Here is a 72,089-nt window from a genome sequence, read left to right on the forward strand (position 1 = left end):
CTCATTTCAAACCTCCTAAGGTTTGTTATAGGTGTTCCTACAAAATGAGGTATATTGTTTGTTTATATAAAAAATTCCTTAAAACAATACCACATGCATGTAATATATTCTGAATTGACAAAAAAATGCAAAGATATTTGTAGGAGAAAAACATACAGCTGAGAAAAATAATACAACTTTCATGTGTTAAAATAATATGACTTGCACAAAGTTCAAAAATAAGAATACTAATATCAAATGTTAGTGTGTTTAGTTTGGAGTGGTGCAGTCTCATTCATTGCAATTTAAAACGATTATTTCATTGTGATTGAAATATAAGTGAGGATAATTTAATAGAAAATCAGTCTTAGAATACTAGTGAAAAAGGTATTGCTCTTTAATTGTAATTATTTATAGTCATAGTTCATCTTTTTAAATAATATATGCATTAAGTGCATTAATCCATAAATTCGGCATGGGAAAGCCTGGCAAGCTCCCCATGGCTTATTCATATGCCAAAACTGGTAACAATGATGGTTCTCATTCCCTGACCCTGAAAGAGCCTCCAATGTGGCACCATTGGGAAGGACAAGTAAAGAGAGGCTTCTAAAATCTCAGGGATAGGACAAATGGAGACAGTACTGAGACCGCTCGAGAAAATCAGTGATCAATGGGATGATGATGATGATGATGATGAAACACATTAAAAAGCCTGAATTCAAGATACTCTTATCATGAAAAGATAGGTATTTTATAATTGAAACAGAAAAGTTTCAACCTAAAAGCACTAATTTGTGCTGAAGAAAAGGTCTCTGAGGAAAAAAAAATAACACAACATAGGAGGAAGATGAAGATTCTTGAAGAAAAAATAATGATTTATAGTAATATCCCAACAGCAATTGTTAATCTATCAACTAAGCAAGCTTACAGCTTAGATTCAGTCACCAAAAAGTCTTGCCAGCAGAGAGCCTTCAGAAATCCAAGTGCTTGCCAATGACCATGGAATTTGTCCAATCTATCTGCATCTAATTATTTGTCCAAACTAGGTTTTACATTTTCAAAATAATACTGCACTTAGGATGTCTCTAGGGATATTACTCCAGTTTATCACATTGTCAGAAAGCTGCTAAATTTTTTGTATATGTTTTCTATTTGCTGATGTTTTTTTTTTTAATTAATTTATTTATTTTTAATTCGTGAATCACCATGAGGGCACATTTACAGATGTATACACTTTTGTGCTTATGCTTCCCTCATACAAAGTTCGGGAACCCATCCCTTCACCAGTGCCCATTCTCCACCACCAGTAAACCCAGCATCCCTCCCACCCTCCCCGATCCCATCTCCCCCCACCCCACCCTGCCACTGTGGCAGGGCATTCCCTTCTGTTCTCTCTCTCTAATTAGCTATTGTGGTTTGCAATAAAGGTGTTGAGTGGCCACTGTGCTCAGTCTCTAGCCCTCATTCAGCCCACAACTCCCTTCCCCCACATGGCCTTCGACTACATTATAGTTGGTGATCCCTTCTCTGAGTTGCCCTTTCCCCAGAATGTGAGGCCAGCCTCCAAGCCATGGAGTCGGTAACCTCCTAGTACTTATTTCTACAATTCTTGGGTGTTAGTCTCCCACTCTGTTATTCTATATACCCTAGATGAGTGCAATCTTTGTATGTCTGTCTCTCTCTTTCTGACTCATTTCACTCAGCATGAAACTTTTCATGCCCATCCACTTAAATACAAAATTCATGACCTCCTTTTTTCTGACAGCTGCATAGTATTCCATTGTATAGATGTACCAAAGTTTCCTCAACCAGTCATCCGTTCTAGGGCATTCGGGTTTTTTCCAGATTCTGGCTATTGTAAATAGTGCTGCGATGAACATACATGTGCAGATGTTGTTTCGATTATACTTTTTTGCCTCTCTGGGATATATTCCCAGCAGTGGTATTGCTGGGTCAAATGGGAGCTCAACCTCTAATTTTTTGAGAGTCGTCCATATTGTTTTCCAGGAGGGCTGAACCAGTCGGCATTCCCACCAGCAGTGTAGAAGGGTCCCTTTCTCCCCACATCCTCTCCAACAGCGGTTGCTTTTGTTCTTTTGGATGTGTGCTAGTCTCTGTGGTGTGAGGTGGTATCTCGTGGTTGTTTTGATCTGCATCTCTCTGATGATTAGTGATGTAGAGCACTTTTTCATGTGCCTTTTGGCCATTCGTATTTCTTCCTTGGTAAAGTTTCTGTTCATTTCTTTGCCCCATTTTTTGATGGGGTTGGATGTTTTCTTGTTTTTATATATCATTTTACTTGGTTAAATAGTTATTTTCTCCTTGATTTTTCAGTCTTTTACAGTGTTAATATGTCACATCTTCTTTGCAATTGAACTTATCTCTAAAATCAATTTAATTTCCATTTCTTTTGATATCTAATACTCATCAATAGCTATTAATTTATTTTATGATTAAATTGTTATTATATTTATCCTATAATTGCTCATTTCTTTCACTGATATATGTGGAAACAAACATTTATCTGAATTTTATGTGATCTTATAGCAAAAATCAATTCACCTGTTAGAAAAAAAGGATAGGACATAGCAAAAGTAATACTACTTATATATATAAAATACTTAAAAATATATTCATAAATATATTTATAAATATATAAATACTGATATACTTATAAGTATATCAGTATTTATAAGTAATAATGATAAGGTAGCAGTATGTTCAACTTGCACAGTGCTTAAAAAATCTGCTGAAGGGATCTGTAAGATTATATCATTTGAATTAGTAACACTTTACTGGGTTGTGTAATGATCTCTAAAATTATATGTGAAAATTGAACACAGACAGTGACTCTGATGAAGAATACATCAAGATACTGGTAACAATCTAACTTTGATACCAGGGTAATATTGACTTCTGTTTTTGGAGCAAGATGGAAGGAAAGATATGGTTATTATACTCTTTGCTATTATAATAATAGCAAAGAATTTGCCTGTGTATTTGGGACTGTGTATGCTTTGTGCTAACTTATTGAACAATAAATTTAATTACTTTTATATCTAATCCTTGCAGATTTTCCCCTCTTTTTGTTGTTTTTTGCTTTTTATGTCACACTCAGTGGTTATGTAGTTCAAGGATCAAACTCAGCCTGTTGTGCTGTCTATTCAGTCCCACATATTTCATTTTTTACATAATATCTTTGCAAGATTACAAATATTTTTAGAATATTGCATAATGCTTATGTAGTATTTCCTATTTTCTGTGACTACACTTAAGATGTTCTCTTTATCACTGTTTTTCAGTCATTCAAATTTTGTTTGTTTCTTTGTTTTGGGGTCACACCTGGTGCCGTTCAGGACTTACTCCTAGCTTGGTGCTCAGGGTCACTCTTGGTGTGCTTGGGTTACCATATGGGATGCCAGGTATCAAACCCCTATTGGCCTCGTAAAAGCAAGTGACTTTTCCACTGTACTGTCTCTCTGGTCCCTGGTGATTTGTATTTTATGTACTTCATTTTTATAATTCATCCTGGTAGATATTGAGCTAGTGAAATAGGTAGGTAATCAAGGGAGCCCTGGTAATAAGTTTTAAAAAGAAATAAAATCAAGATATGGTCAGAGAAGGAGATTTAAGCCACAAACTCAGAACTCAAATCATCCAACCCAGACTTCAGGCCAGCTGAGTTTACTACTTAAGATGATTGAAAAAATCCAGCACAAAATTAGTGGCTGGAGACTCTCATGAGATAACTCAGCAGGATCTAAGAATTATTAAATTTCTAAGTGAAGAAAAGCACAAGGGGTCAACATCTTTTCTTCTTGACACAGTCCAAGCAAAAGATTCTCATCTACAGAGGAATTCACTGAGACAAGAGTCTTTAAAAAAAAAAAATGGTGTAAAACTGACTTTTCAAAGCAAGCAGCAATTTCCACACTTTGGAATTCTCATTTTTTGGGTATTCCATTCTTTTCTTTTACTTCTTTTATTTCATGTAACTCTCTTTCCTCTGGAGAAGTCTGCTTTATCTCTTGATCCCTGTGACTATGTCTGTCTCCCATTTTAATAAAATTTCTTTTTTAAAAAACTTAAAAAAAATTCTTTACTTTTTTTTTTAACTTGGGGCCATACTTGATTCCTAAATCCAGAACTTGTGCTTCAGAATCACTCCTAGTGGGGTTTTAGGTGCTGGGGATAAAACCCTAGTCAGCAGCATGCATGAAAAGCACTCATCTAGAGGTACTATCTTTCTAGCCCCAGATTTTTTTTTTCCTGTGAAAGTAAACATCAAAACTGGGCAACATGGATGACAAATGGGAAATCTGGGAGGAAGTCAGAGCTGACTTTTCTTACTAAAAGAAATTCCTTGCTATGAGCTAAGTTCAGGCATCTTCCCTGAAAACTCAAATGATAAGGATCAGTCCCTACACCCCAAATATCAACTGACTTCAGATGCTGTTTGAAGACTGCCTTAGCTTCCTCCCAGAGCTGGTGGGTCCCTAGCATCAATACTGTCCTGCAAGTGCTAAGCACATCCCCACTGAGATGGTATGATTCTAGCAGGCACTTTGTAGCCCTGTCTTGCTCTTATTGTTGTGCTACCGTCCTTGCTCCCTAAGCCTCCTCCCCACTATAGTAGTGAAAGGGCCCTTTTGACGGAGGAGTATGCACAAACGTTTCCACAGAGGTGGCTTGCTGCAACACTCCTAACTGACTTTGTCAAATTATAACATGAAGATTTCTTCCCACTGCTTCTCAAGGGCAAATCAAAGGAGAGAAAGTGACAGATTAAGAAAGACTTTTATTGACAACCAGCGGCAGCTGGGGAGATAGTGGGCTCAAAACAATCATATTGTCTGCAAGGTCACAAGAGTGGTTTCTATAGGAAAAGATCAAGGTAGACAGGGTCAGGTGTAGGCCAGTGGGCCCAAGAATAAGCAATAAATTCTCTCCTTGATTTGTCTCCTAAATCAAGCTTTGTTTGTTTCAGAAGAAAAACACGGAGGACCACGTGGGACTCAAGCTTTCGGTGGCTGAAAGCCACCTCCCCAAGCCGGTCAAAGGTGTTGTATGATGAACTGGGGAATGGAGAAATAAAGCCCCAGGCTGGTTGGTAGACGGTTTGTTTCTCTCTCCTTCCCAGTGTGGTCTGATCTCTCCCCTTACACTACAATTGTAGTAGTAGTTTTGGTCGTAGTCCCAGTCATCATAGTTCCATAATCCTAGTCTCCTCGTAGTTTCAAAGTCCTCAACCCTTCAGCATACCACTGTAGCACTGTTGTACCATTGTTCATTGATTTGCTCAAGCGGGAACCAGTAACGTCTCCGTTGTGAGACTTCTTGTTACTGGTTTTTGCATATCAAATACGCCACGGGTAGCTTGCCAGGCTCTGCCATGTGGGTAGGATATTCTCAGTAGCTTGCCGGGCTCTCTGAGAGGGAGGGAGGAATCAAACCTGGGTCAGCCACATGGAAGGCAAACACCCTACTCGCTGTTCTATTGTTATATAGAAATAATAAAGGGTGGGGGTACACATAGGTGGGGATGAACATTGCCATGACAACACACAGAGGTAAAGCCACTCCTTTAGGGGAAGTTCTAGGGAATTAACTTAAGGACAAAATCTCATTTGAGGGTTCAGCACTCCAGATTATAAGGAGATCTGCACAAGGGCGGGATTCCATCCAGGGTGTATTGCTTTATCCTTTCCTCAGCTAGTAATCCATTTAAACAATCATAGTAAATTTACTTCTTATAATATTTCTAGTCACTTTGTATAAACATAGGAGATATATTAAGCTTGACTCTTCCTGGGGACATCTCACTATGTATTCCAGAATACAGTCCTCAGGTCAGGTTCGTCTTTCCTAACCCCAGCAGGGTCCTTATTCAGTTACTTTTTTTTTTTTTGGCTCATGAGACAATTTATCCATGGCCATGCTCTTAACTTATTATATATTTACAGCACTTAGCTTGTCCATTTCTGATGCCACGGTAGCTTACAGTTTTCCCTGGGTCCATCCAGTCCCATTGTCAGGACCCTCCTTTGGGGGTGTTAGGAAGTAAGGGAAACTGAGACTTAAGTCAAGTAAATATGATGGATACCCAGGAGTAAATATCAATTAACTACTATGCTACAAAAGCATAGCATTGACTGTCTTCCTGTGTCTATACAAAAAGACTATTGTTAAATATATCATGCAAATAACATAAAGGAAAGAGAAAAACAATGTAGGATTATTAGTGCTTGATGGAATTGAGTGTGACTCAGGGGCACTGTTGTAGGAGTAACACAATAAGCCTAAGCTTTCTGTGGGAGGAACAGGGACAACTCAATGTTATCCAACATTTCATCTATAAATATGAACAGAATAGAACAAAGTGATGAACTTGTCCTGATTGTTAAGTTTTTGGACAGAGGGGAGCTAAGATGAGAAAGGATCCTTGTCTAGGAGTTGTTTTTTCTCATTTCTCTGGGAGAATTTCACATCTGTGCAAATGAAAACATTTAGCCTTGAGTCTGTTGCGAGCAGATAGACGTGGGGTGGTGGTGGTGGTAATGATTTGGGGGGAAGGTATTAGAAGGACAAAGAAACTGCCTAGTTGTCATCCGGAAAGTAGTCCAGAGATAACAATCTTTTGAGAAGAAAATAGTCTTTTGGACATGAAGAAAATGAAGCATCCCTAAATACAGAAATGAGGTACTGTCTAGAGAAAAGTGGATCAACCCTTCTGTTTAGAAAAAAGGAAATTTTAAGAGATGTTAAAGGTCATAATAATAATATGAAAAAGACCTGGGAAAAATCTAAAATCTGACTCCTTGAAAATGCCTTAACAACAAACTTTTACTTGAAGTGAGGCATTCAGTTTAGAAACAAAAACAAGTGTAAACCCACCTTTGTAAAGCCATGTGTCATCCATTCAGCTCGGTATCTTAACCTGCAATGCACACTCTCAATTTTTTCCCCGCCAGAGAAGCCTGTGGTCTCTCTTGAATGCATCCATCTCTTTCTTTCGCTATCACCCCTTTCCTTTTCCCTCTCTCATTTTTCTCTCTCTTCTTTTTCTCCCTCTCTCTCCTCTCTCTTTCTCTGACTCTCTATCCTCCTCCTCCTCCTCCTCCTCCTCCTCCTCCTCCTCCTCCTCCTCCTCCTCATCATCATCATCATCATCATCATCATCATCCTGTTGACTGTTGAATTTCTTGAATGGTCTCATTAATGTCTCCATTCATCTTAGCCCTGAGATTTTAGAAGCCTCTCTTTACTCTCCTTCTCAACAATGCCACATTGGACGCACTTTCAGGGTCAGTGGAATGAGACCCAGCATTGTTACTGCTTTTGGCATATGAATACGCCATGGGGAGTTTTTGAGGCTCTCCCACATGGGCAGGAAATGCTCAGTAGCTTGCCAGGTTCTCCCAGAGGGACAACTAGGTTATAAGATGTCACGTGGCTACAAAGTGGCCACATGCTTCCAAGAGCTTGGTTTTAAGTCTCTGGATGTTGGCCATTGGTGGGATTACATAGCGCTGGGGCCAGTCCCTGGGTGTGACTGCCTAGCTACTGGAAAATGGGTGGAAAAATCTGGGTGGAAGAGGCCCAGCCCTGATCCAAGCAGGCTTGGAGGTCTCAGCCCCGGGTCCCACACACCTGGGTTCCTCTGCTGGTACCTTCATGCGTGAGGCTCGTCCGAACATATGGAGAGAGGCCTTGAGCATGGCTGTGGCTAGGCTCTGGAGGTCTTCAGCCACAGGAGTGCTGCTCGGGGCGGGGAGGGAAGCTGGAGCCCATCCCCTCTGAGGGGCCCCAAGGAAGACAGCCAAGCACGCGGACAAGAGACTCTGCTCTATCCTCATACATTGTTATAAATATAACTATTTTACTTCACAATTTTGTCTCCTCCTGAAATTGTTTTCTGTAAGAAAAGGCTATGTTCCTGGAAAATGTGGGCCGAAAGTCAGTAAGAACTGAGTTTTGTTTTTATGCAATGACTAACTGCTCACTTTACCCTGAGTCTACAGTTGACCAAGAACATAGGTGGTAGTAATGGTACCTGTGCTGTATAGACAAAGTGGCTTCAGGCACAGCTTGAGAGCTGCCTTGTGGTACTCAGAGCCAACTTTACCAGTGCTAATCCACCCAGGGACTTACCTACCTGACTGAGGTAAGTTGAGAAAGGAGAAAACACTTTCCTCTTGAAGCCACTTCTCCTGGTCCTCACTTTACCCAAACTACTTACCATCTATATGGCAACATTGTCAGGAATAAGATGTCCTGCGTTATTCATAAGCTATCTGGGAAATCTATTTATTTTTTGTGGGTGATTTGTCTCTCACCTACAATTATTCTATTATATATATGTGTGTGTGTATATATATATATATATATTTTAATTCCCCACCCCTTCAACCATCACCACCTTTAAACTTTCTGTTCCATGCATATGAGTTACATTAATGTGTTTTGGGGTTTTGTTGTTATTGTTTGGTTTTTGGTTTTGAGGAGCCACACCTGGCACTTCTCAAGTTTTATTTCTGGCCCTGTGCTCAGGGATCACCCATGATCATACTCAGGGAACCAAATGGGTACAAACAAGTCAGTAGCATGTACCTGACCACTGTTCTATATCTTTGGCCCCAGACCTAGGTTAATTTTTTTCCATAGGTTACAGAAGTTCTATTATGATCATTTTATGTTTCTTTTAAAAATTTTAATTTAAAAATCTGTCTAAAAAGTGTATCATCAGTAAGTTTACTGATTTTCATTTGTAGAGTTAAACTTTGTATTTATATATTTTACTTTTTTTGTTGGGCTGGAGTGATAGCACAGTGGGTAGGATATTTGCCTTGCATGCGGCAGACCGGGTTCAATTCCTCCGTCCCTCTCAGAGAGCCTGGCAAGCTACCGAGAGTATCCCACCCGCATGGCAGAGCCTAGCAAGCTACCTGTGGCGTATTGAATATGCCAAAACCAGTAACAAGTTTCACAATGGAGACATTATTGGTGCCCGCTCGAGCAAATCGATGAACAATGGGACAACAGTGCTACATTTTTGTTAAAATATCTTGCCTAGTTCTTTATTTTATAGTTTTCATTTTTTTGTTTTATTCTTTACAAATTTTATATGCACTTATACATCTCAGTGTATTTTTAGTTTGTCTATCTGAGTCATTTATAGTTCTATTTTTATTGGTTATTTTTGCTGTTTTGTGATATATTTGTCTGCTTGTCAACACAAACAGAAAGTTTTAATTTCATATAAGCATTATATACATTTGATGATGCTAAGAATCTGGATTTGGTTCTTTCCTTTAAAAAGAATTAGGCTTTGTATTGACTATATAATTTCAAAGTCTCCACCCCTCTCAGAGAGCCTGGCAAGCTACCAAGGATATCCTGCCCGTACAGCAGATCCTGACAAGCTACCCATGACATAATCGATATGCCGAAAACAGTAACAACAACATGCTCTTCATATTCCTGGAGCGAGCAGACACCACTGGGGTACTCTAACAAGTGATAGAGACGAGTCAAGATGTTACTGGTGCTTGTTCGAGCAATCGATGAGCAACAAGATGACAGTGATAAAGTGATACAGTTGTTGGCATTTTAGATATTGTTGATCAATTTCACTCTTGAGACATTTTTAACGCATTGCCAGACAGATTTGGAGTATCCTTCATTTAATCAATAGCTTTCTCAAATTATGTGCACACTGTCCCCTTTGATAACAATTCATTCTCTTGAATATGTTAAAGAATCTTTGAAAACTCTCCACTGACTTGGTTGGAATTCAATATGCTTTCTTGGAACTTCTCTTGAATGGGAACTGGGAACTCTGATCTTATAGTTACCTGGTTCTTCTTGTCCATTTGTTGTTGTTGCTGTTTGTTTTTGAGCTAAACCCATTGGGTACTAAGAGTTTATTCTTGGCTTTGTGTTCATTCATGACAGTGCTCTTGGGGACCATACAGTTCTAGGGATCAAACTAGCATTGGTACACTCAAGATAATGTGTTATCCCATGTACTATCCCTCTAGACTCCTGGTTCTGCTTTACCAGGCTTATTCTGTGCTTATTTTATGCTTATTCTATGTGTGCATATGTCAGTTCTATGAGTGTATATATCAGTACGTAGCAAAGATGCTAAAGAACCCTTAATTAAGATCTCTGGAGCTCAATTTCTACATGGTTTTCTCTTTTCTGGAAGTCTACCTCCACAACTTCTATTTGCTTCAGCCTTTTCTATTGTCCACTTACATTCTGCACCTTTGTTAAACTGCTGCCTTTTGTGGGGAAGGGAGAAAGGTTTATATCTCTGCATGTGTTCCTGAAATTGTGTTTAGGCAAGGAACCACAACATTTATGAGGCTAACATCCCCTGTTTGCCTTCTCCCAGGAAGCACATTTGGAAGATGCTTTTTGTAAGTACATATTTCCCTTTGTAGCAGGAAGGCAATCTATCTCTTTTTACAACATCATGGCCAGAAGTTGAAATAGCAAGTTTCTTGTAAACTTCAGTTTACATCCAATGAGTGATATAACTATGGTTTTCTTTTTCAACCTCTGAAAATGAAACACAAGTTTTCTGAAGAAATAAAGGTTGAGTGTTCTGGACAATCGGAACTATCTTACTGTATTCACTTAATTTTTGGTACTTCTGATGGAGAAAAAATAGCTTCAGTAGCAAGATGGTAAAGATCAATGAGTGACTTAAATAACCTAGATAAACTTAATTCAAAGATGTGATATAAGAAAATATTTGAAAATTCTAAATACAATGCAACTTGCAGAAATTTTTTAATGTGCAAAAAGAAAAGGAACTCGCTTTAGAATATTTTCAAACAGCATCTTGCAGTAGAGAAGAACAGTATAAGGGAAGTCTTGTCATTTATTTGTAAATGCTCACAGACGTTAAACAAGAAAAGCAGAAAAACCTGCTCTTAAAGCTTCCAAATGTAGGTGGCTATACGAAAGAGACTTAGAACATAAACAAACCAGAAATAAAAATTTTAAAAAACTAACTCAAGATGAAATAAAATTGTTTTATTATGCCAAAATTAAAGAAAATACAAAAGATTCAACATTTGGAGTAAAAAATCATAAATTCTTAAAAAGCGTACTTTATTTAAAAGCAAAACGCATAAATATTAGGGATACTTAAAAATTCTTAATGATTCTCTATCTCTCATCATGAAAATTTGTGAATATTATCAAAGAAGAATCCTTTGTCTTCTGCATCTGAACTCTGTGCTCTTTCATCTTCTAACTTAATTTGGACATGAAATTTTCAGATAAGAGGAACATTAGATGGACTCTTTGAAGTACCTTAAATTTGTTACTGATTCTATTATAGCCAATCTAGATATTACAATAGTTATTCTATATAATGCTCAAAAATGAACTATTACCAAAGAATTTCAAAGAGTAAAAGCCCCACACTAAATACCAGACAGCAAAGTAATTGCAGTAGAACTATAAGAATATAAATGATTTCATTACTTTTATGACAAAATGTCATACACAATTTGTTATTATATATGTGTGAAGATTAGGACATGCTTTAATGAAATTAGTAACATGGGGTACCTAGAACCTAGGCTATTTTTTCCCCAGAATTTCATGAATTTTTCTTTTATATAAAAATCTGTTAAGGTACTATAAAAACATAGACTTGGGAATGTGATATATCACTAATAGACCTATAGTCGAATGTTGCAGTTTTTAGATAGATACTGTGCAAGATTTTTTCATGTCGTGTATTTTTACATCTTATTTTATATTATTATTATGCAACAACATATCACAGATTAGAATCCACAAATTATTTCATGATTCTACCAAGTATGCATGAAATATTATTTTCCAGTGATTTTAAAATTGATCAGTACTTTTAAATTACAAGCCCCATGAGGATCTGATCTAACAAAGCTCTGGTGACTGTTTTAGAGCATCAGATTATTTCAAATAGGTAGCACTGTCGCACTGTTGTGCCATTGTTCCTTGATTTGCTTGAGCAGGCACCAGTAATGTCTCCATTGTGAGACTTGCTGTTATTGTTTTTGGCATATCAAATACACTACAGGTAGCTTGTCAGTCTCTGCTGTATGGGTGGGATACTCTTGGTAACTTGCCAGGCTCTCCAAGAGGGATGGAGGACTCGAAACTGGGTCAGCCGAGTGCAAGGCAAACAAACGCCCTACCCACTGTGCTATCGCACCAGCCCATTTCAAATAGATATATGGAAAATTCTTTCAGTAGGCAATCTAGCACAACAGGGAAAAATACAATATTTTTTTGAATTTTTTCTATTGGTATATAAAATATGCTAAAGGAAAGATAATAATGGGTTGGACTCTTCCCGGAAAATTTTATCATATTCTAGAAACAAAGCTAAAAGGTACTTGCTGAAAAAATATAAGCCACTATCAAGGTAAAGATTACAATGTTCACCACTTAATATAATTTCTATGTGATGTAGACAGTGCATCAAGGACTAGAGTACATATTTTGCCTGTAGGAGGTCTATGTTTCATCACCAGGTATGTCTGGTCCCTCAGACACTTGTGGGTGTACTCCCCCCTCTTAAAAAAAAACCTTCATATATGTAAAGCAGAAAAATGCAAACTATGGTGAAGAACAAAAGCAGCCCTTTATTTAAAAATCTATTTCTACTTTGCTTTATTTTTCCTCTTCCCAATAATGAATCCCTTAAATGTTTCTTGCTGCTTATCACTTTTAATAATTTCTAAACAAGACCAAGACAGAAATCTAGGCATTTAGTTTGTGGCTAGAGCTACCTTGAAATTGAAGCAGAAGCTTTCTGAGTACTTTATTTGGTGATGAGGATGATTAATAACTAAGATTTTTCACCTAGTTAGTGATAATAGACATTGGCTTTTTCAGTTCTGCGATGTTTCCTCTTGTGCATACATTGATTAGCATTCTGCTCAATATTTAAAATGAACCCTTTTTGTTTTCCAGTGTTCTCTGTGCAACTTTATAATCTCATATTTTGCACTGCAACCTCTTATCAGTGTTGCTCTCCCCCCACCCCCAATTCCTACTCTGTCTCCTAAAGCTATAAATTATATATGGTGACAGCATTAAGGCAGTTAGAGTTTTGCCTTGTTTGTTTCCTATCTCTCTGCTATTGTTTTTACTCATGTCCATCTTGAAAACCTTTATTTTGTTTATCTATTTATTTATTACTTATTCTTGATATATGAAGGAGGAATATATGTGTGGTCCATTTTCAATCATCTAGGTGAGGAAAAACAGTCTAGAAGGTTGACTCTTTTGTCTAAATTTAACATATTTATTTTTTGTCAATGAATGAACAGACATTCTTAGTGAAATATAAATTTCACATTAGTATTCTTTCTGTCTATCATATTCATTTACTTACATAAATCCCACTGGCTATGAGGCAATTAGACAGCAGATGGTTCTGTTCAAATCAATTTAATTGAATGGTATGTGCTAGGAATAACCACTATAACAGTGTTTTACTCTTTTTTTTTTAATGCTATTCTTTAGGAAGCAATCTTTATGATTGTGATAGTCCTTGAGAAAGCTCAACTTTGATTTACCTTCAACATTTATCAGAATTATTCATGCTAGCATTACCTGTATAAGTAAGGTAGGTAGAAAATCTAATAATGTTATCTTAAAACCCTTTCTGTTTGTTTTTGAGCCACACCCAGTACTGCTCAGGGGTTATGCCTGGCTGCGCGCTCAGGAATTATTCCTAGCTGTGCACAGGGGACCATATGAGATGCCAGGGATTGCACTGGGTAGCCAAATGCAAGGCAAAGACCCTACCCACTGTATTATCACTCTGGCCCCAACAGTGTTGCTATTTTAGCAAGTATTTTTTGATAGTATTTTAAAGATATTAAAAATATGTTTTATTTTAATAAATATTAAAGCAAATATTGCTGTGAGTATGAGCAGGCTTTCTTCATTTCTCATCTTTATTCTTAGAAATATACTAAAAGAAAAAAAAATGTATGAAAAGAGACTACTAAAAAACCACAATGATTAATTCACACCAATAAGTAAGCCAGGTACAAATAAAAATTAAGCCCTGGATTTTTATTTTTGACTTGCATTTAACTTCATCTTTAAATATATTTTAAAATCAGGACAATGTTAATATCTACTTGTAGACTTGTGGAGGGCTGGAGTGATAACACAGCGGTAGGGCATTTGCCTTAAATATGGTCGACCCGGGTTCCATTCCTCCACTCCTCTCAGAGAGCCCGGCAATCTACCAAGAGTATCTCACCGGCAAGGCAGAGCCTGGCAAGCTGCCTGTGGCATATTCGATATGCCAAAAACAGTAACAAGTCTCAAAATGGAGACGTTACTGGTGCCCAAGCAAATCGATGAGCAACAGGATCACAGTGACAGTGACAAACTTGTGGAAAGTCATTGAGATATATTTAATTACAGCTCTTAAAACTGTATTTGTGAAATAACCTATTTCAAAATTGTATTAGTTATTTATATTGTCATATATTTATATTTATATTGTCAATATAAATAATGACAAAGTAAATATCAGAAAAAAAATTATTTATGAAAAATGGCACATATTTTGCAACAACATCCCATGCTACCATATAGAAAATTCATCAGTATATTTTTTTGCCCGATTTTTTTTTTTGTAACACTGGCTGTACACAGGACTTATTCTTGGCTTTGCACTCAGATCACTTCTGGCAGACTCAGAGGACCATATGGAGTGCCAGGAGCTAACCCAGGTTGGCAATGTGCAAGGCAAGTACCTTAGCCACTGTACCGTCCCTTTGGCCCCAGTGAAATTTTTTTCTACCGTAGTAGGTTTTGGAAGTTTTGAACACTTTTATTCTACCATATATGTACTAATTACAGAACTGCATATATGCAATTTTTTCTGAAAATGATATTGATATATCAAATAAAATAGTGTTGGAGATAGTACAGATGTTAAGGTAATTGCTTTGCATGCAACTGATCATAGTTTAATCTCTTGCATCACATTTGGTCCCCTAAGCACTGCCAGAGGTCATTCCTGAGCAGTGAGCTAGGAATAGTTCCTGAGCATAATTGACTGTAGTCTAATCATGCCCCCAATCAAATTAAAATAGTGCTTAAAAATAGCAAAAGTGTTGAAGTCCTCGTAACAGAAGAAATCTGATAAGTCAATATTAAAATATTCATAATATATGGGTAAGAGCAGGGCTTTTATTGATGTTGAACAAATTAATAGTCAAAAAGTAAAATGCCAACTATAAAAAAATCAGTTTTACAGGCTGACAATGTTTATTTAGAAGATATCAAGGTAAGGGATTGGAGAGATAGTACTTAGCAGACAGAGTGCTTCCATTGCAAGCAGAGTATGTGAATTCATATCTGGCAACTATATGTGATCCCTAAGTCCCACCAGGAGTTATACCTAAGTGCAGAACCAGGAGTAATCTCTGAGCATCTCCAGGTGTGGCTCCCAAACTAAAAAAACAAAACAAAACAAAAAAGAAGATATCCAGGTAATTGTCAGTTGTCCCTGTATTTAGTAAGTTTACAGATTTGTAATGAGGAGGGTTACAAGGGTGGTTTCAACACACAATTACTCTGACTGATGGGTAGAGTAATACTTGAAAAAGGGGCTTCTGATTTGAAAGGAGAGAAAATAAATATGGTAAAGAAAAGCAATAGAATTGTGAATGGGAGAAAGATGGGGGAATCAGTGTTCTCTTTAGTATTTCTAGAACAGAAAATAAACCCAGTGAGAAGTCAGGGGTGAGGCTGAAAGGTCAGCGTGAAGGACACTTGAAGTCTTACACCTCTGTAAAGGCTTTATATTATAGCAATAAGGGGATTAGTCAAAGCCTCTTCAAGATAACTGTTTCTTTTACTTTGTGTGATGTATCTTGATATCTTATTTTTGGAATAAATATAATCTGGCTTGAATGAAAGATAGTGTGTATGTGTGTATATATGTATATTTATACATAAAATGGTTGCCTGAACACTACAAGGAGTTATAAACACTACGGAGCCTAAAAACTCTGTAAGCACAGAACACTTCCCATTGTGCCCAAAAGTCCAAAAGAAAAAATAAATAATAAAGCTACTTATATGTAATATACATATATACATCAACATTAAATATATGTAATACAAAATTATACTTATAGTATTAGATAATATACTGTTATATATTTGATACTTATACATACTTCTTGGAGAGCCCAGCAAGCTACCAAGACTATCCTGCCTGCCCAGGAGAACTTGGCGAACTACCCGTGGCATATTTGATATGCCAAAAACTAACAACAGGTCTCATTCTCCTGATCCTGAAAGAGCCTCCAATAGCTGGGAAAGATGAATAAGGAGAAACTGCTAAAATTTCAGGGCTGAGTGTAATAGAGACGTTACTGGTGCCCGCTTGAGTAAGTTGACGAACAACGGGATGACAGTGATACAATGATAAAGTGATATATTTGATACTATGTTATTTTATAAAGATAAGTTATATTTATTAAAACATATAAATTATATGCACAGTTTAAAAATTATATTATTTATATTAAATAATAATGTACTACTCTTATTTATTATATTTCATATAAATAATAATATACATATATTATACATATACTAAAGTCTCTCACAGGCACTGTTTGAAAATACAGTAATTATATTATAGAAATCCATATCTGAATGCCAGAGTGAACATCAGAGATCACTTGTTTTACTGTTTTTTGTTCCAAAGGCAATCAGTAGTTTAATGAAGATGCTATTCACAGAAGAAAGAGCACTGCACTAGAGGTAGGATATGAATTTCTCCCAGGGAGTAATTAAGTGCATTATGTATGTCCATAATATAAGTATAAAATAAGAAGAAAATAAGTATGAAATAAAACTATAAAATAAAAATGCAATGATATCTTTTTTTTTTTTTTTTTAGCTTTTTGGGTCACACCTGGCGATGCACAGGAGTTATTCCTGGCTCCACACTCAGGAATTACTCCTGGCGGTGCTCAGGGGACCATATGGGATGCTGGGATTTGAACCCGGGTTGGCCGAGTGCAAGGCAAACGCCCTACCCGCTGTGCTATTGCTCCAGCCCCCCAAAATGCAATGATATCTTAAGGAAAGTGAAAATGATTGAATTTAGCTTAATGTTTGGTTAGATTTCATTACATTTAATATAAATTATTTGTTTTCTTCCCGTAGTTGTTTGTACTGAAATCAAAATTGTAAAGGTAGATGAATTATAGTAATTTAGTGGTTATAAATTAGAGAGAGAGTACAGCAGGTAGGATGCTTGGTTTGTACACAGCCCAACCCTAGTTTAATCCCCAGAAACTCATGTGGTCTACTGAGCACTGCCAGGAATTGATCGCTGAGCATAAAGCCAGAAGAAAGTTCTGAGCACAACCAGGTATGCCCCAAGAGCAATATATATATATATATATATACACACACATATACATATATGTATATATACATATATGTGTATATATATGCACACACACATATATATCATCTGACATGGGATTTATTAATTTTTCCTTCCTTTTTTGTGTAAGCTGATAATTACAAAAAATTAGATATACTTTAGGAATTTGGGTAAATATTTTTACCTACAGAACTTTGGAAAATTGGTACTATGATCTGATGTTTTTCATGATTTCAAAGAAAATAAAAAGTTAATATAAGTCAGCACTTTCTATCATTTCATTTCCATCCTATCTCTCTCTCTCTCTCTCTCTCTCTCTCTCACTCTCTCTCCCTCTCTGTCCCTTTCCCAACAGAGTGCTTTAGCCCTCAGGGCTATCTCTCTAGAAGTTATATCTTTAAAAAATGATACAAAAGGTATAAAAGTTTACCTTTTACACTCAAAGGTATAGATTGGACATCTAAGTCAATTTCTACAAGATAGAAAATTCAACTATGAAACCAAGTGAGCATATTTGAGACATAGGGACAGAGATCAGAAGCCAGAGGCTGTCACTTTTACTTAACTGTTTATTTAACACTGGATTTGGACTTCTCCTGTTTTCTCCTTACTGTAAAATGTATTCTTATGGTTCTCCAAAGTACATATGTTGACCTCTAAGCCCTGATCTGATGGTATTTGGGTGTATGGACGTTTAGGGGATAGTTTTTAATCATCCCATAAAAAGACCTCATTGGCTGACCTCCACTACCTCTACTACCCAGCCACCACCACACTTCAGCCTATCCACAATCCTTTTTCGCAACAAAAGGAAACAGAGATACTCATCTTCAAGGGCCCTCTTTCATACCACCACAACAACATGAAGAAACAGCGAAAATCCCCATTGCAAGCAGAGGACGATCAAAGGAGTCCGGAAACCTCAATGGGTGCTTCCTACAAACTTGACCTCTCTGATAAAGAATTCAGAGTTGAAATCCTCAACATGTTCAATGAACTCAATGCAAAGATGGACAACTTCAAGGAAGACTTGGCGGAAACAATACAACATACAGCCGACAAAATACGGGAAGAAATGAGAGCAGAAATAAAAAATCTTCAAAAAGAAATGAAAGATTTGGTACATGAAATCAAAAATTCTCTGGCTGCCCTCAACAATAGGATGACTGCAGCCAAAGAGAGAATCAGTATGCTTGAAGATGAGCTGCAAGAGGCCTACAGGCAACAACAAACCATGGCAAGAGACCTCAAAACAGCTCTAGCCAGAATCAGAGTCCTAGAGGATGATTTCAAGAGGAACACCATTAGAATCATTGGACTACCAGAAACACAGGGAACCAACCACAACGAAAAAGACACAGTCAAACAAATCATTGCAGAAAACTTCCCACAGCTGGACAATGCGGGCATCCAAATTCAAGGCGCCCGAAGAGTGCCAGATAAAAGAGATCCTAACAGAAAAACGCCAAGACATATCATAGATACAATGATGGACATCATCCAGAGAGACACAATACTGCAAGCAGCAAGGTCCAAGAAGGAAATTGCATACAAAGGAGCACCCCTTAGACTCACAGCAGATCTATCAGAGGAAACCCTCCAAGCCCGAAGGCAATGGTGGGATATAGTGAAAAAACTCAATGAAATCAACGCTTCACCAAGAATACTTTATCCGGCTAAACTCTCATTCAAACTAGAAGGAATCATACAATACTTTGGGGATAAACAACAGCTCAGGAAATTCATAGACTCAAAACCAAACCTAAAAGAGGCACTAAAGGGGCTATTGTAAAACAAGAACAACCCCTACAAGCACAACAAACCCTTGCACAAAGATGGCACAAAATCCCATAACAATAATCTCCCTTAATGTCAATGGTCTGAATTCACCAATTAAGAGACACAGACTGGCAAAATGGATTCAAAGACTGAACCCAACATTCTGCTGCCTGCAAGAAACGGATCTGAATAGCCAGAACAAACACAGACTCAAAGTCAAAGGATGGAAAACAATCCTGCAAGGAAACAACTCCCTCAAGAAAGCTGGGGTGGCTTTAATATTATCGGACAACATAGACTTCAGGTTGAAAAAGATTAGAAGGGATAGTGAAGGCCACTTTTTATTAATCACGGGATGTGTACATCAGGAAGAAATCACACTCCTAAATGTCTACACACCAATGAGGGACCAGCTAAATACCTACAACAGCTGCTAAGAGACCTTAAGAAGGACATCTCGAGCAACACAATAGTAGTTGGAGACTTCAACACCACACTGTCTCCTCTGGACAGATCAAGAAGATTAAAACTCACCAAGGAAATACTGGCTTTGAGGGAAGAAATAGAAGAGAGAGGGCTAATTGATCTATACAGGGCTTTATATCCCCCCCAAAAGGAATACACATTCTTTTCCAGTGCACATGGAACATTTTCCAGAATAGACCATGTGCTGGGCCACACAGCATACCTCAACAGAATCAACAAGATAGACATTGTACCAGCTATCTTTTCAGACCATGATGCACTGAAGATAAAACTTAATCATGGACAGATGCAGAAAACCAAATCAAACACCTGGAAATTAAATAGCTCGATATTGAACAATGAGTGGGTCAGGAAGGAAATCAAGGAAGAAATCAAAAGGTACCTAGAAACAAATGAGAATGAAGACACGAGCTACCAGAACCTGTGGGACACAGCTAAAGCCGTTTTAAGGGGAAAATTTATAGCTCTGCAAGCATATCTCAGGAAGGAAGAAAGGGCCCACATAAATAACTTGACTTCACAGCACAAGACCATAGAAAAGGACCAACAACAGGAGCCTAAACCAGGCAGAAGGAAAGAGATAATAAAACTTAGAGCAGAAATTAACGACATGGAAACCCAAAAGACAATCTGAAAGATCAATGAAACCAAGAGCTGATTCTTCGAGAAAATAAACAAGATTGATAAACCCTAGCAAGACTCACAAAGAAAGAGAGAGAGAGAGAACCCTTATAAGCTGAATCAGAAATGAAAAGGGGGACATCACAACAGAAACCAATGAAATTCAAAAGATCATCAGAGACTACTTTGAAAATCTCTATGCCACGAAACAAGAGAACCTAGAAGAAATGGATAAATTCCTCAACTCCTATAATCTCCGAAGGCTGAACCAAGAAGACCGGGAGTACCTGAATAGTCCAATTAACATTAAGGAAATTGAAATGGTAATCAAAAGTCTTCCCAAAAACAAAAGTCCAGGTCCGGACGGATTCACTAGCGAGTTCTTCCAAACATTTAAAGAGGACCTTTTGCCAGTCCTTCTCAAACTTTTCCAGGAAATTGAAGAAACAGAAACCCTCCCAGACAATTTCTATGAGGCTCATATCTCCCTAATACCAAAAGCAAACAAAGACACAACAAAAAAAATAAAACTACAGGCCAATATCCCTGATGAACACAGATGCGAAGATCCTCAACAAAATATTAGCAAATAGAATTCAACAACTCATCAAAAAGATCATACACCATGACCAAGTGGGATTTATCCCGGGGATGCAAGGATGGTTTAACATCCGGAAATCAGTCAACATAATCCATCATATCAACAAAAGAAAAGATAAAAATCATATAATCATATCAATAGATGCTGAGAAAGCATTTGACAAGATCCAGCATCCGTTTATGATGAAAACACTCACCAAAATGGGTATAGAAGGGACCTTCCTCAATATAGTGAAAGCCATTTATCACAAGCCTATGGCAAGCATTGTCCTCAGTGGGGAAAAACTAAGACCCTTCCCTCTGAGAACAGGGACGAGACAAGGATGCCCACTCTCTCCACTTCTGTTCAATATAGTACTGGAAGTTCTTGCAATAGTAAGATTAGGCAAGAAAAAGATATTAAGGGCATTCAGGTAGGAAAGGAAGAAATCAAGCTCTCACTATTAGCAGATAATATGATACTCTACCTAGAGAACCCTAAAACCTCTACCAAGAAACTCCTAGAAACAATAGACTCGTATAGTAAAGTTGCAGGCTATAGAATCAATACCCAAAAGTCCATGGCTTTCCTATATGCAAATAATGAGAGAGAAGAAAGTGACCTGAGAAAAGCAATCCCGTTCACAATTGCGCCTCAAAAAATCAAGTACCTCGGGATCAGCTTAACAAAGGAGGTAAAGGACTTGAAAACTATAAAACACTACTTCAGGAAATAAAAGAGGACATGAGGAAATGGAAAGACATCCCCTGTTCATGGATTGGAAGAATTAATATTGTCAAAATGGCAATTCTCCCCAAAGCATTGTACAAATTCAATGCGATCCCTATAGGCATACCCTTGACATTCTTCAAAGAAATGGAGCAAGCTCTCCTGAAATTCATATGGAACAATAAGCCCCCACGAATAGCTAAAGCAATCCTTGGGAAAAAGAAAATGGGAGGAATCAACCTCCCCAACTTCCAACTCTACTTCAAAGCGGTAGTCATTAAAACAGCATGGTACTGGAACAAAGACAGAGCTGCAGACCAATGGAATAGGGTTGAATATCCTGACATACACCCCCAAATATATGATCATCTAATCTTTGATAAGGGTGCAAGAAATGAAAAGTAGAGCAAGGAAAGCATGTTTAACAAATTGTGCTGGCAAAACTGGACGGCTACATGTAAAAAAATGGGCTTAGACCTCCATCTATCACCATGTACAAAAATCAGATCAAAATGGATTAAAGACCTGAACATCAGACCAGAATCCCTAAGGTACATTGAAGATAAGGTCAGCAAAACCCTCCATGACATTGAAGCCAAAGGTATATTCAAAGCTGACATGCCACTGGCCAAGCAAGTGAAAACAAAGATAAATAAATGGGACTATCTCAAACTAAGAAGCTTCTGCAACTCAAAAGAAACAGTGACCAAAATACAAAGACAATCCACAGAATGGGAAAGGATATTTATGCAGTACCCATCCTATAAAGGGTTGATAAGAAGGATATACAATGCACTGGTTGAACTCCACAAGAAGAAAACTGCCAACCCAATCAAAAAATGGGGTGATGAAATGAACAGAATGTTTTCCAAAGAAGAAATCCGAATGGCTGAGAGGCACATGAGAAAATGTTCAAAATCACTAATCATAAGGGAGATGCAGATCAAAACAACAATGAGATAGCATTTCACACCATAGAGACTGGCCCACATCCCAAAAAACAAAAGCAACCGGTGTTGGTGTGGATGTGGAGAGAAAGGGACTCTCCTTCACTGCTGGTGGGAATGCCGACTGGTTCAGCCCTTTTGGAAAACAATATGGACGATTCTCAAAAAGTTAGAAATTGAGCTCCCATTTGACCCAGCAATACCACTCCTGGGAATATTTCCCGGAGAGGCAAAAAGGTATAGTAGAGATGACATCTGCATTTCCATGTTCATTGCCGCTCTTTTTACAATTGCCACAATATGGAAAAAACCAGAGTGCCCAAAAACAGATGATTGGCTAAAGAAACTCTGGTATATTTACACAGAGGAATACTATGTAGCTGTCAGAAAACATGAAGTCATGAAATTTGCATATATGTGGATCAACATGAAAAGTATGATGTTGAGTGAAATGAGTCAGAAAGAAAGAGACAGATATAGAAAGATTGCACTCATATGTGGAATATAAAGTAGCTGAGAGGTACAAGCTTACAATGTTGCGATTCCTGGCAGACATTTCTCTGGACTTAGTTACTAAAATACTAAAATACAGAAATCCAAAACTATGCTGCTGCTAGTGCGGCCTCCTGACCTCATATCTCTTCATTCTCAGCAATGGAAAACAAATTACCAAATGCTTTCTTTTCAGCAGATCGACTTTAGCGGGGAGAAACTCCAAATCAATAATAGTGAATTTTTTTGTTGAAGTATTGAATGTAATCAAAGTAAAGTGAAATTTACCAATTACACATGCGGGGTGGGGGGCTGGGGAGGTGGGGGGAAGGGGGGAGGTATATCGTGATTCTTGGTGGTGGAATATGTGCGCTGGTGAAGGGATGTCTGTTTGAGCATTGTATTACTGAGACTTTAACCTGAAAGCTTTGTAACTTTCCACATGGTGAATCAATAAAAGAATTAAAAAAAACAAAACAGCGAACTAGTCCCTGATGTTCATTTCCTCTCTATGGAACAAACATTTCGGAATGCAGCAGCTATGTGTACCTGGGTCGAGAACTCAACATGAGGAACAACTTGGTGCCAGAACTGCGCAGGGGAAGAGAGCAACGTGGAACGCCATCAAGAGCATTGAAGAAGTTAAGAGGACAAAGAACCTCTGGCTTCGGGTACATCTTTTCGACTCCACCATTCTTCCTGCACTAACATACGCTCAGAGACCTGGGCCCTACGAAAATAGGACAAGAACGCTATTTGGGTATCCCAAAGAAGAGTCCAAAGAGCTATGCTTGGAATATCACATTTCACTCAAGTGAGAGAAGGAATCCGTAGTTCCGACCTCTGTCAATGATTGAGAATCAGGGACGCTGTCTTGTTTCCTAAGGTGTCGAAAATCAGATGGGCCAGACATGTAATGTGATTTAGAGACGAACACTGGACTGGAGCTGTTTCCGACAGGATTCCACGTAACATCAAAAGACTGTGTGGCCACCCACCATGGTTAGACTTCTTCCTCAAAACTCTGAACAAATAGTTTGAGGCTCTTCCTGTTCCTGGAGGAAGCAGGAACTTGCTCCATTGGGCTATAATAACAGGCACCAGGGACTAATGTAGAAGTTACTGGCATCCACTCAAGCACATCAAAGATCAACAGCATGACAAGTGATACAAGCAATTTCTAATGTGGTCGAAGCTCGTAAATGAGATTAGAGTCCTCTCCTAGAAGCACCATATTGCTCCCTTGCCTCTTCTATCATATGAGGACATTGAAGTATAATGTTAGAATCACAAATTGGTATAAGACTCTGGACCTTTCGACTCCTTCATTTGAACATGCTAGCCTCCTGAATTGTGAGAAATGTTTGTTATTTTAACCACCATTTTGTGGCATTTTTTTAATAGTGGTCTGAACTTGCCATGCCACTTCTTTTTTTTTTTTTTTGAAGGGGGTAGCTGGGTCACACCCAGCAATGCTCAAGACTTACTCCTGGTTCTGTGCTCAGGGATCACTCTGATCCCTGGCAGGTTCATGGGAGCATATGGGATGGCAGGGATCAAATTCGTGTTGGCCTCATGCAGGCAAGCTTCCTACCAAGGTCCAAATGGTTGTCACCCTTCTGGATAAAGAACAGGGAAAAATAGACATTTTTATATTTGTAGGGATACTCTGAGAGATTTTCTCTGTCTCTAAAAGGGAAAAAGGAAAAGCAAAATAAAGCAAAACAAAACAAAACCAAAAACACAAAAATTCGAAGTACAGAGCCATTTAAATATATACAATTTTTATTTGTCACAGGGATGTGATTTTAAGAGGCAGAGACCAGATTTGGAGGCACAACACCCTACATTATATCCCTGGAAAGGCAAGCCCCTTGAAAACCACTGGATTTGTGTTTAATGACTCTTGAGCACTGCCTGACTGGAATAATGCTGGGAACAACATTTACACTAACAACAAAATTGGAAAAAGAAATAGTAATACTAATAGTAGAGTTGGGTAGTAAAGGATACATTTTATTGTAAGTCTAGGTAAAGAATGGAGAAGTTATGGGGCAAAATACCATTTTATCAGTTAATGGCTAAAAATTTTAGAGAATTTATAAAAGAATGCAATTGACATGTCTTATTCCAACCTCCACCCTCTTAATTTTTGTCAGAATATTTATTATATTCTCACTTCTATCCTTCACCCACTTTAAAATGAGGTGGGTGAAGAGAGGATGCAATACAAAACAGACAAAAGAAATACTAGAAAATTATATGTTTTGAAACAGAACTGAACTCTGAGTGATATATAATAACTAGGGGATAGTTTTGAATCAATTGGACAGAAATGTTTTTCTTAGGAGAAAGCTGTTTTAAAAGTTGTTATAGGAATGACAAGAGGGAACCAGAAATGGAAATATTAGGTACAGAGATTTCAGAATTGGAAAGAGATCAGTTAATTGTAAGTAGAACGTACGAGAGAAGTTAAATGGCATGAGATGAGGTCTGGGAGACAGATAATAATCAGCAATAAAGTCCTGTACACCAACGTAAGGCAGTGTGTGTGCACATATGCATATTAAAGATGTGTGTTTTCTCCTAACTTTATTTCTTGGTAAAATCACAACAATAATACTTGTTAAAACAGAATTATGAGACTTTAAAAATTTGTATGTAACTTTACTGAGAGATAATTTAATTAATTAAAATAAATGATTCAGGAGTGGAGTGATTGTACTGTGGCTAGAGTGTTTGCCTGCACACAACCAACAGGGCTTCAACCTCTGGCTCTGGATGGGGTCACCCAAGCACTATCAGAAATGATTTCTGTTCACAGACATAGAAATAAACCCTGAGAACTGCTGAAAGTAAATCAAAACCCCCCAAATAAATAAAGTAGCACTATAATCCTGTCATCCCTTTGTTTATTGATTTGCTCGAGCGGACACCAGTAACGTCTCCATTGTGAGACTTGTTGTTACTGATTTTGGCATATTGCATACTCCATGCCTCCCATCCCGCCCACCCCTGCAACCCCCCCCTTATAACTGATAAATTTCACTTTACTTTCTATTTACTTTGGTTATAATATATAATATATATATAAAATTTCCAACCAAGATTCTTTTGGATTTTTCTCCACATCTTTCCCTTCCCATTTTGTAGCTTTGGCAGCATCAGGGACAAAAGTGAGTGGTTCAGGGGCTAGAGAAACAGCACAGTGGGTAGGGCATTTGCCTTGCACGCGGGTTCAATTCCCAGCATCCTATATGGTCCCCTGAGCACCACCAGGAGTGGTTCCTGAGTGCAGATCCAGGAATAACACCTGTGCATCACCCGGTGTGACCCAAAAAGCAAATAAATAAATAAATAAATAAATAGATAAATAAACAAATAAATAAAGTTAGTGGTCCAGTAGTGGGCTGCTGTCAATATCCTCTCATTAGAGCCCATGCTCTTTTCCTCATGGCATAATTTTATTTTTATGAACTTGTTCCTGATTTTCTAATTAACCTCAGAGACACAAAATACATATTTTACCCCCAAAATTGTTTATTATCTAAATAAATTCTTCCAATATCATTTGTTTCATTTATCATTTTTTAAAATTTGTGCTTTGAGACAGGTTTAAGCTGTTCCTTCATAGCTATGAATTAAGGACCAAGTTAAACAGTGACAAGCATCATGGTTTTCTTAGTGCTGTTGGAAATCACGTTCCTCTGTAGGCTTCTCCTTTCAATGCAACCACACTTGGAATCATATGATGTGAAAATTGTTCCAGCCCCAAAAGGTCATCTTTTCCAGGTGTATAGCAGGACTCTTGAGCCATTCTTAAAATACCAAAATTAATGGTAAATACCAATTATTTACTTGGTGTGAAGAATAATTTATTCCACATGCATGCAGCTTTTTGTGTTTTGTTCATTTTCTTCTCTTTGTTTGGGTTTGAGAACTGCAGAATAAATTAAAGCTGTATTCTTGTACTTCAGATACTAACAATCCTTCTAATATGAGTCCTTATAAATTCTTTAGAAAACAGCTACTATGTTTTTTTGTGGGAGGCTTCATCCATTCTTTATTCTCAGTGAGGTAGTGGCAAGGCTACTTTGCTCTGGATGCTGGTAAACAAATATTATCTTTGTTTAAGTCTTATCTATGCCTCCATTTCTGCCTGGAAGCTTCTCTAGGATAACCTAAGGTAAAAGGGCTCTAACTGTCCAGCTCTCTTTGGGACGGTGATTCCTTCTGCTTTGTTATCTCCATTGAAACAATTTTATCTACTTTCTAGAAATCCCAGTGGAAGTCATCTTCTCATGATATCTAGTTAAATTTACACACATACACTCTCTACTTATTAGCTTTGCCTGAGGAACTGAAAAACTACCAGTGTTAGGCCCAAATTCAAAATAAATAAAAGAAAACTATCTAGCATTGGGAAATAGACACCCATAATTTTTATTTGAAAGAGTCTTAAGGAAAATAGGCTAAGTTGACAGGATTCTGGTATATTTCCTCTTCTGATACATTGTAAAGTCTTTGGAATAGCAATTTAACTTACTTAGATAGCCAATATTTCATAAATCAGCTTGTAGAAGTTTATTAAATTCAGTAAATAGTTCACAGGTTTGACATGAAAGGTTATTTATTTTATTATATTTTCTTTGACTTGTGGAAATTAAAAGTGTTAAAAACCTTGAATATATATTTCACTCATTTCTTTAAAAAAAACAATTTAAGCAAAAGTGTGATCTATGTGATTTTATTAAAATCACCACATATTTTTATTCCTTATTAATTGATTCATGAACCCATGCATACAGATGCTCTTTTATAACTTCTCTTTTCTTATAGCTAAGTAATGCAATATTTTATTTAATATATGAATTTCCAATCATCAGGGTAGCTATTTTATGATCACATAATACCCAGAATTTTGCTTGATGAGTTTCCAGGGATTACTTTCTCTCATTTTGTTTTCTATACTACTAAATTGATTTAGTTCATCTGCCATAGTGTGGCATAGTCTAATGAATAAACTGACTACCCAGAACTGAGCCTGGGAACAATGAATCACCAAGCTATAAATATGCTGGGAGCTTCCAGAGAGGTGATGATAAATTACAGCACAAAGCATCTCTATAAGATGCTGCTGGATCTTGAGATGAGTCAATATCATGTTTCAGAGCTCCACCTATTTTTTTAGTCATAGAAAAACATTCTGCAAAATGTACTATTGAATGAAATTAATAAAAAACACAAGACTGTTCATGCAGTTTTATAGTCCAATGTTCTGTGCCCTCTGAACTGATTCTCCAGTTAAGAAAAATTTTCTCTGATTATGCTACATTGATCCAGAAACTTATTAAACTGACCTCAGTCACTTCTTTCCTTTGATAGCTAAGCCAGTAGACAGAACAACTCCCTGAGGAGTCAGCTGCTGAGAGAGCTAGGAAGATTTACCTTCCCAAGTCCTCTCAAAAAAGACATGCATCCAATGCATCCAATATTTTTATGACAACTGTTCATTATTATATGGAGATATCATATTTCTCTCTGCTATTTCATAGCAAAAATATAAAATTTATGTTTTTATCATTAGAGTTCTGACATTTTTAAAAATTGCAAACTATGAATAATGGTTTAATATTTCAATTATTTTATTTTATTTTAATTAATTTATTATTTTATTGAATCACCTGTGGAAAGTTATAAAGCTTTCAGGTTTAAGTCTCAGTTATACAATGCTCGAACATCCATCCCTTCACCAGAGCACATATTCCACCACCAAGAATCACAGTATACCTCCCCCTCCCCTCTACCTCCCCAACCTCCCACACCGCCTGTGTAACTGATAAATTTCACTTTACTTTGATTACATACAATATTTCAACAAAAAACTCACTATTATTGTTTGGAGTTTCTCCCCCCTTAAGTCGGACCTGCTGGAAAGGAAGCATTTGATAATTTGTTTTCCATTGCTAAGAATGAAGAGATATGAGGTCGAGTGGCCGCACTAGCGGCCACACAGTTTTGGATTTCTGTATTTTAGTATTTTAGTAACTAAGCCCAGAGAAATATCTGCCAGAAATTGCTTCATTGCAAGCTTGTACTTCTCAGCTACTTTATATTCCACATATGAGTGCAATCTTTCTATGTCTGTCTCTTTCTTTCTGACTCATTTCACTCAACATGATACTTTCCATGTTGATTCACTTATATGCAAATTTCATGACTTCATGTTTTCTGACAGCTACATAGTATTTCATTGTGTAGATGTACCAGAGTTTCTTTAACCAGTCATCTTTTTTTGGGCACTCTGGTTTTTTCCAGATTGTGGCTATTATAAACAGTGTTGCAATGAACATAGAAATGCAGATGTCATCTCTACTATACCTGTACAGGTATAGTACTGTACTATATAGTACTGTACTATACAGGTTCACTGGTGATGGGTATAGTGTTGGAATTATGTCCATGAGAAGCCATTATTAATTGCATTGTTACCCAAATTTTTTTTTTAAAATTAAATTTTAGAAAGAAAAGAATGGCTAAGAAAATAGCAGAATCTAATGGTGGCAATACTGCATCTTGTATCCCATGATAAATAAATAGCTGTGTATGTGGAAGTAGTTAGCTACACTGATATTGAGGCAAGTTCTGCAATGTAATTTCGAGCATCATTGCTAATTAATTATTCCCAGTATGGTATACCCTTCTGGTAAATTTATTAATAAATTTATATGCTTTAAAATTTTTTCTCTTCTGCTTAAATCAGTTGTAATTTGTTTCTCTTGCTAACAGCGAAGGATCCAGAATGATATTGTAGACTCAATCCTATTAATGAGAAAGAAATGTAACATTAATGGTGTGAAGGAGATATAATTCTTCTATTTCCCTGAGAAAGTTGTTGTTGAGTAAAATATTATAGAATTATACAGTGAATCATTTTCAGAAGCATGAAATAGAAAAGTTTCATTTATAAAATAGTAATGTTAATGAGTACAAGTGTAAGAAATTTGGTAAGATTGAGGATATTTCTTCTAGAAGATAAAAAAATACACCTCTTTGTTTATAAGTTATGGATTAATTTAACAGTGCCTTTTTCTTCCTTTGTTTACATCATTTTTTCTTTTGATTTGCTTGAATTTAATTGCTAAAAAGATTTGCTATTGTATCTGATTGGAGGTTAATAGTTTAAGAACGATCTCAGTATATAACAAAAGATTTCCTAATGAAGAAAATAAGTGACAGATAATGATGCTACATTGTCTGAAAATAGTCAAATGATCTCAGTAGGATTGTATAATCATTTAGAGATAATATAGAAAATTTCTATCTAAATATTGTACAGATTCAAACTTTTGTCAATCTGAATTCCACCAAAATAAAAACTCTTAATTTTATTTTAATAATTTAGAGATTATTTTAGATTTTAGATTATTTTAGAGATAAAATTAAAATATAATTTTAAACAAAAGAATGAACATTACAGACTTGGCTGTAACTTTTATTACTGTAACTATTATTGTGAATGTGTTGGTGTGATATGATCAGGAACATTCATTTCAACTATTATGTTACTAGCATTGTACTAAGTATAATAATATGTAAAATGGACAGAAGGCCTTGACTTCAAGAAGCCATAGACTAGCAGGTGACAGTGGTTTATGAAATTTTAGCAAAGTAAATGCAATGAATAAAATAGGGTTGATGTCAAGTGTAGTAATTATGCTTTCCCAAATTTTCTGTACTTGGGAAGAGAAAAAGTTGGTCTCAAGCCAATCCAAGAGAATATCTCATAGGAGCAATTAGTATATTGACACCCTAATTTTTCTGAGTGTCTGCTTCCTAGTTGGCAAACTAGAATATTACCTCTTTGAAAACTTGCAATGAAATTTGGAGAGAATATTTGCTAACTAATTATTGCAGACTTTGAAGTACTTTATAAAGAAATCACTGAAGTTGGGCTGGAACGATAGCATATTGAGTAGGGCATCTGCCTTGCACTCACCAACCAGGGCTCGGGAATTCCCAGCATCCCATATGGTTCCCTGAGCACCGCCAGGAGTGATTCCTGAGTGCAGAGCCAGGAATAACCCCCGTGCACTGCCAGGTGTGACCCAAAAAGCAAAAAAAAAAAAAAAAATCACTGAAATTTACAGGTTTATGAGAAATTTAGTCTATAACAGACTCTGAAACGTAACCAGCACTCAATATTTGTTAAATGGTAAGTAGAGAAATATATTTGTGCCTATATTTATATCAAAGAGGGCAAGTATTTTTATCTCAGATATTAATGCTCAACCGCCCTAATTTCTTTAGCTAATAGAAGATATTGGCATGTAAATTAATTTTAGCGTGGGAAGACAAGTATATTTAGAATAGAAAAAACCTTAATCATCCAACTGTTTACAATTAATTATATGTTCTGAATACTTTATTTTTCATCTCTATACAAGTGCACTTCAAGCAATATAAATTTTATTTTTTATTTTATTTTGTTTTATTTTTATTCTTTTGGTTTTTGGGTCACACCCAGCAATATAAATTTTAAATAACATTGTGGGGCCTGTGAGCTATTTCAGTGGTTGGATCCAAATTCTATCATTGGCACCCTCCAACCCCACCCTATCCTACTAACATCTGATAGACCTGAGGACTGCAAGACCTGAGCGATAACATGCTGCCTAAGCATGGAACCATTGAACTCGGTTAACTGAGCATCACTGGGCTTTGGCATGGACCATTTTTGTTCATATTTTTTAAACTGTTAGCATACGTTTTTATAGGAAAGTCTCATTTAATTTCAGAGATTAAGGTTTTTTTATTTCTTGAGTTTTAATATAATTCCATTGATTTATGATTAGTTTACAGTACTATATATATATATATATATTTCAGGAGTATACCTCATACCTTGTTACTGTGTATATACTACAATGAACCCACTACCAAAGTTGTAGTCTCTTTAATGTTACCAAATTGACACTTTGCACCCATTTATTTCATTCCTCTTCACATTTATACCCAGTGACTACCACATTTTTTCTGAGTTGAAGAGGTCTTTGGGACGTATATTGCCAACTTTTCTAGTTTATGTATAGTCCACATAAAATACTCAGGTATTTCCCTTTTTACTTTATGATTTATTTTTTTAAATATCATTGAGATTTAGTTTTTTAATGTTTCCATCAAATTTGAAATATACAAGGAATTTTTGGTGTATAGAATTAAAATTTCAGAAACATAGTCAAACATATTTGTGTGCAGAAAGTTCTGTTATATATATGTATATATATATATATATATTATCTGAACCATGCTAAAGGGACTGAAAGTATAGATATCTTCACAGTCTAAAACACTGACTTGAGAGCTATGTTAATTCACATGTATTCTAGTCTCTGACTTAGTGTTATATTTCTTCTTTTTTCTATGATTCATAAGTAATGATTAAAGAAAAGGTACATGGGACAAGGAATAAGTAGAATATTCACTCACCAAAAAATTATATGGGCTCAGAGTAAGGTGAAATACTAAGATGATGTATCAAGTCAGCTATCTAACATATCAGGAAACAATGGAACAAAGTTAAAAACAAGAAGGAAATAACATGAAATTTTTTTAACATAATATATTTGTTATCTGGATATAAACCAACAAAAGAAGTTTCAAGTTTTTTGAATCTTAGATATTATAATCTAAGTGGACAGTATTATCATACATGAAATATGTATTCCTGAATTAGGCATTTATTATACCTAACGCAATATCACATACAGCAGGCTATAAACGAGTGGATTATTTTCCCTTCTCTTTGAAAGTGTTGTTCAAAGCATTCTGATGTCAAGAATGCTTTTAGCATCCTCTTGCCTGTGAAAAGCCTATTCCACCACAACATCAGTGGTCAGCATAACAATCCCAATTTGATTCCTCTGATTTAGGTCTTATTTATGTTTTGTAGATTATATTTCTCATAGTCTACAAAAAAACTCATCATCTATTATGAATATAATGAGATAGCTGGGAAGGAGAAAATACTGCGTAATTCTTAGGTTACATGTCAAAGCACATAGCTATGAATGTATTAATTTGATGATGACATGGAGAGAAAGTTTTATCAAAGCTTACTTGTCTGAAAAAATCAGATTTAAGACATTTAAACAAAGAGGGGAAGGTAACACCACAAAGTCTAGGAAGTTACTATCAATGGGACAGGTAATGTTCAGTTGTTAGAAAGCATGTTATCAGAGTTAAGAGATGGTACAGTGGATAGACTGCTTATCTTGCATATGGATAACTTAATTAGTTGACAGGCACTACATATGGTTTCCTGAGCACCACCAGGATTAATCCCTCAGCACAGCATAAGAAGTAAGCCCTGAGAACTATCAGGTTTTACAAAAAAAAAAAAAAGAAACAAAAGAAAGTGAGGTATTATATTTATACATATCCTTTGATACAATCTTAGTCCTAGATTCATAACTTATCTAAAATATTCATCACTAATTTCTTATGTTTTTATTCATTTATAATTTGTTATATTCTTGATATATTATATAAGGTTTAAGTTTTCAGGACCTCATATATTCACCATAATTTTATCAGGACCAAGAATAATACCTGGCATATTGTTGAATCAGGGAATAGGTTAATAAATTGCTGAGCATTACTAAGATTTTGCAAAGAAAAGTAAAAATCAGTGGCCCTAGGGCTTTTAAGGTCTTTGTGATTAGAATTCATATATTTTTCATTGAAATTTCATTTATTACCAACTCTCTGAAATTACGAATTTTCATTTCCACACCTTTTTATTTTTCTTAATGGGAAGAGACATGTATTTTTTTATCAGCAACATAATTTTTATTCCACAGCTGATGCAAAAAATGTATGTAACTTTATATTATTCTAAGAAATGCCTAATATCTTGACATTTACGTTCATTCATAATATTGTAGCTTACTGAGTATCCCGCCTGCATGGCAGAGCCTGGCAAGCTACCCGTGGAGTATTTGATATGCCAAAAACAGTAACAATTGGTCTCATTCCCTTGACCCTGAAAGAGCCTCCAATTGTTGGGAAAAATGAGTAAGGAGAGACTCTTAAAATCTCAGGGCTGAGTGCAATAAAGATGTTACTGGTGCCTGCTCAAGTAAATTGATGAACAATGGGATGGCAGTGAAACAGTGATACAGTGACTGAGTTGCAAGTCCATGATGAAACAAACTAACATAGTAATAATGACCCTGGTTCCACTTATCTTTGTTTCAATCTCTTGTCCACAGACCATGCTCAATAGATACTAAAAAACTAAATAAATTAGGCCAAATTATTTAGCTAGTAGACTCTGAAGGAAAGGAATCTAAAGAAATTATATTTAGTAAAATTTATATACACTGTAACCTTGAGATGGTATAGCACCAAACTAGGTCTAGCATCAGGTGTTGTCAGGTGAGTAAGAGGCAAAGAGAACATCCATCATGCCAGTAAGAGCAAGGAGTTACGACTTGTTACTCAGTGGTTAGCAGGGGTTAGAGAGCATCATCCTGAAGCTTATTGGAAATACAGAATTTAGGCATTATCCGAAGACTTCTCAATTAGGATCTGTGTTTTCATTAAGAGCCTCAAGTGATTTGCATGCATATTAAAAATTAAATAGCAATGGTTTAGATGAGGTAGAGCAACTATAATATTACCCTCGGGCATTTATATCTTAATGATCTACATCTGTATAAGTAAAGATCTCTGTAGATGGAGATTGGTAGACAATAAATTCCCCCTGCAATTTTTCTAAGCATTATAAACCTCCTCCAAAATCCTATTTGTATTTTCATCACTTTCCAGAAAACATACTCAATGCTGTGTTGAATTATTCAATTCAGCATTTAAGAGATGAAACTTGCAATCTCAATAAAGCATGATAAACAGCTGCCTCCTTTCATTTCTGCCTCCATTAAGGGGGAGTTAGAAATATTCACCGGAACTCATCACTTCTCCTCTTCTTGCCAAAACACGTCCTTTCTTATCCAGAAGTTGGCACAACTGCTAAGTTCAAAGAAGCACTAGATTTTACATAGAGAAATATCTGCTTTAATATGTGCTTGAAATGGGAATGGAAAAATGTAAATCTTTCATTTATCTTTATTTCATTGGTACTTCAACAGCACTTAAATTCTGGGTTACAAAATTAACAGCATGTGGTATAATACTTTGCACTATGAGGTGATGCTTCACAATTAAATTTTGAATTACGTCAAACACTAACAGATACAATGTGGTATAAAAATTCAAAGAAATTTAAATTTCTCAGTTAGTCAAATAAACTATACAAAATATCAACCTGCAACTGAGGGATGCAGAGAAACTAGGTTTGGGACAGAAAAAATATATGACATTTAAGTTAGAGCAATAAGCATTAAAAATGATAGGGAATTTAAAAAAAGCTATTTGAAAATATATTTCTAAAGTGGGATGATTTTACAATAAGAATGTTGAGTGAGGGGGGCCAGAGAGATAACACAGTGGCTAGGGTGATTGCCTTGAATGTGGTAAATCCGGGTTTGATCCCCAGTATCACATATGGTCCTGCTAGAACTCCCAGGAGTAATTTCTTAGTGAAGATCCAGTAGCAACCTCTGAGCATCACTGCATGTCTCCCCACTCCCCAATAAATAAAGGTTCTTTCCCTTGTTCTTAAAAAAAAGGGCTAAATTAATGTTCTCAAACTGCACAGGTAATTATTTAAGCATTCTAAAAAGATGAAAAAATGTTGAATAAATTAGTATGGTGTCAAATTTCAAATTGAATTTAAATATTATTTCTAATAGAGACATCTTGAGTAAAGGATTTTTTTAAAGTATTATAGGAAGCAAGTTTAGTCCAGCATAGATAAATGCAGCATAAAGCTCTAATCCTAACTCATTGTTACAGTACTGGACCTTAATGAATTATTGCTGAAAAGTAACTCAATGAATATATAGTGATGTGTGTAATTTTCAGAAAACTTTTTCTAAAATCAATGAACTATTCTTCTATTTATATGATTTTCAAAAGGGAGATAGAAATTGACCAACATTATTAGTAGACAGATGCAAAAACATACAGAACATTAAAATGTAAGAGATGTAGGAAAACAAATACACATTTTTCTAATCATGATTTTAAGTGCAGCTATATGGAATATTTCATCTGTGGATGTCTGGATTTTAGGACTTACCAAAATTTTCTTTGACTTTTGGGGATGAGGATCTCTAGGTTACTGAATGAAACTTCAGCATTCATTATGTGTTCTATAATATTGTCTGGGGACTCTATTAGGGAGATTTGTAAGATACTGACTTCCATAAGAACCAGTTACTTTATTTTAAAAAAAGTACATTGTTGAATGATGAGCAAATCTACGGCAAACTAAGTTCAGTTCCTTGGAAGTGGTTTTTCTATCTTTATTTACAGCTTATTTATTTATTTATTTATTTATTTATTTATTTATTTATTTATTTATTTATTTAAGGGACTATGATTTATAAGGTTTTTCCAGACTGAGTTTCAGGCCTACAATGTTCCAACACCAGCACCATCACCAGTATTATATAATCACTGCTCCAGAAAGTGCAGATTTCAGAACCGTCTGATGCAACTTGAAAATGTCTCTATGGCAATTTTCTTCTGTAGATGTTAACAGAAATTTTGCAGAATTGTCATGTCAAAACTTCCATATAAAACAATTTTATAGAGTCATCTACGCAGAAGATAATTTGTGCTTTCTACACAGGAATTCAAAGGTGATTCAAAGTCTAGTGCTCCTAAACTACTTTGCTTGAACTCAAAAATGAGTAGAAACTCTAGTAAATCTACCATCCTTTCAAGAGTTAAAACAGGTTCAATCTATTTAGCCCAGGTTTTTCAATTTCCAGAACTTGAGTTATGGTGTGCTAACAGAAGAGATAATGGATCTGAAAGAGGATTATTCTGAGATCCCATTTCATAATTTCCCAACAAAACTATTCAGAATGTAGGCTAATAAGTCAGAGGAGAATAAAAATGGAAAGTTGTTAAGTGAGAGAGTAAACACGTAATGTCAAAACAATTTGTACATTTAAAAAATTATATAAACTATCAAAGATAGAACTACTGGAAAAATAATAGCTGTAATTTACTTAATCAATACTTCAACATTGCACTATTTTGAATATCATAATAAATTAAAAATATAACATTTAACTTACTTTTATTTATAGTTTTAGTTCATAGTCTTATTGATACTATCCACTCCTAGTATAGAAATAATATTAATAATGCTATAATATCTGTTAGGAAAACAGTGCATATAAGCCAATTTATAATAAAAAGTGAAATTTAATCTCTTCTAAGGGTAAAGAAAGACAATGGTCATTTTTGACTTGTGCACTCCATCATTCTACTCTGAAAAAAGATGAATATTAAAATAAAAATTAGATTACTTATATTAGACAAGTGTCTTAAAAAATTCAATTGTAAACTTTTGTTTAATGCAAAGAACTTCTAAGTAGTTTCTATAATGATATCTGAGAAGGGCCAAAAAGTTTTCCCTTCAAAATATAGATAGATCATGTTGCTTTAAATCTTTGAATTTCTACACATAGATTCATTAGCTAAATGACATAAAATATATCAAGAATAAACAATTATCACCCATTGATCCGTAGCATGACTGAGTCTCTTCTCAATACTGACGTTTGCTCAAAAAATGAATATTGATTTGGTCACACACACTGAAGTCATATGGGCGCTTCAAATATTGGCTGCTTTTTTAGCCCAGACATTTTATTTTATTTATTATTATTATTTTTTAGTGACTTACACTACATTGATATTAAATATCTGATTATCCAAAGAACCAATGAATAAAGCTTCTGAATTCAGGAAGCTTAAATTACACAGTAGGAGAAAACACATACATACATACACACACATACATACATACATACATACATACATACTGTAGTACTGTAGCACTGGTCCCTTTGTTCATCAATTTGCTTGAGCAGGCACCAGTAAGATCTCCATTGTGACACTTGTTACTGTTTTTGGCATATTGAGTACACCACTGGTAGCTTGCCTGGCTCTGCTGTGGGGGCAGGATACTCTCAGTAGCTTGCCGGGCTCTCCGAGACAGATGGAAGAATTAATCCTGGGTCAGCCACATACAAGGCAAACATCCTACATATACATACATGGATTCATACAAAAACACTTTTGTTTTTGTCCTAGTCTGAAAGTAATCTGTCATAAAAATGAGTAACAGTATTGTGGCAAAGGGAAGGATTGAGCGGTTAAAACAGCGATAATTTGCTATTACTTCCCAGGTTATCTCTTCTTGAATCAATCTGAAGCCCAGACATTTTAATTTAACCAGCCTGATTCATTCCTGGACATCTGTATGTTTAAACTCTTCAAATGGTTGTGTTAAGGCCACTAAAGTTAAGAACGACTGAAAAAGAGCATGCCTAGCAGTTTTGGTAGGATAAGTAAATAAAACAAGAATAAAGTAGCACTGTAGCATTGTAGTCCCGTTGTTCATCGATTTGCTCAAGTGGACACCAGTAATGTCTCCATTGTGAGACTTGCTGTTACTGTTTTTGGCATATCGAGTATACCATGGATAGCTTGCCAGGCTCTGATGTGCAGGTGGGAGACTCTTGGTAGCTTGCTGGGCTCTCTGAAAGGTATGCAGGAATCCAACCTGGGTCAGCTGTGTGCAAGGCAAATGCCCTACCCGCTGTGCTATCGCTCCAGTCAAAAAATAATGCAATATATTTTTACTTTATTCTTTTGATGATTTGGGCAACCCCAAGAGGTGCTTGAATATACTCCTGGCTCTGTACTTTGACTCACTATTGGAGGTGCTGGTGCTCAGGGAACTATGAGCGTTTAAGATTGAACCTGGGCCACCTACATGCCAAACACATACTCAACCCTTTGTATTCTCTCTAAGTCCTGCCCTTAGTTATGTTCTTCACTTAAATATTTTCACCATTTAACCAATTGTCTCTAGACAAATTTTTCTCTAACAAGCACACAAAAATAGGAAAAGAAAATTAACTTAAAAGAATATATTAAAACTTAAATCACTGTCACTGTATCACTGTCATCTGGTTGCTCATTGATTTACTCAAGCGGGCACCAGTAACATCTCTATTACACTCAGCCCTGAGATTTTAGCAGCCTCTTCTTACTCGTCTTTCACAACCATTAGAGTCTCTTTCAGGGTCAGGGGAATGAGACCTATCGTTACTACTTTTGGCGCATTGAATATGCCACGGGTAGCTTGCCAGGCTCTCCGAGAGATAGGTATTTATCTTTTACTGTATAAGACCAAGGGAGCTTGGTCTTATAGTCTCTAGATGTTGGCTGTTGGTGGGATTACATGGCGCCAGGGGCAGTTTGTGGGTGTGACTGCCAAGCTGCTGGGAAATGGTGGGTCTGGGTGGAGAAGGCCCAGTCCCAATCTGAGCAGGCTTGGAGATATCAGTCCCCGGTCCTGCACACCTGGGTTCCTCTGCCGGTCCCTTCATGCGTGAGGCTCGTCTGGATGTGTGGAGAGAGGCCTTGAGCATGGCTGTGGCTGGGTTCTGGAGGTTATTAAAACTTAAATAATAAAATTAAAAAGACCTTTTTGCTAAACTTTGTTATTTCATTAATAGATACACTGGTTTCCAATAATATGTTGAATATTTTTAATTGAGCTTTGTACTGTATGGTGAAACCCTGGTTTTGCTGGTGTCATATGTCCATTGACAGACATTCTAGACTTCTATTGTAAACATCTGTTTATCTCAGTGCCTTGTATTTCTTCAAATTCCTTACCCTACCTTAAAATAAGAAAGCTACTCGGGGTAAATCAACTGTCTATTGATAAAGCTATCTACTATATGAATAAATTAAAGAAACTCTAACATTGTTAAATATACATTTAATTTTAATGATAAATTTAGCATGTCTGATAGATTTAGTAAAGAGAAAAAACTGATGGCTAAGTTAGCTAAAATTATGATCATCATTGCTCTTCAAGACTCTTGTGAATTGCCAGTCAACTTTGCCATATTTGACAGAGCTTGGAAAACTCTTGTTTTTATAGATGAATAGATAACTATGCTGATGGAAGAATTAATAAACTAATAGGTTACTATAATTTAGTATAATTTTTAGTATGAATTGATGCTCTCTTATTTTACACTTCTAAGAAGTTGTTGCCCTATTTTCTATCAAGTTGACACAGAATTGTTTGTTATCTACTATTTTAAAACTACCATATCCACTCATCACTTTGTGTAGTAGACCATTTTAGGACTGAGATATATAGCATAAAAATGGGATTACTATCAGTTGAAATAAAATTATAAAACAACTAGCAACACAGTAACTGTAATTTTCCTTTATAGTAGAACTGTGGCAAAAGTAGATATGGTAAAGAACTTATAATGAAACAAAATAATACAAGCTAAGAAGTCTTTTAAGATTCTCTCTATTTCTCACATCCTGCAACTCTGGGAGACAATAGGTTTGGTAAATTCCAAGTTTGGGTAACTGAATTATAATTATCAACTTATCCTAGTGAAGATTTCTCACATTCCAATCAAATGCAAAAATATGCTCTTTAGAATTATGTTATTATTATATATTTAATGACTTTAGCTTTTATATAAAGGAAATTATGACTTATTGATTTTAAATTTCACCTTAATTATGGTTCCTTGAGTAGTGCTAATTTTAGCCAAAATTAATTTATTATATAATTATGAGTATTATACAGAAAACAGATTAATTAATCTTGAATACTAGACAAAATAGCTTTTATTTTCAATATTTCTTCTGTGAGAGGATTGAAAGATAATTGTTTGCACAAATTTCTATACACAATTTTTTTATAGCAACAATCAATCCTTGTGAAACCACTACAAGTGATAAAATCATTTTACTGAGTTACTGTTGCATAAAGATATTAGTCAGAACTTATAAAAGCATTGCTGACAATAAAAGTTATAAATAAGTTTTGCTATAAATTGCTGAGGAAATTTAAAAGTGTGTTATTATTCTGGATTCTGTTTATTGGAAACACTTTACGAACTGAAAATTTAATTAGCTGACTGACTGGGTTTTAAAGTAACTGGCAAAATTCATCCCCATCCTTCACGAATTGCAATTACAAAAAAACCTTGAGTTCAATCTGAGTATAAAGCCTGAGGATTTGTCACTGATTAAAATTTTATGACCAAAGTTTATATTTTTTCCATAAGTTGTTCCTCATACTTTGCTACAGTAAATCTTTCGTAAATGTTAAATTGATAATTTATCATCGCCTGTTGTTGGAAGAACTGTGGGATTCTGCCACGGGAGACCCAGCAGAGAGCTGCTCTGCACTTTGTGATCACACCTGGCAGGTTTGGGTGGACCATATGTGGTGTTGGTGATGGAACCCAGGTTGGCCAAGTGCAAGGCAGGCCCCTTGATAGCTGAACTCTAGCTTGGGCCAATGGCTGCTTCAGTTTGAAGTAGGATTGAAGTTTCTCAAAAGTGGATGCTTTGTGCAGTTCAGCTTTGGTGCTGTCCTAAGAAAGATTGTGCTTTAATAGATGCTGAAATATCTTTTTTCAGACTTAAATAGAATACAAGAGGGGAAAACAAGATGAGTGGGGGAGAACTAAGGACAGATGTAGATGAGGAGAAAGAATATGAGCAATGTGAATGACAATTCAAAGTCAACCTTGGGTGTATGCATCATAAACTCTGGCATACGATTCTTAACAATAGTTATGAAATGGAATGGAGTATTGACTCTGTGTTGGGTACTGACTGTGTACTTGCCTTACATTATTTGATTTATCTCTCACCACAACCTTATAAGGACTTTGAAAATCCTCTTAAGACAAGTACCATTGGCTTGCTCTTCAAGCCCATGCTCTCCCTTGAACACACATCTCACTTGCTGTCTCTAATGTCTGTTCACTTGCATTTTTCCACTCTGGAGAGGTCTGTGTTCTCTCTTCAACACGTATATCATTTTCTTTCCCCTTACTTCTTTCTAAATAAGTTTCACCAAAAAACCATCTTGCTTCACACACACACACACACACACACACACACACACACACACACACACACACACACACCAAGTACCAATAGCAATTGCCCTGACCTCCTTTCCCACTCTGGATTTTCACCCTGGATTTTTCTGATTCAAGGAATCAGATCCACTGGAGCACTATTGTTTAGAAACTATACTCTGTGTGTCTGGACTGTGATATTTCCTGTTCAAATGACCGTGGGCTCTTGGGACCTCTTTCGAGATAAAAGCAGACCAAATACCCAAAGACAAATCACAGCTTATAAAAACAAGATCAAAAGAAGGCTACTGGGTTTTGATGGGTCCCTCATTTATGAGAAAAAACATTTGCCTTTGGTTTTGTTGCTATCTTCTCTTCAATACATGGTTTCCAACACAGAACTCAAGAGAGCTAGTTATATCGAACCACAATACTGTCACATAGTGAGGAAGGAGAAAGGCAGAGGAGAGTTCGGTTTCTCTTTCCTTCTAGAAGCACACACCAGATAGAGAATACAAAATTCTCCTTATAACTTTGCCATTAGTTGTGTCGCCTGGTGTGTGTCTGTGTGTGTATGTGTGTGCATGTATGGTCAAGAAGGAGACAGCTGGAGGGAGAAGAGATTGTCTAAAATATGTTTATTTTGCATGATCTGGTACATTTACTGAATAACCAAAATAAATAAATTTAGTTTCCACATTTTAATTTGGTTCTATTAGTTTTGTCATGTGTTACTCCTCTTTCAGTGAAAGGAGTTCTGTGTTTATGTGTGTACTTGTCTTCCTACTTGCTTAAACTTATACATTTTTCCTTATTCTAATATTCTTGCAATAGTTTAAAATCAGTATACAAATGTATATTTAATAGTGTTAACCTCTTTGCATATCACTAGGTTAATATAAAGATGTAGGATGGCTTTAACTCTAACTCTCCATGTCCCTTCTTGAGGCTGAAACAGACTGACAAGGATAAAAGAAACTAGTCTCTCTGAAAGAGGAGATGAAGAGGTCCTAGTTAAAGAAAATGATATTTAGAATTTTGAAACCTTATAGAAAATTACTATTTTAACTCAGTCTTGTTACAAACCCAAACTATTATCATTATTATTTTACACCATTAATTTATCTATGGGCTTACATACATGACTGTTGTTTTGTTCAATAAATTTATTAGTCTCCTACTCCTTCACCTCTTCTTCCTCCTCCTCCTCCTCCTCGTTCTCCTCCTCCTCCTTGTCCGCCTCTTCTTCATCCTCTTCCTCCTCTTCCTCCTCTTCCTCCTCTTCTTTAGTGCAATTAATTTTGGTTTGTCTTAAAATGTTATTGAACCCAAGTTAGGGCGCTTGATACTCAAAGGTATCAAGCACTTTTTATCACTGCTTCAACCATAACTTTTCAAATAGGAAAAAAATCTCTCTGGATATATAGAGGAGAAAATATAGTTTTTCCCCTATTATTATACAATGTGTCATTCTAAGTTATTGACAATCTAATAATAAACTCCCCCCCAAAAGCCTTTTATCTTTCCTTCAGGTTAAAGTTTGTCCTTTCCACTGAAGCTGCCTGTCTGACCTCCAGAAAGGAAAAATTTCTCTAGCACTCAGAAATACCTTTTTAAAAAGGAATCTCCTTTCTTCTTTAACCTTTTAAAATCCACACATAAGATGCATCAACTACAACCTGCAAAAACAGTTTTAGACCAGCTGTGGATATGTGGATATGTGATTACCTAATGCCTATTGTTCTCAGTTTTTATTCTAATTCTGGCAAAATTCCTTTTACCCTGAATAATGCAAAAATATTTCAGACACTGTAATAAACAAGGTAACAGTTATATAATTCAGAGTTAAGAGCAAAATACATTTTATAATTGAAGACTAATTCATAGAAACCAATAGTCAGTAGGGAGAGATGAATAATATATTCATATTCATATATTTATTTGAAGGATAATTTTATTTAGTTTTACTTGGTTTCAGCTTATATTCTGGTTTTGGAGCCATATGAGGTGATACTAGAATCTACTCCTATCACAGTTTTTGGGGGATTGTTTGGGGCTCCCACTTACAATGTCTGTACTGACGCCTCTTGGAGCTTTCGTCCTGTGCCCCTTTTGAGATACACATAATTATTGCCAAGTAATCTTTAGAAATAATCGACACACATAATGGTATAAATCCTATCTTCTATATAAAAGGAGTCCAACTAGATATCATATATTGTGTTCAGCGTATAATACATTTTAGTCTGAAAAAGTGCTTCAATCTTTCAGTATCTTTATTGATTTTTGAGTATTACAGGCAGATGCTTTTATAGAATGCCACTCAATTTTGTTTGTCTGATGTTTTTTCCTGATTAGAATGAAATTACACACATCTTTGGCAGATCTGTTAGAGGACAAAACTGTGTTATTGTCCTTCCCCCCTCAAGCACACACATTATGATTTTCTTTGTTATTGATGGTGAGTGCTAATTTTGATTTATTCATTATGGAAGTGCTTCCAAGTTACAGTCATATGATGTTACCTCTTTTCTTTCTCTAATCACTAGGCGTTTGGTGAAAAAATGCCTTGAGGTGAGGTGAACATATTCCATTCTACATGCTTTTTATACTTTATTAATGTGCTTCATTGTTTCTGTATGGATCTTACTTTCCTTTTCCTCAGTAAATGTTTCTCAGATGATTATTCAGGAGGAAACTTAACAATAAAAACAAAGAAGAAAAAACTTACTTTTATGGCTGTGGATCTCAGAATAATTGTTTTTAAAGAGAGGGAAGTAGGGGTCAGAGAGCTAGGAGCATGGGTTAAGTGTTTGGCTTATATATAGTCTACCCTGGTTTGATCCCTGGTACTGCATAGGTACAATCTCTGAACACAGAGGCAGGAGGAAGCTCTGAGCACTACCTGGTATGACACACCCTAACACCCCCCACCCCAACACCACCACCAAAGAAAGGGAGGGGAACTTAAGACAAAGAGAGACTAATCATTATATCTGGGACCAAAATCTTTGAATCCTCACAGTCATGGCCTTGACATAACAACAAAACTTATATCAGTTTTATTATCGATTGTCACTACTCATAAGTGAGTTTGCAGTTTCATTTAATGCTCATTGTGAAGAATCTAGGAGCCAGGCATAGTACAGAGGTGAAGCACCTGACTTATGCGGCTGACCCCAGTTTAATCCTCGAGCACAGAGCCCTGAATAGACCCACAAACACCAACATATGTGGCCCCTAAGCCACAAACAAAACAAAAAGCTTTAGACAGATTTGGGTCAGAGAAATGATTCAGAGGGATGGGAGCATGTTTTACAGAAAGCCCACATTTTATTCTCAGCACTTTGAGGACCAGTAAGAATTTACTGGGCATGAGCTCCATGCACTCCGAAACTTTTGAACATTACTGTGGGTTGATACCCCCGCATGAACATTAGAAAGATCTGAAAATATGCATTAAACTAATGGATTCTGACTGCTATGTTTCATTAAAGGAAAACTTAAATGATTACATTTCATCTAGTCATACTATCTTTGAATTCTTTCTTGGGGAAACACAGGGAGGAGAGTATTAGTTTACAAATGTGAAGGCCAGAAATTGTCTTAGTGTTCTCTGATAATTTCTTAACAAATCTCCAAAACTTCAGTTATTAAGTCAGGCCCTTGGTATAACTCTTAAGACATAAAAATACACGGCTTGATATTCAGTTCTAAAGCAAGTCATTATTCTCTTTTAAACATACTTTCCCTTGGAGTTTTCTCCTTGGGTGGATTTCAAGAACAATGATTTATTGTGTGAAAAATATTTCATGTACATATAGAACTAAAAGTTTAGGGTGGGAAAAAAATTCACAGAAATTAGCTAAAATAAAGTGATTTTAGAACTGTACTCAGAGATTTAATTAGTAAGCGTGGGTGAGGTTGTAAAGGTTTGCATTTTAACAAGGAATCCAGAAGTTTCTGATGTGGGTGGGCTTGAAAACACAGCATGGAAAATCTGTAATTAATGCAGATTAATCATTTACAGAAATATAGCTAGTGTTAGAGCTATCATATAATGTATAGAAAGAAATACAGACATTGTTATTATTTAGTTGAGGAATTTCAATTGAGATCACCCAGTGATTGAAGGCATGCCATTAAAACTACAGTATGCTATATGGTCAAGATCAAGAATAATGTAAGGTATTTTTCCTAGTTCTTTCATAGCCCCTTGATCAGCCCCTTGCTGTGTGATCCTTTTTTGAAGGTGTTATTTTCTTGTTGGATGTAACTTTTCAACAGATAGATATCTGTACAAATTTGGTAGAGCATCTGAATGATTTTTTTTTTCCAAATAAGAATACCAAAACACAGGTAGTGGAACTTCAGGACTGATCTCAGAGAGATGCCAGCTGAATTATTCCAGGAAGGCCCAGCCATCATCAAACCAACATCTTTGGACCCTAGGCAGGATGGGGGCACCAAGTCCCCACTCTGACAAAAGGTCAGGATTCCTGTCACCCACATCTGGCTCCAGTCCCTGCCAGAGAATCCACATAGCTTCAGGACTGATAGTCCCTGCCGTACCTCAGTTGATAGTCCCACCTCCAAAGCCCCTGAAGGGAACAGCTGTATATGAGGCTGGCTGAGCAACACCTCCAGATTTCATGGAGCGGACGGTCCAGGAGAAACAAGAAAAGTAGATGTGAAAATTGAGTAGAAGCCCACTAAGCTCAATGAGTGAAAATAAATATAAGGAAAGAGGCAGGAGGGAGCTCTGAGCACTGCCTGACAGTGTTGGTTCTTGTGGGTAACAGCTCAGTATATCCTTAAGCCATGACTTTGAACAACACCATTACAAGATATATGTTGTAAAAAGCAATATAAAGTAAATTAGTGTCTGCTAAGAAGCTGGCTTGGGTAGAGGGTGGGGGAAAGTAGAGACATTGGGTAGAAGTAAAGACATATTGGTAGTTGGACTGGTGATAGAATATTGAACATTGAAGAACCTGCATTATAAACAACTTTATATATTTCAGTGTTTAAAGTTAAAAATTTTTTAAAGAAAAGAACATGGAGTTAAAATTATATTCCAAATAATGCAAAAATAGTTGCTGGAAATTAAAGTTCTGGAATGCAAAATTCTGTATTTTGGGTTGATTTGCCTTTTTTTGTGTCCACATATATTTAAAATGGGGCCATAAGTGGTAGATACAATTAATTTTTCTTTTATAAAATTGCTCTTATTTTTTCTCAATGCAAAGAAAAGTATACATAAGAAAACAAACTCTAACCATATTTTGAGGCAAACATAATAACCATTACATTATGTGACTTAAACAATTTACTTACCTCCCTTTTACAATTTCTGACCCTACTTGTCAAGCTTAGATTTCATAGATTTCACTGTTGTCCAGGTAAAAGTCTTCAAAACTGATGAAACATATCCTACTCTGAATTCTTGACAAATACTAAATGATCCAATATCTGAAGGTTTGTTTTGTCATGTTTGTGATTTTCCTTTCATTATTCTTCCTATTCTTTCTGAATTCCATTGCTTCACATTTATGTAAAAAGATTTTTAAAATTTTTCTTTGCATTTTATACATATAGTCAATGGAATATTTTTGGAATGCTCTTTGTTCTTTTTTGTTGCTTGTTAAATACTCCAACGAAATTCTTTTTATTATTGCTGTAAGTTGACGATTTTATTTGCAAGTTTTTTACTGTAACTATAGGATAACATACATTGACAGAAAATAGAAATAGGTTAAATAGTAATATCTTTATATTTTTCAAAAATATTAGAGTCAAGGGGCCAGAGCAATAGCACAGTGGGTAGGGCATTTGCCTTGCACGTGGCCAACCAGGGTTCGATCCTCGGCACCCCATATGGTCCCCCAAGCACTGCCAGGAGTAATTCCTGACCACAAAGCCGGAAGTAATCCCTGAGCATCGCTGGGTGTGACCCAAAAAGCAAAAAAAAATATTAGAGTCAATATAAGATAATTTGTTTATAATGATATCAATATTTATGGCCTTGGTGTATACAGTCAGCTAACCAAACTACCACCAAAATATCTAAGACCTCTTCATCCATGTCCATGTCAACTACTCGTCTCCTCAATTATGTTCTTATTTTTGTACTCCAAGACAATAATCACTGTCACTGTCATCCCATTGCTCATCGATTTGCTCGAGCAGGCACCAGTAACGTCTCCATCATGAGTCTTATTGTTACTGTTTTAGGCATATGTATTATGCCACAGGTTGCTTGCCAGGCTCTGCCATGCGGGCTCGATACTCTGAGTAGCTTGCCGGACTCTCCAAGAGGGGTGGAGGAATCCAACCCAGGTCTGCTGCATGCTAGGCTAACATCCTACCCGCTGCGCTATCGCTCCAGCCTAAGACAATAATACTTTTTAAATTTATGAAACCTGCTAAGTTCATTTTTTATCAGAGAAATTTTATTCAATAATATTTAATTTGTTATCTTTAATTTCACAAAATTACACAGGCAATTTTCTGTGCATGAGGATTATGTACATCCCACATCCATGCCACCAAAAAATACAATCTAACAGAAGAAATATAAATAATAAAAATTCTAAATCTTTTGGGATAATTTTGATGAAAGCTAATCTAAGACTTTATAAGAGATATGTGTATACAAAAGTACACAAAAAGTGGGGCTGGAGCGATAGCACAGAGGGTAGGGCACTTGCCTTGCATGCAGCTGACTCGGGTTTGATTCCCAGCATCCCATATGGTCCCCTGAGCACTGCCAGGAGTAATACCTGATTGCAGAGCTAGGGGTAACCCCTGTGCATCACCGGGTTCACAACAAAAAGCAAAAAAAAAAATAAGTTATACGAAAAGTGTACAGACACCTCTAAATCATAATTTTGGGATCTAAAACATCATCCATAATACAAAACAAATGTTCCGAGCTTTAAGAAAAGAGATAATTATAATTTTGTAGTTATAATTCAGACAGAAAGAGTACAGAAACAAACAAGATGGTAAAGTTTTAAAGTCCTTCAGAACCACAGAGGTTAGACTGATTCTACACTATGAAGTACTCAATACAGAACACAGACATCAGGTTCTTTATTAAATTATTATTTTTAAAAAAAAATTTATTTTTTTAAAAAATTTTATCACCATGTGGAAAGTTACAGAGTTCTCAGGTTTATGTCTCAGTTATACCGTATTCAAACACCATCCCTTCACCAGTGCCCATATTCCACCACCAAAATCCCCAGTATACCCCCCGCCCCCCACCCCAACTGTATAACTGATGAATTTCACTTCATTTTCTCTTCACCTTGATTACGTTCCATATTTCAACACAAAACTCACTATTGTTGTGGGAGTTATATCCCCAAACAAGATAACCCTAATAAGGAGGCATTTGATAATTAGTTTTCCATTAAAAGATTGTATGTTTTCAGGTTTTAGAAAAGGTCGCACGGCCGCGTTAGCGGCCGCGCGGCTCGGATGTGTCCCAGTCCCGAATCCTGGAGCCGTGTTAGTTGCTGCTCAGTGTCGCCAGGGCTCCATCTGGAGAAGGTGTGCTGGCGGCACCTCCTCCTTCTGGCCCCCCGGTGTTGCTGGCCCCGATTCGGGTCCGGAGCATTGTCCGGGCCGCGTTGCTCACCAGAATGCCTGCCGCTTCTCTGTGGATTGTGGCAGCAAGATCTCTTTATTAAATTATTGAAAGGTTTTTTGTTTGTTTGTTTGTTTTGCTTTTTTTTTGGGTCACACCCGGCGATGCACAGGGGTTACTCCTGGCTCTGCACTCAGGAATCACCCCTGGCGGTGCTCAGGGGACCATATGGGATGCTGGGAATCGAACCTGGGTCGGCCGCGTGCAAGGCAAATGCCCTATCTGCTGTGCTATTGCTCCAACCCCGAATTACTGAAAGTTTTGAAATTGTATATGATTCTCTTTTAAAAGTTTATTAAGATATAATTGATAAAAAAACTAGATATTTAAAGTGTACAACATGATATAATACATCTGTCTACTGTTAAAAGATTATGTAAATTTACAAACCCACCACATATTTACCACTTTTTTCTTTATGGTGAGAACATATAAATTTAATTACCTTGCCAGTAACAATCATATAATACAGTGTTATCAACTATAATAATTAGGTTAACAAGTTATATAGACATCTAATCATCATTGTTATCTATTTTATAACTTAAAGCTTTTACCATTTTACCAATCCTATACCTTCTAGCTCTTGGGAACCACTTTTCTATTTTTATATCATTTGACTTTAAAAAAAAAACTGCAGATATATTTGATACAATGCTGATTCTGTGTTTCTCTCCCTTCTTTCACTTATCATGCAGATTCATTTATTTTCTTTCTACCTTCATATCCAACTACTTAGATTATTTCCATACTTGAATCATTAAGAATTAAGCTGCTATGAATATGGAAGTACAGATATCTCTTCAAGAAATTTTATTACCTGGGGCTAGAGAGACAGTGCAGCCAGTAGAGCTCTTGCCTTGAAGGAGACTGACCTGGGTTCCTTGGCATTGCATATGGTCGCCAGAGCACCGTCAGGAGTGATTCTTGAGTTCAGAGCCAGGAGTAACCCTTGAGTATTACCAGGTATGACAAAAAAAAAAACAAGCAAACAAACAAAAAATCCTCTGAGTATAGCCAGAAATGGAACTTCTGTGTCATATGGTAGTTTTATTTCTAATTTCTCAAGGATCTCCATTCTATCTTCTATAATGTCTGCAGCAATCTACATTTCCATTAATAGTGAGCAGGGGTCCCTTTTCTTCATCAGTTCCCCAACACCTGTCATCTCTTCTACTTTGATCATAGACTTAACCACGCATAGGGTCTTTGTGTCTATGGAACCTGTGAAAAAACATCACATGCCCATAAGACATGCCGTGACCAAAATATTGGTGTAGGGAGAATATTTCTGGAAGGATGATTCTAGAAAAGGCAAGTTAGTGTGCTGGACAATGACATACAGACAGACTAGATCAATAAGATCCTTGCTTGATGTTACCAAGTTTATCTCCTATTTGTAAGTACCTGGATATATGGATCAGTTTTTAAATTTTGTATTTATGAGACATCTTTCTATAGAACTCTCAATCACAACAATTTTTATAAAAATTAAAAATTTAGCAACAATTAGAAAATAATTATAATAGAGGGCCAGAGTGATAATACAGCAGGTAGAGCATTTGCCTTGCGCACGGCTGACCTGGGTCCAATACACGGCATCCCAAGCACTGCCAATAGTAATTCCTGAGTGCAGAGCCAATAGTCAATACTGAGCATTGCTGGCTGTGACCCAAAAAGCAAAGAAAAAAAAAGAAAACCAAAAAAACCTCACACACAAATTATAATAGAGTTAAAATGCACAGAATATTTCCTATACATATAATACAGTCTTCTACAACTCCAGAAAGATGTCTTTAGAGAGATTTCCCCCTTAGTTTCTCACACACTTGTGCCCTCAGTGCCAGTTTTCACAAAAACACAGGTTTATTTCACATGATTTAATGGAACATAGATTCTCAAGAAAAGGACAGACAACCTTTAAGAGTAACCTTGTGTCTGTAAGTTTAAAATGGCACCAAGTGTAGACTTCATAACACATGAGGATATTGTAGGAATGCTGCAGAGTTATGAATTATCTTCATGGAAGATTCAAACAGTGCAATATCACAGCACATCTTTCCAATTCTTCTAACAAGAAAACCTGTGACTATATGAATTCTCTCTATGCTCACTTTCAAATTCTACACTGTACTTTTGTTTTGTTTGGGAGCTTTATCTGTGGTACTTGAAGTCTGCTGCATGCAAAGTAAGTCTCTAAACATCTATACTGTCTCTTGGAACCCTGTTTTGCTTCCTGTGCATCACTGGGGGGCCACATCCAATGATGCCGTAGGTTACTACTGGCTCTGTGCTCAGGAATCACTGCTGGTGGTGCTCAGAGACTATAGGTGATGCCAGGGTTCAAACCTGGGTCAACTACATGCAAAGCAAACATCTTATCCACTCTGGACTCTCTCTCTGTCTCCTACGTTGTTCTATTTTATACAGGTGATATAAAAAGAAAAGTTCAATTTTAGCTAACTTTAACTTTCTAAAATTTTTATTTTGAATTAATTTTTGGTCAATGGGAGTTTAGAAAACCTTTTCCTGTTACCAATTTTTCCACAATATTAATATTTAGTTATTAAGTTGCGGTCTATAGTTTAAGGAGTTGAGAGTAGACCATGACCTGACTCATTACACTTCCAGCCAATTTGCAATTTGCTGGTCAGTAAGTGAGCCTTTGTTTGTAGCTCAAAAGAACACCTAATCTACCATCTACCTTTCTTAATAAGAGTAGCCATCAGAAAAGAGAAGCTCCTTGCAAACAATAATGCACTACCAAGAAAGAAGCAATTATTTAAAAATATGAATTATGAGTATTTCAAGGGGAAGATTGTCCTATTTTTAAATTTTAGAAAAAAATTATCTTCCAAAAGTTTCAAGCATATTTTTTCTGGTACTGAAATCCACTCAAATATTAGTTTATACATTTATACAGGACTGGAGTGATAGCACAGCGGGGTAGGGCGTTTGCCTTGCACGTGGCCAACCCAGGTTCGATTCCTCTGTCCCTCTCAGAGAGCCCAGCAAGGTACCGAGAGTATCCCGCACAGCAGAGCCTGTCAAGCTACCCACGGCATATTCGATATGCTAAAAACAGTAACAACAAGTCTCACAATGGAGACGTTATTGGTGCCTGCTCAAGCAACTCAAAGAACAATGGGATGGCAGTGCTACAATGCTACTTTATACAATCTAATTGAAACTGCTTTTGAAAACTAAGGACTACTGAATACTATTGACAATTAGAATGGAATACAGTTAAAATTATTAGAGTATATTTTGTTTATTAATATTCATTTTATTTCCAACTGAGAATATTTGCATATGTTTATTAATTTCAATCTGATCAGTTATAGCTGTATTTATGAATTTCAATCTGATCAGTCATAGTTTTCTATGCCAATAAAGTGAGCAGAAAAATCACACCTAGTTCAAAAAGACCCTTGAGTCCTCTACTTAAAAGCAATAAACTGTTGGTCTCTCAACAATAATCATTTCAGTTCATTTAACTGTCTGTTATTTTAGTTATTATGTATTGTTATAACAAATGCATAGAAATAATATTACATAAGCATCTTCATTGACCTTCACTTCCATATTTAAATTATATTCATTAACAAAAAGTTACATTGCTATAACAAAATCATGAAATAATCTCAATTAATTAGATTACTTGAATACAAGAAATGTATTAAGTTGTAATTCAAAGTGATTATAGCTGGAAAAAAATAGCTTCCCATTTTATTAGATAAACAAGACACAGGAAGAGATGTGTTTATCGCACACCACTTCCTCAGTTCCCTCAAGCATTTGTGGGGAAGAAGTAAAAAACATAACCAAAGAAAAGCATCTCTTATGATTCACAGTTTTCAATCATTATATTATTATATTTGAATTATGTCATTATAAGGGATGCCTGTCAGGGCTAGTCACTCTCAATTGGAAATCTGCATATAACTGGCAGACCTCTAGTGGACAGTGGTTCAAGGTTCTCAACATAGAGATTGACCCAGCAGATAATCGGTGACTGAATGAATCCATGAATGTGAAACTTTAAAAAAGAGAATTTGGGGAGGTAGGGGCTGAACCATACCTCAAGGATTACGAATGGCTCTGCATTCAGTAATCACTTCTGTTGTGGCTTGAGGGGCCATATGTAGTGCCACACATCAAACACCCAGCTCACTGCATGTGAGATGAGTGTTCTATTAGTACTATCTCTCTAAGCCCATGAAAAAAAATTCTGTGTGTAAGTGAACTCAATGCATTTCAAACATCTGTTAATGAGTGAGTCACATATTTAATAGTTTCTTTTAGTTTTTGTTTTTCAGTTTATGTCTTCTATCTTTTGTTTGAGATTGCCAAGATATTTTAAAATTTGAACAAAAATATAGGTCTATTAAAGACCGAAGGTATTTGGGTGGAGAAAGTGCCAATTAAATTGTTTTTAAATGGGAGTCAATGAAATGAAAATTTACAGTCCTATTCTTTATTTCACTTCTAATTTTTATTTTATTTTATTTTATTTATTTTATTTTTTGCCGGGCACTGCACCCACGGCATGTCTTTGCTTTATTAAAGGGCCCGCGCTGCAGTCAATATAAAAACACAAAAATCCCATCAGTTTAATAACAATAAAAAAAAAAACCCAAAAGTGGAAAACCGAGGGGGCAGGAAGAGACCCCTAGCACAGGGGCACAGGGGTCCCCGCTCACGGCGCCAGGCCGAGCGCAGGGCACCAAGTATTGCTGTTGCTACGAGGTAGGGAGGGCAGCGATTGTCCAGTGGGCGCCCCCCGTTCATCCAGGCCGGGGACCCTCCCTTCTTCTGGGGTGTGCTCAGCTTCTGCGTGCCCCGGATCTTGTCCAGCAGGCCAGAGATGAAGGCCTCAGTGGGTTTGTAAGAGTCAACCAGCAGCTCCCTGACCCTGGCAGTTCGGGCATCGTCACTCTCCATGTCCAGGAGCTCGTCCCCGTCTACCTCCAGCTCGGGGATCTCCTCTTCCTGGCAGTCGTAGAGGCAGGTGAGATGCTCCAGGTTGAGGCGTTTCCGTAGCTCCTTGCGGTTGTACTTGACCGTGACCTTCCCTTGGTGCCTCGCGGGGCCCTTGTCGTCCGCCCCCCCACCCCGCGGGCCCTTGCCCGCAGCTTCCGGGGGGCTCTGAAAGTAGACGTGGGGCCCTGGGCCGCTGCTGCCCGGCCTGGGGGCCTGAACTGACTCCGCTGCATCCCCCGCAGGGCCACTGTCGGCCATGGTGGCCGCCGGGGCCACGTACACGCATTGGGCCCCTCCCTGCGCCACCGTCTACAGGACGCCCACCGGCTGGCTCCAGCCCCCGGCTCGGGGTTAACTCTCTCCGTTGGCTCCACTGGGGGGGAGGCAGGGGCAGCTGCAGCATGAGGAGTCCCCGCGCCTGGCCTGGCCTCGTTACCCCCCCTAAATTTTAAAGCTGAAAGTAAAGCAATCATTAAGTGGTTCAGGTAAAAGAAAAACATCTGCAATGAACATAGAAATAACTTTCCACATGGTGATTCAATAAAAAAAAAAATAAAATAAATTAAAAACTAAAAATAAAAAAACTAATTGAACCGGAGTCAAATTAAACTTTCCGTCAATTATGCAGATTACTCAAGAAATTATGTAGATTGTTAATAAATTCTTAAGTGATGTGCAAAAAATACATCTTGACCTGAGTGATCCATCAGGTCTACGCTGACTTGTCCTATAATTCCTCCCAGAAAGCACTTCTGGGTAGTTAGAAAACAGGTCCCATACTGACTCTACTGAAACCAGCTTGGCAACATGGGTCAACTAGCTATGAGAACAGTTCTTTGCAAACCTATTACTATGTACCTTGCTCAGTTTGATCTCTCACTAGAGCAGATTTTTCTGCAGAGTAGGCTCTCTGGGGCCCATTAAGGTAGGAGTTTCAAGTAAAGCTTTTTTCCAAGATAGTATTTTATGTGAGTTCCCTGGGGTAGTGGTAGAAGAGCCAATCATTGATAGAAATTTTCTCCTTTATTTTGGAAAGTCTTTCTTTTGAATAGGACATTCTTTTGTTAAGAACCCAAGTAGGCACTCCAAGCTCATGTTTTTGCCACATTCAAGAGAAACATACAAATTTTCATGAGTCTGGCTTCACTGATAAGTAAGTCAGAGTTCTGTTAGCTTGCTTAACTTGGGATGTGGTTTCTCCCCATTGTGGGTTTTCTGAAGTCCAGAGAGCTGTGCACACTTTCTGGAGCACTGCTGACCTTGAGAACACTGGAAAAGCAGTGCTCAGGTGTGAGTTCCCTTAGAATGCAGAGGTGAACGAGTTGCTAGAAAGCTCACATCCACTGCCTTTGTGAGGTTTCTAACCGTGGAATCCTGAGCCCCCCTATGGGTGCCCACACACGAACTAGACTAACACTTTACCAAAACTAAGGGCATGTGTAGGTTTCCTATTTGAGTGACTACTAAGGGGTTCTGCCAGGGCAGCTCTGTGCCAAACATCTCATTTCCGCTAACTGCAGATTTTCTGATCTGCACTGAAATCTGAGGTGTGAAGGAAGTCTGAGATTTACCTAGAGTTTTTTTCTCATCTTAATGAGTCTTAGACATGTACATTTTAAAATTATATATATAACATATATATATTGCTTTTTGGCGATGCACAGGGGTTACTCCTGGCTCTGTACTCAGAAATTACTCCTGGTGCTGCTCAAGGGACTGTATGGGATGCTGGGAATCGAACCCTGGTTGGCCGCGTGCAAGGCAAACCCTCTACCCACTGTGCTATCGCTCCAGCTCCTTAAAATTATAATTTTTCTCTGGTCAAGACATTTGTAAGGCATCTGATACATGAGGAAGGCTGAACTAAAGACCTTCTTCACCTGCAATACAGAGATAAAGCTTTTCACTGCTGTGGACAATTTAATGTGGAACAAGGGATGGATTCCAGTGGAAGCTGCAGTCACACACACTGTATTTGTAACACTGATCGTCTATTTGAGTTCTCCTATTCTACTGGGCCACAAAGTCCATGCCAAGGTGGTGTGGCTTCTCCTCCATGTGAATTCTGTGGTGGACAATAAAGTCTGAGAACAGTTGAACATCTTTTATTCCAAGCATTTGAAAGTGTTTGTGTGAATTTCCTGATACCTGATTAGGTTGGCACGCCATGTGAAACTTCTCATTCCTTCCAAACATTTATATGGTTTTTCAACTGTGTGGACTCTCTGGTGGACAATCAGGCCTGATTTCTGGCCAAAGAATTTCTCCCAGGTACCAAAGTTCCAGAGCTTCTCTCCAATATGAACTCTTTCATGAACAATGAAGGATGAACCGTGCTGGTAGTTTCTCTCACACTTGGTACATTTGTAGGGCCTCATGTTCAAGACAATGGTATATCTGATCATCTATTTGAATGATTAGTTGATACAATAATTTAAACAATCTCTCCACCAGTGTCAACTTCCTCTACCAGTGTTTCCATATTTCCTCCCCACCCCAACCCCCACTTCACCGCGCCTGTCAACTTAATAGGCACATTGCAACATCTCAGTGGTTGCAGCTTAGATCTCATGTTTTCAGTTCTGTTTACTCTGTGTTTTTGGTATATGGCTATACCCCTCATTCAAGTCACTGGTAAATAGGAAGCCCTCTATACCTGTCAACCCATTACATTATTTTTTTAAAAAATTGAATCACAATGAAATACACAGTTATGAAGTTGTTCATGATTGGGTTTCAGTCATATAATGTTCCAACACGAGTCTTCTTCACCACCAATGTCTCTAGTTTCCCTACTGCCATCCCCACCTCCCACCTGTCTCATCTTTATGCTCCAGGACAGGCATTTTTCCTCGCTCTCTCTCTCTCTCTCTTTCTTTTTGGGCATTTTCAGTACAGACACTAAGTGACTAATATGTTTGTTCTTTTACCTATTTTTATCAGGCAGTTCTTATCCAGTGTGATCATGATGTCTAACTGTCTAACTATCTTGTCATCCTGGTCCCTTCTCTATCCCAACTGCCTTCTCCCCCAGCACGTGGGGCAGGCTTCCAACCATGGACCAATTTCTATGGTTCTTGTTTCTACTGTCCTTGGATAATAGTCTCATATTATATATATATATATATATATATATATATATATATATATTTTCCATATGAGTGAAATTATTCTATGTCTGTCCCTCTCCTTCTAACTCATTTTACTCAGTATGATACTCTACATATTCATGTATTTATAAGCAGTTTTCATGACTTTATTTATCCTAATAGCTGTACAGTATTCCATTGTGTAGATATACCATCATTTCTTTATCTAGTCATCTGTTCTCAGGCACTCAGGTTGTTTCCAGATTCTGGCTATTGTGAATAGTGCTGCAATAAAAATACAAGTGCAGTTGGTGTTTCTGCTGTGTGTTTTTGGGGCCCAGGTTTTTTTTTTCGAGAATTTGCATTAATGGTGGGTCTTTCCTTCCTTCCTTCCTTCCTTCCTTCCTTCCTTCCTTCCTTCCTTCCTTCCTTCCTTCCTTCCTTCCTTCCTTCCTTCCTTCCTTCCTTCCTTCCTTCCTTCCTTCCTTTTTTCTTTTATTTTTCTTTCTTTCTTTTATTCTTTCTTTCTGGGATAAAATCCAGGACCGCACACATGCATGGTCAAGGCTCTACTATGAGTTATATTTCCAGCCTACATTATTTTTTCCCTTCTACCTTCTGGGCCAGCAGTTTAATGCTAGGGCCCTTGAGTGAGGTGCTGTTCAGATGCTATGGTGCTGAGGATTTCTTGGGCTATCTCAGTGGTGTTCAAAAGCCTTCAGGGCTGCACCTAGTGGTGCTCAGGAAATTATGTGTTGCCAGAAATCAAACCTGAATGAGTTTAATGCAAGGTATGTGTCTCTACTTCATCCCTTCCACAAATTTGGTGATGCACTTATTTATTTTCATTTATTTGTTTGCAGGCTGTATCCAGCGGCATTCAGGGGTTATTCCTGATTCCGCATTCAGGATTATTCTTACCACTGCTCAGGGACCATATGGGGCAGTCAGACATCAAACCTGGGTTAACCACATGCACAGCATATGCTCTACCTACTGTACTATCACTTTAGCACCTGTTGATACACTTATTAGGTTTTCCTAAAAAGAGTTTTTCATTATTCCATTATTTTTCAAATGGTAAAAAGCAAAAACAAGGTTCTAAGTTGTTGACAGAGTGAATGGGCTACTTGGGCATTTGGAAGAGTTTAGTGCATTTCTGTTTTTATAAAGTTGATGTAAGAGTAAAATCTGAGATCAAATCTTTTGGAGTATTATGTGATTTCCATCAGATCATACTGCATTGTGTAGGCCAGTTATAAAGTTATCCCTTTTTTAGTGTGTGTGTCTGTGTGTCTGTGTGTCTGTGTGTGTGTGTATGGGCAACAGCTGTGCTCAGGCTTCTTCTGGAATCTGTTCTCAGGGATAATTTCTGGCAGTGCTTGGAGGACCATATGTAGTGCCTAGTATTAAGTGCAGGTCATCCACTAGGAATATACTCACTGCACCATATCTATGTTCCTATTTCTTCTTGACTTGAGAAGACATGAGACTCTGTGAAGATGTTTCCTTTAGAGTAACCTCAGAATGGATCATAGTTGCTGCTCAAGAGAATAGAGTGACTGGATGATAGCTGCTTATTCCTTCCTAATTCCATTACCTAGATATTATAATCAGGATGGCATAATAACAGTGGATAAACATTAAAGATTGAATTTTATTTATAGAGAAATACAATGCAGATCGTTACAACATGCAAGCCGACCAAAAAGACTGGGAACACCTGTAAAAATGATTAGAGGCTGCCACAAAAGCGTCTGTCCCTCTCAGAGAGCCTGACAAACCACCGAGGATATTCCACCAACATGGCAGAGCCTGGCAGGCTACCCGTAACGTATTTGATAGGCCAAAAATAGTAACAACAACGTATTCTTCTTGTTCATGGAGCAAGCAGACACCAATGGGCTACACAACAGGGACAAATGAAAATGTTACTGGGGCCTGCTTGAGCAAATCTATGAACAATGGGATGACAGTAATACAGTGATACAGGGAAGTACAATGGCTCTTTTTCATTTATTTTCACCTGTGGTCAGTATAATTCTTTAAAACATGCTTTCAGTCTACTTTCTGAAACCTGTAAACATCTTGTGTTACAAGAAGAAAAATAAGGTGTAATTAAGATCATGGATCTAGTTGGTCTGGGTGAGCTTAATTTAATCACAGATTCTTTTCCTTTTTTATGACTTTTTATACATTTAATTTTCATAAAGTAGTTCACATTAGTTCGTTACAGATAATATTCAGACATCTACACAACCAGCGAGCATCTTCCCACCACAATAAGAGGGAAGTGTGTGAAGTTTGTTGTATTTCATTCTAGGGCCATTTAAGCCCATATATACAAGAATACAAGCAAGTATGTTAAATCCAAACACACGTATGCTGCTATAGTCACATCAGTGGGCTAGAGTTTAAGAGCTCCAGGAAATACTGCATAGCTCTCTTTCAGGAGCTTTATTTTGTAATCTCTAGATCTTGGCCATTGATGAGATTACATGGCACTGGGGGCAGATTTGGAGTGTGACTGCCAAACTACTGGAAAACTGGAGACCTGGGTGGAGGAAGCTCAGTCCTGATCCAAGCGGGATTGGAGATCTCAGCCACAGGTCCTGCATGTCTGGGTTCCTCTGTCAGTTCCTTCATGCGTGGGCTTGTCCGAGTGTGTGGAGAGTAATCAAAGATTCTTAAAAGCAGAGAACTCTATGAAGTGGTCTACATTAGCCCCGGGAGGAGATGTGATTAAATTTTCATATCTATGATACTGATATATTGAGACAGTTCCTAATAAAATAATCCACTCTACCAAGAATATTCTCTATGCTTCATGTTACTCATTCTGCCACTCGGTTCCTAGAATTGGCACAGATACTTCTCTCTGGGATTGGATCAGAATATTTTTATATACATTCACTTCCTTTACAGAATTAGTTATATGTCTTCACGTCACCCACTTCCCAGCATAGGTAGCAGAAACTTTTCACTTAAACAGCCGAGAGACTGATAGAACTCTCTGGAAGTTTCCATTATGTCAATCTGAAATAAGTTTGCTTTTTTCTTTCATAAACTCACATTTTTTCTTGCCTATTTATCTTACTCCTGGTAAATTCTTTTACCACTCAAACCTATGGGGTCCAGGGCACAGGTTCATGCTCTACTTAGTCTACGACCGGACCGGAGAGAAGTAATAGGGCAGACAAGAGACAGGGCATTTGTCATGTACACAGCTGACCTCTGTCTTGATCTATGTGGGGCCCTGAGGGGGTGGGGGCTGGTGTTTGGGGGATGGGAATCCACCTGCTGGGGTCCAAGGCCTATTCCAGATCTGTGCTCAGGGGTGACCCCTGGCGGAACTCTGGGAAACATTTGCAAAGCAAGCACCTTAGCCCTGTACCATCTTTCTGTCTCCTTTGAACAAGTTCTTTGCTCCTGCCTGTGTCTCTGCTTCTTCTTCCTCTTGACTCGCACACTGGGGGATTCAGAAAGGATGGCATTAAGACTGAGAACTATAGTAGAATTTTTGCTTCCTTTACACCCTGGAGACTCTCCCATTCTTCCCTCCTTTGGGTCACATGTATTCTGACAACTTTGCCTAGATATCTGCTTTCTTTCCTTCATTTCTGCATGGGCATCCCATGAGCAATAATTTTTAACTTCCTCATTGACATTAATTATTCTTCTATGTTGCGTTCTCACTGTGCTTTCCTTGGTAAAATTCACCACAATTCTAACTGAAGAATTATAGATCCCAGTTGGAGATTTGCTTTTCATGCAGCTGACAGGAGTTCCTCCCCTGGCACCTGGGTGGTGATCCTGACCACAGAGCCAGGAGTAGGCCTTGAGCATCCCAGGCAATAGTTATACTTCCTCAAGGGATCTTCCCACTAACCTTTCCTGGTGTTATTTCTTCCTAAAACTCATCATTTTCCTTCTCATCTTCTTCTGTGATCATTTAAAATTCTAGTGTGTTTTTGGTATTATACTTATTTTTATTGAAATATAGATGATATACCATGCTATATCAGTTTCTGATATGCAACATAGTGATTTGATATCTGAATATATTGTGAAAAATAATCATCAAAATAATTCTAGTTAGCACCTATTACCACTCTGTTGAATTCTACATTATAGGAAATATCTTAAGAGATTCAGTGCCACCACACAAATTTCCAGGTTGTGCAAACTCAAGATTTTTCTTTCATGAGGCATTTAAATTCAAGGTTACATTTTTCACCAGGATTGGAAATGTCTTAGCTGTTGTAGCCCTGACTTTATAATACCCATTTGCATACCTGTTTTCCAGCTTCATTTTATTCTGAATCTGGGGATGTATTTCACTTACTAATGAATTCAGTGCACTTAATAAGATGCACTTATTTTTCTTCCTGAGAAAAGCACAGCATACATTTAATCAAATATTTGATTTGTTATATTACCTTAGGTTTTTTTTTAATGCTTGCCACTTCCATTATCTTATTTAAAGAGAGTTCAAATATTTTTGGTTTGGATGAGTCTGATGGTGACTTATCTCTCGGACCTGAACATTTCGTGTTACACAAGAGGGTTAGATAGAGCTTCATTTTTTTTTTTAATCAGAATACCAGCCTCCTACCTCCCCGCTAAGGTTTCTGTGAATTCAAAACTGTTATGTTGCTTCTTTATGGAAATCTGTTAACTTCTTGCTCACTTACTCTCAGTAACTAAAGAGTATGGTTCCTACTTACAATTCTCTCTTGTATGACATGTATTCTCATCACCTTGGTTCAATTTACTGAATGTCTGTTCAACTCTCTGGGTTTTTATTTCTTTGACCTTTCATCTGCAGTAACTTCGGTCTTTAGTTTTCTGACCCAAAGTTATTTTAAAATATTTAATCTGAAATATTAAGTTCAGACACTGGAACCTTTGACCAGAATGCTCTGAATTTTAAGCTCAATGCACATTCTCTGATCACTTTGTATATCCAGGCCCTGAACTCTCTCCTTTTTCATATGTTGCTCCATCCTGACTTCACTTTTTTAAAAAATTTTTTTTTAATCTCTGGAGCTTAGTTTCTGTAATTCATCATTTAGACCCCTTCCTAATAAGTAACCCCACCATACATTCTCCATTGTCATTTTCTCTATATGCAATGGATTAGTCTCAAACAAAATCAAGCACATGCCTCCTGTGAAATCTCCAATGCTAAAATCTAATAAACTATATCACACAGCTTTACAGGTTGTTTTGAATATAATGAATACATAGAGTTAGCTGTAACCTGGTCCTTCACTTCTGTCCAGAACATTTTTCGCCTTAAGCAGTTATCAATGTGGTGGGTTTAAACCTTTTAGGCTTCCTCCAAACTTTCAGCTACTGGGGCTGGAGAGATAGCACAGAGGGTAGGGCGTTTGCCTTGCACGCGGCAGACCCGGGTTCAAATCCCAGCATCCCATATGGTCGCCTGAGCACGGCCAGGGGTAATTCCTGAGTGCAGAGCCAGGAGTAACCCCTGTGCATCGCCAGGTGTGACCCAAAAAAGCAAAAAAAAAAAAAAACAAAAACCTTTCGGCTACTTTAGGTCCAAATTCTTACCTGCTATCAGATGGGATGTTCATATCCACCACATAACAAATGGAGGTTATTGTCATAATTCCTAAAGTTAAAGTTTAAAATGTGCTTCAATACATGAGCACATTTTAAACTTTCATACAGTTAATAGAAAATTAAGTTTCCTCTCTGCGCTAGCGCTAATGCTGCTTAGATATGTAGTTCTTATTTTTCTAACCATCTTTGGGATACTCTTAAAATATTATTTATTGAATGCGTATCTTCATGATTTATCTTCTATCTCTTTCTAATAGTGTTGGAACGATAGCACAGTGGGTAGAGCGTTTGCCTTGCATGCTTCGAACCTGGATTCGATTCCTCCACCCCTCTTGGAGAGCCTGGCAAGATACCGAGAGTATCCCACCCCCACAGCAAAGCCTGGCAAGCTACCCGTGGAGTATTCGATATGCAAAAAACAGTAACAAGTCTTACAATGGAGACGTTATTGGTTCCCACTCGAGCAAATCGATGGACAATGAGATGATAGTGCTACAGTGCTACAGTGCTCTTTCTAATTGTTAGCTTCTTTTTGATTAACAGCAACAACTTAACGTTCACTCTAACGTTAAGGAATTTTAACATCTAAAGGAATTTTAGATGTTGCTTCAGTTTTTCATTCTTACCTTTGTACTCCAACCACTCGAGAGAAATATGTGTGTGAATTTGCTTCACTGTTATACATTCATTCAATTTTAGGTAGGTCCATGGTAATCTGACTTTTGAGCCATTTTTCCATAAAACTCTCTTTCCAAAATTTTCAGTACTTTTGACTTGACTAAAATCTTAACCTTACACAACAAAACACATTAATTATATTTGCTTATGTCTCAAATAGACAGGGTTTCTGAGAGCAGGGGCTTTATTTTTGCTATATTATAGTTCCTGGTCTAATGTAGCTGCTCAGTTCAATAGTTCATAAATAAGTATCAAAATATCATTCATATGTAAAAATAATGTTTCCTGATTTGAAAATCAGACTGAAACTTTTTTTTCTGCTCAAATCCCCTACAACACCAAAATGAAATCTCAATCTAGATGAAAATGGCATTAGAAATATACTATGTGACATGCCCCCCACTTTACATGCCAATCTTTACTCCCTATTTCTATGAACTACAATAAAAATCATCAGCAACCCAACAGAATTGAATTTACCAGTTCTCAGCCACTATTTATATCTTGAGCAATATCTTTTAAAATCCAGACTTACTTTCTTTTGCTTTGAGATTTTTTGATTTTCTTCTGCTAACTAGAAAGTACTGCCCTCAGGAGATAATTAGGACTGGAAGTACAATGCACAGCTGCCCAGAGCCAGAGTTTGTCAGTCTCTTAGTGTGAGATTCTCCTTCACCTTCCCAGTCAGACACCACCAGCATTTAGGCCATCTGTGGTGGTGCTGCAAGATTAGGCTAATAAACTCGAATTACTCTGAAAGCTTTGCATTAAAATGTGAGCATTTTCTTAGCGTGGGGAACTGGGTTTTCTGTGTAATAATAAAAGTGTTCTAAGATATTAAAAGAAAGGTCTCTGTTTTTAATAGCCTGTTTAATCATTCCCTTCAGGGTAGCTGAGTGTTTGCTTGCTTCACCTAACTGGGATTCACTGAATTTTCTAGGTAAAGTTAAAAGCATTCCATAGTGGTCAAAGATGTGCATCAAGTCCAAAACAAGACAAACAGGCAAAAACCAAAAATAAAAATAGTCTAGTAAAAAAATAACTAAATAAAATATAAATCTAGCTTTTTAAACTTTGGAGAATCATTTTTTTTAATTTTTCTTTTTGGCTCACACTCGGCGATGCACAGGGGTTACTCCTGGCGGTGCTCTGGGGCCCATATGAGATGGTGAGAATCGAACCCTGGTCGGCTGCATGCAAGACAAACGCCCTACCCGCTGTACTATTGCTGCAGACCTGAGAATTGAATGTTTTTAAGTTTTAAAATGCGAAAAGAAAACCTATATATAATGTTGCAAATCAAACATTTTAGATGATATCCTGTATTAATGCTGAATTCTGATCAACTTCCTGCTTTTTCTTCTCTTGGTAGCTTGTTTTTTGGCAGGCGGGGTGTGGGGGGTTGATGTTGCTTTGGGACAACACCAGCATCTTACCCGCTATACTATCTTTCCAGCCCAGTTATAATTTACATGCCATTGAATCACTATACCAAGTGAATCACTCTGAAATAAATTAGTTTATCTACATTTAGAGTCATTATCAATATGTCAGAAATATTGTCTACTGTTTAGCAGTGTTTAGCTACCAGATCATTTGAATTCTTCTTAAGTGTTTAGTGTTTTTGGTTATTATGAGTTTTATTCTCTTTGAGGGATAATATGATCATAGATAACTGTGGTCTTGCCTGATTTTCTTTTTAATTCTTAATGTACATAATATGATAACTCCCCCCACCCCATGCCATGTGGACCAGACAGTTCAACACTCAGGTTCATCAATGCCATGTTGCTGCGGGATGCATGATTGAGTGATTGGGGCTTAACACCAACTTGTGGTGCCCTTTCTGCTGTCTCCTGGTCCAAAAATCTTTTATAAAACTTTACGAAGTGTTTTTTTTTTTTTTTTTTTTGCTTTGTGGGTCACACCCAGCGATGCTCAGGTGTTACTCCTGGCTTTGCACTCAGGAATTACTCCTGGCAGTGCTTGGGGGACCATATGGGATGCCGGGGATTGAACCCGGGTCGGCTGCATGCAAGGCAGTGTGCTATTGCTCCAGCAACGAAGTGTTGCTCTACACATGTTGGTATTTGTACTCAGAAAATTCCTGAAATATAGCTATTATTCCTCTATCTAAAAGTTGAAGAAATTGATGTCTGAAGAGGTTTTAACATATCAGCCAGGTATTAAAATTCATATGCTGCTGAATAAAATATTTAAGTATCTTGTATAGTCGAGAGCAGAAGATAAGCATCATGGTATAATGTTTATTAAATCAAGCCAGTCAAAACACCAAGTACTAATCCAATATTTTCAACAACATAAGAGCTCAGAAAAAGTTATTTTGTAGTTTGTGTAATAATAAGAACTGTGTGATAACTGAATTATCATACCTGAAACAGTGAGGGAAGCCAAAGACATTTTGAATCAGAGTATGTAGCAGAGCGCATCTGGTGGCCACAGATATTTCTATGACTCCAGTTCCTGTGTGAGCCTAATTGTGAGTTCAAAATGTGGGTGCACAAGATTTGGATTCAGTGGCCAAGAGCCATCTCCCCAGGCCTCCCTAGCAGAGGACTCAAGAGATGGGGGATTCGTGGATAAATGGTAAAAAACAGCTCCATTCAATATAGAGCAGATAGCATACTTATAGAATATCTGAGAGGGGTTGAGATATAGGACTGCACGTAGGTGTGATTTACGGAGGTAAAGCATTTTGGTGGAGGCAAATATCTTGGAGGGATTAACTCTAGGAGACACTCTATATCCCTGGGATAGCTATATTAATTTTATTTTTCTCTTTAGTTGTACATATTAAACAATTGTTTACTTTTTATTAATACTTGCAACCTGGCCAGCTACCCATGGCATATTTGATATGCCAAAAACAATAACAACAAGTCTCACAATGGAGATGTTATTGGTGCCCACTCGAGCAAACTGATGAGCAACGAGGACAGTGATACAGTCACAGTGAATACTTGCAGTTATTTGGATAAACATACTGAGATATAGATTCCAAAACTTAGTTCTTTAGGCTCTGATGGCAAGCAAGGCTTTTACCATAAATCCCAGACTAGATCCTCAGGTCCCTTCAGCTTACCCTTCCTTCTTGCAGTCCTGTCTCTTAAGCCATAACAGTTTGCATCAAGACCATGTTTCTTTATTAATTTTTTTATTTTATGTTTTTTAATTGAGACACCGTGAGAACAGTTACAGGGCTTTCAGGATCAAGTCTCAGTCATACAATGATCACACACCCATCCCTTCCCCAGTGCACATGATCCACCACCAAGAACCCCAGACACCCTCTCTCCCTCTCCCCCTCTGCCTGTGTGGCAGATGATTTTCAATTAACTCTTTCATTGCTATGATAACATTCAATTTTTGACCGAAAACTCACTATCATTATTTGGAGTTTTCCCCCCAACTGTCGGAATGGCATCATTAGATCATATGTTTTCTATTGTTGATAACAATGAGCGTATGATGTTGCACAGTCGTGTAATTGGCCACCCAGTTTTGGGATTCTGGTATTAAGTCCAGAGGTATTTCTGCCAGTGGCCACTGCATTCCGAGATTGGTTTGTGTGCCTCTGGGATCATGGCAGTTCAGGAGCGGGGGAGCTGTTTGTGGGAGGCTGCTGGGGTCCGATTAGGACAGGAAGCAGGGCCCGTTCTGCCCCCCCCCCCACATTGCGAGATTCGCCATGCGTCCCATCATTGCAAGCTCCTACCTTTCTGTCCATTTGGCACTAAATGGTGGTAGTCGCCATGCTGCAGAGAAGGGAAAAGGATGAGGACAAAAACCCTTTCTCTCCCAGGGCTGCACGGGCGGGACCATAGTTTAGTTCAAAGTCCACGAGTGGAGCTGCCAGCAGCCTCTGGGTTTCTGCCTCTGGTATAATGGACTCTCCGGGGTGGCGGAGCCATTCCTGAGCATTTTCTTTGGATATCAGGAGAGATGTCTCAGTCCCACAAACTGGAGCCATCTTAGTAGAAGCTCAGTGTCACCAGGACTTCATCTGGAGAAGGCGGGGACTCTGCACCTTCCCCAAGACCATGTTTTTATGCTTTCTAGACTTTCACATTTCGATGCCACATAGATTTGCTGCTTGTTCTGAGTCCATTCCAACTCCATGGCACCTCTTTTTGTGGGATGTTAGGAATTATGGCAACCAAAGCCTGAGTCAAGTAATTATAATGGATTCCCATGAATATAGATATATTTAAGTCAATCAATTCCCAAATATTAGGAGCACAGCATTAATGGTCTTTCTGTGTTTAAGCAATGAGCATTGTTCTATGGTAAAATATGAAAAGGCTATAGGGGAAATAGAAAAGCAAGTAATTCATTTCAAGTACAAAGACCAGAATCGCCTCAGTAATCAAGTCTAATTTGGGGAATTGTAAAGCACAAAGGAAATATTAAAGATAAACTTAGGGGTTTGAGGGTCCTTGCAAGAGTACTGCAAGTTTTTCTGCAAGGAGGAAGAGGGACAACTCACTGATGAAGCCCCAAAGCACTTAGGATTAATACCAACACCTAACCAGCAAAACTCAAAAAACTTAATTTCTTGGAAATAGTTTAGAGTAGATAATAGTCCTTTCACATTTCTTTAATTTGCTTTTTTTATCATCTATTTAACAATAGTTTATTTAAAACCTACGTTGTATAAGGAACCGGTCTAGATATTGACGAATAAATAAGGCTGGACATCAGTAACAAAAATCCCTGAGTTTGTGAAGCTTACATTCAGATAGAAGAAAAGAATTAATACATGTTAGAAAAAAATACATGTAACAAATGAATCATGTTGTCTATTTCTACATATTATTGGAGTCAGCACTGTTGTCTTGTTCATCTAGTTGCTCGAGCAGGCACCAGTGACGTCTCCATTGTGAGACTGTTGTTACTGTTTTTGGCATATCAAATACACAGGTATCCCATCCATGTGAGATACTCTCGGTAGCTTGCTGGGGACTCTGAGAAGAACAGAGAAATTGAACCCAGGTCGGCCGTGTGCAAGGCAAATGGCTTACCCACTGTGCTAAAAAGTAGCACTGGAAAATGGGGCTGAGGAATGCATGACAAGGTGATTCTGCTTTATGTGATCACATAGTTAGCTGACCTGTGCTAAGAGGGAGTGAGGATTGGGTCACCTAGAATATCCAGGAAAAAGCATTTCAGGCTATATGCCAAGTGCTTGTGTTAAAGAAATAAAACAGATGTGGAAGTGGACAGAGCAGAGACAGAGAGAAAAGATTAGCAGATGAGCTCAGAGGTGTCATTGGGCCAGCCTCGACACTGAGTGAAGTGGTGGGCATAAAGCAGATTTTAAGAAGAGGAATGATCTCACTGCTGTCTTGAGAACTGACTAGGGAAGTAAGAACAAAAGGGAGAGAACTGTCAGAAGGTTGTGGCACTAATCATTATAAGAAATGACTAACTTGGGTGGGACTGACTTCAACAAGGTGTCTGCGAACTGGTTAGATTCAAACATACCAGATTTTCAATGAATGATTTGGGTTCGGGACAATTTTAAAACTGTGATAAATTTTACATGAGAGCCTTTATACACATATTTTTAAAGAATTCTTGCATATTGGGGCTGGAGTGATAGTACAGCAGGTAGCGTGTTTGCCTTGATGCCGCCAACCTGGGTTCGATCTCCAGCATCCCATATGGTCCCCTGAGCACCACCAGGAGTTATTCCTGAGTGCAGAGCCAGGATTTAACCCCTGAACATTGCCAGATGTGACCCAAAAAGCAAGAATAAATAAATAAATAAATTATTGCATATTTTATTTCAATTTCTGTCAGATAGTGATACTATAGGTAATCTATGAAGATGTGGAAGAACACATTTAAGCTAACTGAAAGTTAAGCAGAGGCCTTGTTGAAAGAGATTGCTGAGGACCACAATAAAAATAATAACATAAAGTCATTAAAGTGTGGTAATTCTATTTCTTTTCAATGATAATGTATAAGTTTATTTAAAAAATTAGAAAAGGGAACATATAACCAGAGTCAGTATATGGCATGAATTATAGATTATAAAGTTGAAACCTCTTAATCCTACCTACAATTTCTTCATTAATATAATGTCAGTTTCATCATTCTTAAATGTAATTTCATATTGCTCAAGATGAATAGGAGCACAAGAACTGAAAAAGACAAATAGAATTATATTTGTAGACAGTGCAATGGAATTAATGAAAACAGTAATGGGAAATGGAAATGGTAGAAATGGTGTAATTTGATTTTTTTTTTCTAAAGAGTTTTCTCTCCTTTTTGATATTACAGAATTGTTTGTAATGTGAGTCTTAGGAAAACATTTTACTTCCTCTCTTAGGATATCATGCAATAGGACTGGAAATACCATTATGTTCTTATAATCCATCTGCATGTATATGATTTATAGTAGCTTCAAAGCAGTTTTCCATCCCCATAACTGACAATTTTGAAGAATAGAATTATAGACTTAAGGTGGATCTTAGAAATTATGTAAGTTACTTAAGCTCTGATCCTGATTCATGTTTTTAAAAAAATCAGTCCTAACATAATTCTAGTATACTTCTGCCTACCAGGCAAAAATAGAGGGCTTAGAGAAAAAGCCGTATGCACATTATTTTATAACTGGGACTAAGATTGTTGTTGTTGATGTAGCTGCTTCTAGAACAGTTTGCTCTATTAGGTGACCAAGATGATCAATGTTAATATAGATTTCTGAGTATACAGCTGTTAAGTATTTGGTGAAATATTATGTTGCAGTAGCATATTTTGGCGTGAGATTAATAGTATCAATAATCTAAAGAAAATTACACTCTCCAACGTGGGTGCTTCTTAATCAGTTAAAGACCTGATTGGAACAGAATGTACCATTAGTAGAAAGGAACTCCTCCTGCCTGACTGTCTTGAGCTGAGATTTATTTTTTTTAATGTATGAGCTCATACTGAAACCTTGGCTCTGGCTGGGTATTGAGACAGTTGGCATTCATACTGGAAGCACAGCAACAGTTGTCCTAAGTGTTTAGCTTGCTCACTGCAGATGTTGTAATGTGCAATGATTACAAGAACCAATTCATCTCTCCCTCCCTTTTTCTTTCTCTCTGTCTTTCTCTCTGTATATCCTTCCTTTCCCTTGACTTCTTCTTTCATCTCTCCCTCTCCCTTCCTCCCAAATAAGACAGAGACATCCCTAGACAGACAAACAATAGACACAGATACAGCAGTTTCCTTTAAATCATAAATGGGTTTGAACTTTCAATTTTTAAATTCTCAATAAGACACCATGATTTAGAAAGTTATTCATAGTCGTGTTTCAGGCATATTGTGTTTCAGTCCCTCCCACTGGTGTTTACTTCCCGCCACCAGTATCACCAGATTTCACCCCCATATTCCCTGCCCTTCTTATTACCACCCAACCTGCCTCTTTAAGAGGCATATTTTAAATTTGGTTGCTGTGGTTTGGTTCTCCTGCTTTCCAGCAGAGTTTCTATATGTCTATCTATTTATCTATGAAAGAGAAGTGGAAGAGAGAGAACAATAAAGAATGAGAGAGAGGATACATATATATTCACACACACGTGCACACACACATTCTATAATTTGTTTCTTATTTAAAAACTTTGAATGCAGAAACCTCTGCCCTAGCACAGAAAATGTGGTTTTACTTCTGAACAGAAAAATTAATATATATATATATATATATATATATAATCTCTCATGGTGTGCTACGATCTCCAAAGGCTGATTCTGTGAACAAAACTAAAATGTTGGGAACTGTACACGTTGGAAAATAAAACAATAAATTAAAGTTTGAAAAATTTATAGGAGTTGGGAAGCCAGAGACATATTATAGCAGTTAGGGTGCTTGTCTTGCACGTGGCCAATGAGGGTTTAATCTCCTGCACCCCAGATGGTCCCTTGAGCACTGCCAGGACTGATTCAAGAGTACA

General features: G+C 37.2%; 1 protein-coding gene across 1 annotated transcript; it reads right to left on the minus strand.

Annotated features, from left to right (window-relative positions):
• Positions 1-50,894: 50,894 nt before the first annotated feature.
• On the minus strand, positions 50,895-55,045 carry LOC101542034 (protein phosphatase 1 regulatory subunit 14B-like). The gene is made up of 2 exons (XM_055136691.1): positions 54,493-55,045; positions 50,895-51,013 (listed from the first exon to the last, which is right to left on the minus strand). The coding sequence occupies exons 1-2, from the start codon at positions 55,028-55,030 to the stop codon at positions 50,895-50,897; spliced, it is 657 nt and encodes a 218-aa protein (XP_054992666.1). The 5' UTR covers positions 55,031-55,045.
• Between the last annotated feature and the right edge of the window lie 17,044 nt (positions 55,046-72,089).

Source organism: Sorex araneus, chromosome 4 (assembly GCF_027595985.1).
Source record: "Sorex araneus isolate mSorAra2 chromosome 4, mSorAra2.pri, whole genome shotgun sequence".
NCBI classification, from domain to species: Eukaryota; Metazoa; Chordata; class Mammalia; order Eulipotyphla; family Soricidae; genus Sorex; species Sorex araneus.

What these genes read in the sequence shown, in the direction of transcription:
- LOC101542034 (XM_055136691.1), bottom strand. Translation starts at nt 55,030, where the DNA reads ATGGCCGACAGTGGCCCTGCGGGGGATGCAGCGGAGTCAGTTCAGGCC. An exon ending in CCTGCGCTCGGCCTGGCGCC is followed by an intron (nt 51,014 to 54,492) that starts GTGAGCGGGGAC and finishes GTTTTTTCACAG; the next exon opens with GTTCCATAGACACAAAGACC.